This window comes from Talaromyces atroroseus (assembly GCF_001907595.1).
Source record: "Talaromyces atroroseus strain IBT 11181 chromosome Unknown scaffold_4, whole genome shotgun sequence".
NCBI lineage: Eukaryota > Fungi > Ascomycota > Eurotiomycetes > Eurotiales > Trichocomaceae > Talaromyces > Talaromyces atroroseus.
In genome coordinates, this window is record NW_017971436.1 from 574,831 (window position 1) to 641,806 (window position 66,976).

The 66,976-nt window shown below is 47.3% G+C and overlaps 24 protein-coding genes across 24 annotated transcripts in view; 12 read left to right on the forward strand and 12 right to left on the reverse strand.

Annotated features, from left to right (window-relative positions):
* Positions 1-781: 781 nt before the first annotated feature.
* Positions 782-3,652, forward strand: UA08_04080 (hypothetical protein; the record flags this gene model as incomplete). Its single annotated transcript, XM_020266364.1, has 1 exon — positions 782-3,652. The coding sequence occupies one exon, from the start codon at positions 782-784 to the stop codon at positions 3,650-3,652; it is 2,871 nt and encodes a 956-aa protein (XP_020120414.1).
* Positions 3,653-5,535: 1,883 nt separating this feature from the next.
* UA08_04081 (hypothetical protein) lies at positions 5,536-7,450 on the forward strand (the record flags this gene model as incomplete). The annotated part of the gene is made up of 3 exons (XM_020266365.1): positions 5,536-6,264; positions 6,332-6,517; positions 6,578-7,450. The coding sequence occupies 3 exons, from the start codon at positions 5,536-5,538 to the stop codon at positions 7,448-7,450; spliced, it is 1,788 nt and encodes a 595-aa protein (XP_020120737.1).
* Positions 7,451-9,750: 2,300 nt separating this feature from the next.
* On the reverse strand, positions 9,751-13,425 carry UA08_04082 (hypothetical protein; the record flags this gene model as incomplete). The annotated part of the gene is made up of 10 exons (XM_020266366.1): positions 9,751-10,926; positions 11,070-11,138; positions 11,308-11,609; positions 11,684-12,051; positions 12,116-12,382; positions 12,439-12,572; positions 12,633-12,761; positions 12,838-13,023; positions 13,080-13,301; positions 13,360-13,425. 10 exons carry the CDS (start codon positions 13,423-13,425, stop codon positions 9,751-9,753), a joined length of 2,919 nt encoding a protein of 972 aa, XP_020120743.1.
* Positions 13,426-13,961: 536 nt separating this feature from the next.
* Positions 13,962-15,176, forward strand: UA08_04083 (putative lactate 2-monooxygenase; the record flags this gene model as incomplete). Its single annotated transcript, XM_020266367.1, has 1 exon — positions 13,962-15,176. One exon carries the CDS (start codon positions 13,962-13,964, stop codon positions 15,174-15,176), a length of 1,215 nt encoding a protein of 404 aa, XP_020120744.1.
* Positions 15,177-16,149: 973 nt separating this feature from the next.
* On the forward strand, positions 16,150-16,626 carry UA08_04084 (hypothetical protein; the record flags this gene model as incomplete). The annotated part of the gene is made up of 1 exon (XM_020266368.1): positions 16,150-16,626. The coding sequence occupies one exon, from the start codon at positions 16,150-16,152 to the stop codon at positions 16,624-16,626; it is 477 nt and encodes a 158-aa protein (XP_020120745.1).
* An 881-nt stretch (positions 16,627-17,507) lies between these two features.
* UA08_04085 (hypothetical protein) lies at positions 17,508-18,395 on the forward strand (the record flags this gene model as incomplete). Its single annotated transcript, XM_020266369.1, has 3 exons — positions 17,508-17,596; positions 17,664-17,938; positions 17,998-18,395. The coding sequence occupies 3 exons, from the start codon at positions 17,508-17,510 to the stop codon at positions 18,393-18,395; spliced, it is 762 nt and encodes a 253-aa protein (XP_020120748.1).
* A 284-nt stretch (positions 18,396-18,679) lies between these two features.
* Positions 18,680-20,957, forward strand: UA08_04086 (Branchpoint-bridging protein; the record flags this gene model as incomplete). The annotated part of the gene is made up of 8 exons (XM_020266370.1): positions 18,680-18,836; positions 18,897-19,110; positions 19,186-19,403; positions 19,634-19,857; positions 19,925-20,033; positions 20,087-20,298; positions 20,353-20,859; positions 20,916-20,957. The coding sequence occupies 8 exons, from the start codon at positions 18,680-18,682 to the stop codon at positions 20,955-20,957; spliced, it is 1,683 nt and encodes a 560-aa protein (XP_020120749.1).
* Positions 20,958-21,538: 581 nt separating this feature from the next.
* On the forward strand, positions 21,539-23,980 carry UA08_04087 (hypothetical protein; the record flags this gene model as incomplete). Its single annotated transcript, XM_020266371.1, has 5 exons — positions 21,539-21,993; positions 22,123-22,271; positions 22,332-22,419; positions 22,487-22,983; positions 23,058-23,980. 5 exons carry the CDS (start codon positions 21,539-21,541, stop codon positions 23,978-23,980), a joined length of 2,112 nt encoding a protein of 703 aa, XP_020120746.1.
* Positions 23,981-24,937: 957 nt separating this feature from the next.
* UA08_04088 (hypothetical protein) lies at positions 24,938-27,305 on the reverse strand (the record flags this gene model as incomplete). Its single annotated transcript, XM_020266372.1, has 6 exons — positions 24,938-25,304; positions 25,370-25,452; positions 25,705-26,138; positions 26,383-27,003; positions 27,078-27,141; positions 27,225-27,305. 6 exons carry the CDS (start codon positions 27,303-27,305, stop codon positions 24,938-24,940), a joined length of 1,650 nt encoding a protein of 549 aa, XP_020120747.1.
* Positions 27,306-28,125: 820 nt separating this feature from the next.
* UA08_04089 (hypothetical protein) lies at positions 28,126-29,382 on the reverse strand (the record flags this gene model as incomplete). Its single annotated transcript, XM_020266374.1, has 3 exons — positions 28,126-28,681; positions 28,743-29,067; positions 29,127-29,382. The coding sequence occupies 3 exons, from the start codon at positions 29,380-29,382 to the stop codon at positions 28,126-28,128; spliced, it is 1,137 nt and encodes a 378-aa protein (XP_020120650.1).
* A 2,313-nt stretch (positions 29,383-31,695) lies between these two features.
* UA08_04090 (hypothetical protein) lies at positions 31,696-32,249 on the reverse strand (the record flags this gene model as incomplete). The annotated part of the gene is made up of 3 exons (XM_020266375.1): positions 31,696-31,883; positions 32,021-32,059; positions 32,153-32,249. The coding sequence occupies 3 exons, from the start codon at positions 32,247-32,249 to the stop codon at positions 31,696-31,698; spliced, it is 324 nt and encodes a 107-aa protein (XP_020120651.1).
* Positions 32,250-40,004: 7,755 nt separating this feature from the next.
* On the reverse strand, positions 40,005-41,530 carry UA08_04091 (putative acetate kinase; the record flags this gene model as incomplete). Its single annotated transcript, XM_020266376.1, has 6 exons — positions 40,005-40,043; positions 40,100-40,474; positions 40,522-40,594; positions 40,650-40,712; positions 40,775-41,089; positions 41,154-41,530. The coding sequence occupies 6 exons, from the start codon at positions 41,528-41,530 to the stop codon at positions 40,005-40,007; spliced, it is 1,242 nt and encodes a 413-aa protein (XP_020120497.1).
* Positions 41,531-41,823: 293 nt separating this feature from the next.
* On the forward strand, positions 41,824-44,638 carry UA08_04092 (hypothetical protein; the record flags this gene model as incomplete). The annotated part of the gene is made up of 7 exons (XM_020266377.1): positions 41,824-42,115; positions 42,262-42,406; positions 42,464-42,616; positions 42,680-42,989; positions 43,043-43,663; positions 43,787-44,540; positions 44,601-44,638. The coding sequence occupies 7 exons, from the start codon at positions 41,824-41,826 to the stop codon at positions 44,636-44,638; spliced, it is 2,313 nt and encodes a 770-aa protein (XP_020120496.1).
* A 180-nt stretch (positions 44,639-44,818) lies between these two features.
* On the reverse strand, positions 44,819-46,444 carry UA08_04093 (hypothetical protein; the record flags this gene model as incomplete). Its single annotated transcript, XM_020266378.1, has 1 exon — positions 44,819-46,444. One exon carries the CDS (start codon positions 46,442-46,444, stop codon positions 44,819-44,821), a length of 1,626 nt encoding a protein of 541 aa, XP_020120498.1.
* A 78-nt stretch (positions 46,445-46,522) lies between these two features.
* UA08_04094 (hypothetical protein) lies at positions 46,523-46,972 on the reverse strand (the record flags this gene model as incomplete). The annotated part of the gene is made up of 1 exon (XM_020266379.1): positions 46,523-46,972. One exon carries the CDS (start codon positions 46,970-46,972, stop codon positions 46,523-46,525), a length of 450 nt encoding a protein of 149 aa, XP_020120475.1.
* Positions 46,973-47,476: 504 nt separating this feature from the next.
* On the forward strand, positions 47,477-48,636 carry UA08_04095 (hypothetical protein; the record flags this gene model as incomplete). The annotated part of the gene is made up of 2 exons (XM_020266380.1): positions 47,477-47,725; positions 47,791-48,636. 2 exons carry the CDS (start codon positions 47,477-47,479, stop codon positions 48,634-48,636), a joined length of 1,095 nt encoding a protein of 364 aa, XP_020120477.1.
* Positions 48,637-49,156: 520 nt separating this feature from the next.
* UA08_04096 (hypothetical protein) lies at positions 49,157-52,636 on the reverse strand (the record flags this gene model as incomplete). The annotated part of the gene is made up of 12 exons (XM_020266381.1): positions 49,157-50,383; positions 50,440-50,613; positions 50,669-50,689; positions 50,748-50,789; positions 50,851-50,872; positions 50,933-51,027; positions 51,087-51,130; positions 51,211-51,315; positions 51,669-51,814; positions 51,888-52,361; positions 52,466-52,485; positions 52,532-52,636. 12 exons carry the CDS (start codon positions 52,634-52,636, stop codon positions 49,157-49,159), a joined length of 2,475 nt encoding a protein of 824 aa, XP_020120499.1.
* A 309-nt stretch (positions 52,637-52,945) lies between these two features.
* UA08_04097 (hypothetical protein) lies at positions 52,946-53,767 on the reverse strand (the record flags this gene model as incomplete). Its single annotated transcript, XM_020266382.1, has 1 exon — positions 52,946-53,767. The coding sequence occupies one exon, from the start codon at positions 53,765-53,767 to the stop codon at positions 52,946-52,948; it is 822 nt and encodes a 273-aa protein (XP_020120479.1).
* Positions 53,768-54,171: 404 nt separating this feature from the next.
* UA08_04098 (hypothetical protein) lies at positions 54,172-56,245 on the reverse strand (the record flags this gene model as incomplete). Its single annotated transcript, XM_020266383.1, has 2 exons — positions 54,172-55,804; positions 55,866-56,245. 2 exons carry the CDS (start codon positions 56,243-56,245, stop codon positions 54,172-54,174), a joined length of 2,013 nt encoding a protein of 670 aa, XP_020120478.1.
* Positions 56,246-56,882: 637 nt separating this feature from the next.
* On the forward strand, positions 56,883-59,361 carry UA08_04099 (hypothetical protein; the record flags this gene model as incomplete). Its single annotated transcript, XM_020266385.1, has 3 exons — positions 56,883-58,970; positions 59,028-59,150; positions 59,245-59,361. 3 exons carry the CDS (start codon positions 56,883-56,885, stop codon positions 59,359-59,361), a joined length of 2,328 nt encoding a protein of 775 aa, XP_020120396.1.
* Positions 59,362-59,861: 500 nt separating this feature from the next.
* On the forward strand, positions 59,862-61,128 carry UA08_04100 (hypothetical protein; the record flags this gene model as incomplete). The annotated part of the gene is made up of 5 exons (XM_020266386.1): positions 59,862-60,069; positions 60,140-60,668; positions 60,740-60,766; positions 60,839-60,886; positions 60,942-61,128. The coding sequence occupies 5 exons, from the start codon at positions 59,862-59,864 to the stop codon at positions 61,126-61,128; spliced, it is 999 nt and encodes a 332-aa protein (XP_020120395.1).
* A 602-nt stretch (positions 61,129-61,730) lies between these two features.
* Positions 61,731-62,926, forward strand: UA08_04101 (hypothetical protein; the record flags this gene model as incomplete). The annotated part of the gene is made up of 2 exons (XM_020266387.1): positions 61,731-62,005; positions 62,260-62,926. The coding sequence occupies 2 exons, from the start codon at positions 61,731-61,733 to the stop codon at positions 62,924-62,926; spliced, it is 942 nt and encodes a 313-aa protein (XP_020120698.1).
* Positions 62,927-65,069: 2,143 nt separating this feature from the next.
* UA08_04102 (hypothetical protein) lies at positions 65,070-66,039 on the reverse strand (the record flags this gene model as incomplete). Its single annotated transcript, XM_020266388.1, has 5 exons — positions 65,070-65,132; positions 65,193-65,686; positions 65,744-65,821; positions 65,902-65,936; positions 66,011-66,039. The coding sequence occupies 5 exons, from the start codon at positions 66,037-66,039 to the stop codon at positions 65,070-65,072; spliced, it is 699 nt and encodes a 232-aa protein (XP_020120699.1).
* Positions 66,040-66,851: 812 nt separating this feature from the next.
* UA08_04103 (hypothetical protein) overlaps positions 66,852-66,976 on the reverse strand; it is a gene marked incomplete at both ends in the record, with an annotated part of 2,187 nt that continues 2,062 nt past the window's right edge. Inside the window, one exon of the mRNA XM_020266389.1 lies at positions 66,852-66,976. This exon is cut by the window's right edge and continues 848 nt beyond it. Coding sequence (XP_020120700.1) covers positions 66,852-66,976 — 125 coding nt within the window.

Below are 66,976 nucleotides of genomic sequence, written 5' to 3' on the forward strand. Positions count from 1 at the left end.
TTGTATGATATTAAAAGCAATCTTTGGTTTCGGTTTACATCACCCTATTTCAAACAATAAAATGGCAGTTTCTTGTATATTTTGTTTTGTGTTCTTTTGTTGTTCTATGCATGGCATGTACGGGTTGAGCTTCTCATGGCTGGGTGGACAAGACAATTGTATAATACTGTATTATGTGAGCATCTCAACTCTATTCCTCATAATTACTGGGCTTTTGGGGCGTTTTGTGATAGGTACTTGTCAGGATTCTGAATAAAGAATCTTATTCCATCATAAAATTTGAAGAATTTCGAGCGGCGTACTGCTAGCGAGACAAGCCAAGTTACAACGACGACGAAGAAGTGTTGGTTGGCAAGGCTGTCTGTCCATTGCTGGACTGTAAGGAGGAAATATAGTGCACCAGCCACGGGGTGGCACGCAAGCAGCCACAGCGCCAATCGGAGCGGAGATGGTCCGTGCGCTTGTGTAAACAATCCAAAGTCGCTTATGTTTTGGCCCTTCACAGAAGATACTTTGTCACCTCGCCAGTATGATACGTTTTGGAGACTGTATATCCTATTATGCACACAGGATATGGAGTTGCTGATTTCTTTATGAAGACTTAGCGAAAACATATTTTATCACCGCCCTGCGTCCAGTTTACAGGGAGAGAGAGACAGAGGGACCATGATGGGCTCTCTAAGCTGACGCAAGCATATAATGCACATATTTCTCAGTCTCTATTTGGATAGATGATATACATTTTGGGAGGGAGGCTTTGTTTGTTTGAACCAGTGTCGACATGGACGACGTTTATACGACGGCAAAATGGGCAAACCGAATGCTGCGGCCCTTGACTTCGCTCCACCACCGACTCGCCAAATATCGTGAAATGCAATCCGTTGGTGCACAACAACCTGAAACGATCAAGACTGTATCTACCGTATCGATTTCGGAATCTTCGAGGAAGAGGCATGCTGCGGCTGATTCGGAGCATGACTCGGAGTGTGGAGATAATGATCCATCCTGGATCCCGCGAAAACCTGATGCGAAGCGCGTCAGGCGAAAGTACGTGGTCAGGGGGGAACGACACCGTCGCCAACCTCGATTCAGGCCAGTTTTACATAGTCCGGAGACAGTTAAGACTTTGCCTGGGGCGATCGAGATTGCTACGCCCTTGATTATGGGTAAATCGACGGACGTGACCAACGACAAGGGTTCTAAGGAGACGGGATTAGGTGACCACCGAAATGAAGAGAGCTCGAGAAACAATACGCAGCAGAAAAAGTGGCCAGAAAGGACAGGGAAGAGGCAGAATCAGGCCCGATTCCCGAAACCAGATCCGCAGTGGAGGGTATCGTTGGATTCGGCAAAGGATATAAATTATGCTGATATTGTGCAACGTTTGGATATTGTGTTTCTGAAGTTCTTGGAGAAGACGCGTTTAGCAGACTCGCGGTCTCCGCGCTCGACCAATAATTCTCGATCATTGTTACTGACAGTTATGCGCCGGTTGCCCCAGTTTATTGCCGAGGAACAAAAATTGCAGGACGAATGTGACGCGGACGATGACATTGATATGGCGGATGCATATTTTACAGAACTAGAGTCGGCATATGGTTCTAGTGGGAAGGGATGGCAGCCTCTTCGCGAAGCTGTGCGGTCGCAAGGGATATCATTGGTCTGCAACATGCTGCAAGAAAATTGGATCACGCACTTGACGGCATCTATCTTAATCAAGAAATGTATTGGCGCTGAAGAAAATGATGCAGTTGAGAGGTTACTTGGTGCTCTACTGTTGAAGTTGGATTGCTGTGATTTCCCCGATGCTTTCGACCCTTGGAGAGTGCACCAGTCTGTTCGCGATCCTGTTCGATTATTACACAGGTACTGGTCCATGTCTGGAAATAGCTCTTTTGTCTTTGCCGAAATAGAGCGGTTGCTGCGGCGAAAAGTTCTACCCAGTGAATGGATGGTTACAACGCCGTGGAAAGCCTTCGTTGCTTCTGCGACAAAGTCATTATCGAATGGGGATAGCGAATATGCCGCAGCAACAAGATTGATTACGGCAATCTTGGAGACTGCAGCCGGTATAAATGCCTATGAGACGCATTCTCTCGGCACTAACCAGCACGCAAAGACGGCAAAACGGCTCCACGCACAAAGTACCTCTATCCTACAAACACAATTCGCGGATTCAAATCGAAATCGATGTCCTGTTTATATCCATGACGCTCTTAGCAACCTGATATCCAGTCTGGTTGTTGCGTTATGCAGTATGTATTGTGTACGTGTGGAGCAATCTACAAATCTCGATCTCGACTCGAGCACACGGATTGTGAGCATCTTTAGCAACATTATCCTTGCGCTTCAGCGTGAGTTGGCCGTCGGGCATGGAAGTTTAAATTCTAAAGACGACCAAACAAAGGTTCATTTACTCCGAAAAGGTTACTTACTACTTGGCCATTACCTGTTGAGATGTCAGCAGGAAGATACACAAATTTTGGATTGCGAAAAGGTTGGAATCGTGGACGTTTCCTTGAGCAAGGACTGCGAACCCTTTTTTGAGGTTCTACAACAAAATTCAGATATCATCAAAGAGCTCTCGGGGATGGTTGGCCAAGTCGTGAGGTGTTGCGAACGTGGCGGCGAACAGGCACAGTGCCGACGAGCACGCAGGCTATGTACTCACCTGCTGACATTTGAGCAATTTGAGATGAATAACCTTACCTTATTTCTGGGCCAGGTCGCTGTTGAAGTCGCCTTGGATTTTGCCCAATACAGCCAAGACGCAGAAGACCATACTTTCGCTGCCGACATTCAGGAAACTGTCTCGGCCCGCAGAATGCGTTTCAAGGGCGGTAGGTGCAGAGCACTGGGACCGGAATATTACAACACTCCGTTCTTTAGATGGGAGGAAGGCATTGGCGAGTGGATTGCTAAAACTCCATTGGTGAGAGCCAAAATTGCTTTGCCTAAGCCAATGGTAGAGATTACAACATTATCATCAACAACAATGACTAGGTCGCTTTCTAGCGTCAGTGAAGAAGAATCACGCTCACCGTCGTCCATCGGGAATGGCTCTAGCATGACTTCGGTGGCAGGTTCTCCGAGCTCAGTCTGCCCGAAAAAAAAGAACATGGACATTGAGCCTCCGCACCAAAGAATAAAGCGGCCTCGAAAATCTTACGATAAAACTAGACAATCTACGCGCATAGCGACCAGACAGAGCAATATGTTAGTATTAATTCATGCTGAGGAACGCAATCGTATTCCCTGCAATGCCAAGAGCGATTATGAATCTGAATACAACGCTCTCGAAAGAGCCCCGGAGGATGGGGACTTTGAGACCGAAAGAGGGGAGATATCCGATGATGAAGAAAACGCTAAAGTTATGAAGTTACAGAGCAGTGTTGCACGGCAACATCAGCAGCAGCGGCAGCACAAGAGGATGAATTTCGAGGTTATCATCCACAATTGTGCAGGGACCCCTAGACAGACACCAGCACATGGCCGACGTGGACGTGGCCGGCCTCGAAAGCAAGTGGCTCAGCAAGCAGCACAAGCTCGTTCACAGTCAATTGTTGCTCCACGGCAAAAGCCGTCACAGCAGCGTTCCATAATTCCCTGCTCCGAGGACGAAGATAGTGATGACGAATTGAGCTTTCTGTAACACAGGAAAGTTAGAACATACGCATGCTGGATGTTTTTTGAATCATTTTTTGTTTTGTGTCGAACGTGGGCATTGTCTGTAATTTTAGGGCTGACTGGTGGCGTTGTATATACCCAGGAGCTTAGTGCAGCATTATCTCTTATTTCACTATGTACTATTTACTATGTAGCACATCGTATTTGTTGTTTTCTTCCGTAAATGCCCTCTGGCAGCAGCAAACGATCCTAATAGTGCAGCTGGTATTTCGGGCGGGAGCGTTGCTGCCGGGATGCAACTTTTCCCAACATAGCGGAGATGCACTCGAGATACTTCCTGTTTGGGAAAATGAGGAATCATTGGTAAGCCCTTACAAATCAAGCAAGCTGCAATGTGGATTCAAGTTGACTAGTCACTAGTGTCTATCTGATAAGATATTATGCTAGCGCTGAACGCCTATAGACATGCATCCCTTGTCTCCTTAAGCCACTGTAATCTCAAGCTCTTTATTTCCGAGCAAGCGTTTCAGATGCCTTGGGAATTCCCAAACGGATGAGCCATTGTTCGAAAGCATCTACTATCTGGCAGCACCACTATCTATCTGAGTTACGTGTGGCTGCTGGATTAGGCTCAGAATATAGTGGACGTAACCCTAAGTACCTAAGGCGCCACTAGCTGAGGATCAACGGCGTGGCGCGGATGATACGCAGTTGCATGAGTGGTACTTAGGTAGATCCTGATAAGTTAGGAAGTATGACTAGGCAGTTGTAAATGGGCATCAACTTCAATATCGAACTTGTCAAGTTAGCCTTCAGCCTGCGTGGCATGGCATGTAGTATGTATGTAGTTACACTTACGGCAGTTGACGAGCTGTGATTGGCCGGCGGCGCTTAGCTGAGGATCTGGATGGTGAGACGCAACTTCCCTCCTGATTTCTTCTCCAGCTTCATGCTTCATGCTGCCTCACCGGCCCTTGTTTATCCACTCGATGCCACAGGACCATAGGAGTGCCGCCTATCTGCGTCGCCAGCCGTTTCCGGCATTCGCTCGACAGGCAGAACACTGGCTCTGAGGCACAATTTGCTCGCATATCCCCGGCACAGACCATGCTTTCTGTTTCATCTGTTGCTTGGCTGCCAGGGCGCTGGCCGGCAAATACTCTGCCGCCAGGTCTGCTAAAGCTCAGCCTGAGACCTAGCTCGAGGGTTTGATGCACTCGACATTCCTCACGATGGGGTAATTGTTTCTCTATAAGCCGCTAAATCCAATGAGAAATCACACATTCGGATGTCCCTAGTTCCATATGCTTCGGAGAACTCCACTCGAATACTTGAGCCTGGACTATCCTGCCCGACTTAACTATACTAGCACTATATCGTGGCTGGGTCTTGGAGACGATGAATCCTTCATCTCATATTTATGCATGTGGTTCGACTCGTGGACCGCCGACATCTGGTCCCACCACCTGTTATCGGGCATCTTCATCCCATTTTTCTTCACGCGGTTCCTGGAGGGTCGCTTTTGCTTTGAACTTTTAGGCTCTGTGAGTTTGAATTTTCTTTCCTGCTTTGTTTTTGCATGTGATAGTTGGTTCTTTCCTGACTGTGCGAGAGAACCCTGGACTTTTTATCTATGACTGTTAATTTATCCTCCTAGGAGATCACTGTCTATGCGGTGCTGTAGCTATTTGGCCCACATACTCCATCAACAGTTGTGGGAATTACCAGTCCATCGATAACTAACAGCGACAGGCAGGCTCTAAAGACCCCACTGTTACAGTGCAACACATAGAAGACTTCTTTTTCCTATTAGTAGAGCTGGCTCTCTACTTTTATCCCTTCCCTTCTTTTTATTGATCCTCAATCAAATCACCAATACTGATAAGATTTGCCTTTCTCACCGTCATGATGGCAACTTCAGTTACCATTGTCATAGCCTATATGGCCATGTCTGTCTATGCGCAACAAGGGGCTGAGCAACAAGAGGCCGCTCGAATGGCCTACTATGGGACCATGCAAATGGATTATGCCCATTATATGTTGATTGCAATGGCATCAATTGTCACTCTCTTCTTTATCTGGAAGACGGCCCTTAGATTCACGTTCCACCTTCGACATTTATATGCGCAAGCCAACGAGAATCAGCGCTATTTCGCTCGCAATGACTACCATATGGCCTTGCTAAAACGGTACCTCGTGGATGCTCCGCTATTTCGTACTCGCCACAACCGAGAGTTTCAGTTGTTCCATGCCGTGAACCTTGGGTCCTTGCCCAATCGATTTCAAGCGATATGTCTGGCAGGACTCATTGCCATGAATGTTTCTTTATGTGTTTTGAATATTCCCTTCAGCGACAGGAAATCCTATCCTGAATTACTGAGGAATCGCACAGGGACTCTCGCTGTTACTAACCTGATTCCTATGGTAATCTTGGTTGGACGCAATAACCCGCTCATTCCTCTCCTCGGCCTGTCTTTCGATACTTGGAATTTCTTCCATCGTTGGATTGCCCGTATTGCGGCTCTCGAGGGCATCGCCCATATGTTGACTTTCGTTGTTGCTGAAGTTAAACAATCCGGATGGGCCGCTCTGGCTAAAGCGATTCAGGGACATCGACAGATAACGACTGGTTTGATAGTATGCAAACATTTAAATTCCCATTTTGAGATTGACAAAGTGCTGACTAATTCTCGTTGTGAAACAGATTATTGTAGGCTTTGTCTCCCTGGTGCTCACTGGTGCTTCTCCTCTGCGACATGCCTTTTACGAAACATTTCTCCATGTTCACATCTTGCTGGTGCTGATGACTTTCGTCACTCTTTGGTACCATCTACAAGACATGCCACAGCAAAAATATCTTCTAGCGACATTGGTGTTGTGGGTTGCCGAGGTAAGCTTTGATATTCATAATGTAACCAGGGGACCAAAGATTTTCTAACTGAAATACCAGCTAGCTGTTCGTTTAATTATCAACGTTTACCGTAACCTCATTGGCGGCAAAACAACGGCGAAGGTTGAAGCGCTTCCCGGAGATGCTTCGAGGATCACGCTGAAGCTCGCCCGACCATGGACGGTTCGTCCGGGTCAGCACGTTTACATATGTATTCCATCCATCGGACTATGGACCTTCCATCCATTCAGTGTAGCATGGAGTGAGAAACAGCAAGCATTGACTGACGAGAAGGGATTGGTTATGACGCAGCAAGATGTAGTGTCCACGCAAACAGAAACCATATCACTTCTCGTTCGTCGAAGAACGGGATTCACTGACCGCCTATACAAACATGCGTCAAAGGGTATCGATGGACAGGCTCATCTATCTGCATTTGTTGAGGGACCATATGGAGAAATCCACAATCTAGACTCTTACGGGACAGTTGTGCTATTTGCTGGCGGTGTGGGCATTACCCATCATATTCCGTTCATCCGCCACCTGGCCCGAGGATACGCAGATGGGGTTGTCGCTGCTCGTCGAGTGACACTAATATGGACTATTAAATCGCCTGAGCATCTGGAATGGGTACGTCCTTGGATGAACACAATTCTGCAAATGGACCGTCGCCGTGAGATTCTGCGTATTATGCTTTTTATTACTCGTCCTCGAAGCACGAATGAGATCCGTAGCCCTAGCTCAACGATTGAAATGTTCTCTGGCCGGCCCAACATCCAGACCGTTCTCGACAAGGAGATTGAGCAGCAAATCGGAGCCATGGGGGTGATGGTATGCGGGAGCGGCGCTCTCAGCGATGATGTCCGCCACGCATGTCGCCAGAGACAGGTTAGTAGCAACATCGACTATATTGAGGAAAGTTTTAGCTGGTGAAATCGTCACTTAGTGTTTCTTTAGCCCGGCCTAGATGGCAAAAGATTGGATTTTAGTTTCACTTGTTTTTATATACTTTTTTGTCTTAGATGGTACAAATTTGATGTTTGATTTCTCCCTTTTCCCCGTTCCTTTAAGGATAAGTGGCCAAGTATACACTGCAGCAGCATATTTAAACGACCGGAAATGAAGCGATGTGAACAATCTTCCGGCTTTGAGCAGAGATTGCGATAATTCCACGTTGATTGGAGGCATAATACTGACAAACTCCCTAGATAAGTCACTGCATGAATATAACCTATCATGGTATACGAATGCCTGAGGCCTAGGCAGTGGTTAAGAAACCCTAAGCTTACGCGGGAACCCACCACCTGATTGGTCAAACCATTAAAAGTAATTACCAGATTAGAAAGTTATATCAGTGTCAAGTTGTGATGGCGTTCAATTGCTACTATCATCGTAAGCTGGGAAGTAAGACAAACATATTTACCACACGCTCTCTCCCTGTGGTTCTGTCCCACTGCCAAATGAATGCGAGATAAACTTTCAGTCTTGAATGTAATAAATGTTGACCTAATTACATTCAATACCTTGCAACTTCTCGTCCGAGAGAGTATGCACTAAACCCGCAATCAAGTTGTCATTAGATTATATTTTCAATAACAAGACAACCACATACCCCGAGGATCAGCAATATCCGTGTAATTAGAGGGCGCTATTCAATCTACTAGAATGTTTCTACATTATACCATCATGTCCTACACATATCTCAGAAGACTCCTGCGATTCTGGAAGCAAAGAGTAAAGCCTCAGGAGAGAGTTTGCAACATGTCCGAGAAAAGGCACCAGCCAACGCCTGCACCCGCGAATACTGCTGACAAGCTGAGACAACGTGGGCTTGCTGGAGCACTCACCTGTTACAGCTGGCAGCTTTTCACCTCTTGCTTTGTTGTCACGAATCCCATTGGCAGTCCTTTGGCTTTTGCTTAACCTCCTTACTTTCGCACCGGCAAACAAAAGGCTACCGTCTTCAATACTTAAAGGATAGCTGTAACAAGCCTTGCAGAAACATTCCTTCTGGGCTTATCACCGCAGAGAGCACGCGCAGGCTTCTTCGCTGCATCCACCAAGGCCAGATTCTGACTGCCATGCCAAACCAGCCGGCGCTCTTCGGCATGATTACCCAGCCACTCGGGCCTGTGAATATACTACTGGGTGACGATGCCCTCAGCAACAGTCTCAGGCTCGAGCATTAGACTGACAAAGGGCAAATCAGTGACAAAATCCTTGGCCAGATGCGTTCGCACAAAGTTTGGCACCATGTAAATCAAGCGGACGCACGGTGCATTGTAGCGAGAGACTAGTTCACTGCTTAGCCCTCGTGCAATAACATGGCGTAGCCTTGGACATGCTGTAATTGACCATTTCTGGTGTCATTGTATACCCTGCCACCAACGCTATTTGTGGGTCGTGATTAGAAACCACCATGGACAGCAGGACAGTTTACAACAGCCGATACGGTGCTAGCATACATATTGATTTCGAAGAGCATTGTAAGTTGTCCATCGCTTGTACGCAGAGACAGGGCCCTGTTAATCGTGGCCGCGCTATTAATAAGCACCGTGGGATGGCCATGTTAAGCTTGGATCTCTGCCTCCTGCTATTAAAACAACCTCGTGGGTCCAGTCGAACTTGTCATCGTGCCAGTTGTTCAGTATATGATCCTTTAGGAGCTCGTTGATTTACCTTACCGCCCATAGAACTGTTACTGTAACGCAAAGATAACATACCCATCAGGACTGGATTCAGGAGTGTTTTCTCGACAACTGTCTGGACTGTATCCAAAGTGAAGGCTACCATTTCATGATTAGCTTTTTTAGTAATTTGTGCCTCAAAATGTTCCCAATATTTTTACCGGAACGAGGCCACACCAGTATCCTAGCCATTGGTAGAAATCCAGGTGAACACGGAGAAATGAGAAGCTGAACAGTTCTCTCACAGACAGCTATATATACCGATTATCAATGTAGATTACCTGGGCTGTTCCATGAAATAAGAGATAACTGTGGTAGGCAGCAATGATAATGGCCAGTCAGCATCGGATTACTGTAGTTATGCCTTCAAACACTCCACTAAAGTAGGCTGGTTGGTTTTGCTAGATATAGGGTACCATGTTGAAGCTGAAAATATCTATAACTGACCTATTGATTCGCCATATACAAGTTGCACGTCCAAGCGACGTTAATTTGTCATTATCAATCCGAGATTTGTCTTTCGCTCCGCCCTCCTTTCTCTCTCCTTTATTCTTTCTCCATGTGCTCTGGCCACAGCATGCGACGACTTCCAACTGCCCATATTGTCGCCGCCGCTACCGTCAACCATACGGCAACCTGCAAGACCGTCAAAACTGATGTCACCCATAGGACTGCTTCAGACTGCAAGACCTGTCCGATTCTAACTGTTGCTAACACAAAACCGGTGTTCGGAAACACCATGCTCCAGTATGTAAGCGACATGGCCGCCATTCCAGGCCCCCCGAAGACCCGACAGGCTGCCACAAGACTTATAATGGCTACGCAGAGATGGAAAAAGGCCATAGTCCACAGGAAAATGGCTACCATCGTGGCAAGGACTAGTACGATAGTGCTAGCCGTCACAGAGCTATCTCCAGTGAAGGAAGGGTCTGCGTAAGAAATGATATATCGCGAAGGAAACTTCTCTATAGCCTCCTCCGCCATCCCAATCAGTGCGAGTGCAGTGAAGCTCCACGGTCCGACGGCAATGAACATTTCCGGCCTCTCAGGAGGGGATGGGAGACCCTTCTTGTTCAGGAAAAATGTGTACTCTGCGTAGATAAAAAATGAAACGATATACCCGAAGCCCTGCAACGTGACGCCACAGATAATAATAGGCAATGCTTGGTTTCGGGGCTGATTAGACGCAATAACCGACGCGATGGTACCGGCAAGCATAGCAGGAAAAGATGGTAATAGTCGAACAATCGGAAAGGGTTGCCGACTAGCCATACTGCGGTGATAGAGATACCAGTTGTGGAATAGAGCCTCCAGGATGGAGCAAGCAGCGTATATCCAGAAGACGATGCGCAAGGCAACCTGCAGCCAGGGACCACAGGCATCCGTCCCATAGATTTCAGATCCAATGATGATTGTCGCCACTGCTAGCAGGCACGTTCCTGCAAAATAGCTCTCGTTGGGATGGTCAAAAGATTCTCTCAGGGCTGACGGCTTGGTGCAGAAGCGAAGGCCCAAGCACAAGAAAACGGTGATGAAAATGACGAGGTTTAGAATGAAGAAGATCTTGCCGATTGTATCGAGGCCGTGGAACTTGTGCGGTGTATTTTTCAAGAGGATGGCGATACCGCCGGTAGCCATGGATATGGAGAACCAGCCCCAAGAGACCTGGCACAGCCGGTCTTTGAGGCTTACCTTTTGCCTGCTGGTGAAGGGTTTCATTGTCTGTAGAGCCATAGGAAGTTACGGTGATGCGGATTCATTCATGATGGGCGTGGAATTTATAGAGCGAATGACTTATGACCTCATCCCTTCTTACCTATCTATCAGGTTTGCATCCGGCACTTTGCGGAATACCGAATACCCACCTCAAAACCAGCGCTTTCATTAATGATCTTGGTCCCAAACATGTGGAGGAGAATCTTTGGAGCGGGCTTCTAATCATAACAGAGATGTGGCGTGAGACTATAGACAGGCCAGCAAGAGAAATACTCCAAGTTCTGACACTCATTCATCTGCCTTGTTGCAGCACCTTCTGCCTCGCATGTGGAATTTAGCTATCTAGTTTTCTATTGCGTGTCTTTTCTAGTCTTTAGTTTGTCTAACTTTCTTCAGGGACCGATACTTGGGTTCCCACATCTGCGCCCGGATCCATTCCTCCAGCTCGTCCTCATTGCCTGGAATACCCTGTTCTTGAGCCAGTCCTTCCTGCACGGCTTGTTGAACAACAGCCTTAGCAACATTCACGCTTATCTCTCGCACGTCTTCGACGTCAGGCAGTAGTGGCTTTGTCGCATCTTGGAGCGCAGGAGCCTTGGCTGCTAATGCTTTGGATGCAGCCACCACCATCTTCACTGACAGCCGACGTGTTCGAGACAAGATTGATCCGAGACCAATCCCCGGGAAGGCTGTAGAGTTGTTACATTCCGCTATGCCATGGTCAGCGGGGTCATCCATCTTACCACTTGAGAGGCCAACTTACCAATCTCCTTTTCAACATTGCTGTACTTTGCTGGAGGAAATGGGCTTCCAGTGGCTATCAGAGCTTGCCCTTTTGTCCAATCAGTGATATCCTGGGGTTTGGCTTCATGGAGCTTAGTAGGATTGCTCAATGGGAACACAATCGGGTTCTCAACATGCTTAGCCATTTCCTTGATTATTTCTTCGCTGAAAGCCCCCGGTTGAGTCGAAGTTCCAATCAGGACATGAGGCTTTACTCTCTTTACTACGGAAAGCAGATCAAGACCCTCGCCATCCGGCCACTCGTTGTCATCTTTTGCGAAGGGGGTTTGTGCTGGTGTGAGCTTATCCCCTTGAGATTTGAGCAGGAGACCAGGCTTATCGATACACCTATATAGAATTTCGTTTAGTTGCTTAGAAACCAGACATAGCTTAGGTACTAATTAGAGCATACCAGATCTGCTTCATTGCTTCAGACTTTTCTTTTTGCGCTTCGGTGGCTATTGCATCGCTGATTTGATCTGCAATACCTGTACCGGCTGATCCAGCACCGAAACAGACAATTCGAACATCGTCAAATTTGACTTTGCTCACATGAAGACCCGTTATCAAGGCTGCCAGAGTAACGCAACCTGTTCCCTGAATATCGTCATTGAAGCAGGGTATCTGCTGCTTGTATTTATCCAGGATGCGTTTCGCGTTTGGCAGTCCAAAATCCTCACTGGAATGACATGTCAAAAATTTTTCAATAAATACATGACCAGGCTGGGTACTCACAAGTGAATGTATGCCCTGGGAAATCTCTTCTTTGCAGCGTGAACAAAATGGTCCACGAATGCATCATATTCCTTTCCTCGAGCACGTCGTTGTCGAAGACCCAAATACAATGGGTCATTGAGCAATTTCTCGTTCTTTGAATTATTTTTTGTCAGTTTTGTTCAATGCTTATTGAACTGGTCGATCTATCTTACGTTTGTTCCACAGTCAAGCACCACCGGAAGCTGTCTGGATGGATGGATTCCACCGCATGCCGTCGTAATAGCCAACTTGGCAGTTGAGATCAAGATGGCGCCCACGCCTTGATCACCGATTCCCAGTATCTATGGCTGGGGATTAGCGCACCATACTTCAACAGGGGATTATAGAAGACTGTTTCACCTGTTCCCCGTCACTGACAACGATGTAATCGATGTCTTCTTCTACCTCAAGATTGTTCAAGATTCCTTCAATCTTGTCCTGGGCATTGATATTCAGAAAGCAACCCTCCGGCTTTCGAAACAGACGGGAATAGTTTTGAATTGCCTCTGCTTCTGTCGGAGTGTAAATCACACTAAACATCTCCTTCAGATGCTCCTGTAGAAGCTATAACAAAACATCAGCATGCCAACCTTCTCTCGTTCGCCGTAATAACACAATACTTTGTAGTATAGCACTTCGTTTTGCGCCTTCATGCTAGCCATGAAGGTGTTTTTGGCCAGGTCATCGGGCCGACTTGCGTATTGCTGGTAGGCCCTTTCTACTTGCTCCTCCAACGATTGTATCCCGGGGGGCAGAAGGCCCTCGAGTTTGAATGCTTTTCTTTCATCCTCTGGGAATGCGGAGCCTTTGTTGTAGTACGCAATATGCATGAGTGTCGTGCCCTGAATTCATTCGTTTAGTTCCATCAACGCAGTAAAGCATGCTAGGTCCAAAACGCACCTCGTAGGGGCATTCGATAGGCCCCGACGCTGCACGGGGCAGATGTTCGAACTTTGATTGAGGCATGATTTTCTCTACCACAGCAGATTGGATTTCACAAATATGACCCCGAGGATCGATCAGTTGTTATGTGAACCATACAAGCTTGTTAGGTCGACGACATGCTGACGACACGAGAAAAAAAAAGCAATAATCTCCACAAGCGAATTTATCCCGGAAATTCGGTCTGTGAAAGCATCTTAGACTCTGGCATGGAGCATCGTGAGCCTTCTTTTCCTGATGCGCTGAGTGGAGCTTGGATCCGGTAAAGGCGAGCGATGACATCAGAGCACGCGTCCCAGGTTCATTCCCATTCCCTGGCTCAAGAACTGCAAAGAAAAAGAAAATGATAAAAGAAAAAGAGAGAAACCAAGTTATCGTCCTCAGAATATGTCCCGACACTTCCGCTTGCGTCGACCCACAACTACATCATTCGCGTGCCATCGCGAACCCGCCATTCATTATAATTGCATATGTGGGAGTATATGGTGCTGTTCTTCACACGCAGATTCCAGGTTCCATCTCATTTCCTCCGTCGACTTCGTTCAGTGAAAGGGCGCACAATGAACCACACTGCCAACCCTACCCCGTTTAGCTACGAGGCCCAGGTCTACACGTCGGGCCTTCATGATGAGAGACCGCCCTTCACATTCAATGCCCTTGAATGGGAGGCCCTGGCGAAGGCGCGCCTGCCAGCTGACAGTTTTGGTTATGTTTGGGGTTCTGCTGGCATCAGAGAAACCGACGACAACAACCGGGCGGCTTTTAAGAAATGGGGGATCGTTCCATCGCGCCTGGTGAGATCCGGCTTCCCAAACCTGAAAACGAGCGTGTTCGGCGACGAGTATGACTATCCTATTGCTATAGCCCCCGTGGGGGTGCAGAAGATCTTTCATCGCGACGGCGAACGCGCCGTCGCAAAGGTTGCGAACGAGGAAAGCGTGACTTATATCCTGAGTTCCGCAACGTCGACAAGCACTGAGGATGTCGCGGCTGCTAATGGCGATGGCCCACGCTGGTACCAACTCTACTGGCCAGCCAATGAACACAATAATATAACTGCCAGCCTCCTGAAAAGAGCCAAGGACAACGGGTATAAAGTGCTAGTGGTGACACTCGACACCTATATACTTGGCTGGCGGCCGAGTGATCTCAATAATGGGTACAACCCTTTCCTTCGCAGCGACAACATTGGCGTCGAGATCGGCTTTTCGGATCCAGTTTTCCAAGAACATTTCCAGAAAAAGTACGGCGTCTCCATCAAAGATGACGTTTCGAAGGCGGCCTCCGAATGGGCACACATCATGTTTCCAGGAACGAGCCATGGATGGAGCGACATCAAGTTCTTGCAAGAAAATTGGGACGGCCCCATTGTATTGAAAGGCATTCAGACTGTTGCCGATGCCAAAAGGGCTGTTGACCATGGTGTTCAAGGCATTGTGGTTTCGAACCATGGTGGCCGCCAGCAGGATGGCGGCGTTGGGTCGTTGGACATGCTTCCGGAGATAGTTGATGCGGTTGGAACTAAGATTGAGATTCTGTTTGATTCCGGAGTGAGATGCGGCGCTGATATTGCCAAGGCTTTGGCCTTGGGTGCAAAGATGGTTCTGGTGGGTAGGCCATATGTGTACGGATTGGCGATTGGTGGTGAAACCGGCGTCCGGCATGTGCTGAAGAGTCTCTTGGGGGATCTTCAGCTGACGTTGCATCTGTCTGGTATCCCAGATGTGACGCAGGAAAATCTGAACCGGTCGGTGCTCCGGCGAATGTCTCATTGAAGTTGGTGGTCAAATTCGAAGCTTCTGGATTCCGTCCCAGCCCTAGCAATGCCGCAGACATCTGCCGTATAAGCGTACATATTGTAATCAATGCAATCAAGAATAACTTTTTGTGCATTCTTCCCCTATAAGTAATACAATAATTACATATACCAATGTGAGAATACCTAGGTATATCTTACTTGCAATAACCAATGGTAAAAGCCGAGACTTGGGGATGAGAGTTCTCTTCGGCCAATACCTAGGTATTCAGCCTGGTACCCAATGTTGGCATGTTTCAATCATGGATTTATACGGGGGAAAATGTGAATATGGTGTTTATAGAAAATCAATGGCTCAAATGATCCTTGCAGTGATTGACTGATATTAAAACCAGATCGATAGCAGTATTGTCCGAAGAGTACAATTATCGGACTTCTGCCAATTACCACGTAGTTGTCTAGATATGACAGCTCTGGTAATACATGACTCACAGTTTACTGAATATAATCTTGTAGATAGCATAGTGGCTGAGGCAGCAACAGTTAAAGTTGCTAGAGCACGAGGTTTTCAAGCGACGGGTAGTCTTATCAGAATAGCTACTAGAGGCCCAGAAATGTAAACGAATAAGAATGATCATACAAAATAACTGTTAGGACGAGGCGAGGAGACTAAGACCCTATATTGCTCGATGTTCCGAGTGATTACCCAATATAGTGAGGCTGAGCGTAGCGTATGTTGGAAATGTTGGAACTATGATACTATATTGAGAATACCCTCACCTGCCACGTCAATTAATTCGGAAATATCGGTCATTAGAAGGGCTAACACCGTCCGTATACATACAATATCTTCAATATAAATATCCCTGGAATACCAGGCCGGAGAGCAAGATGGGAATGAAATCACCGTTGCTCACGGCTATAGAATCATATTTTACCTAGGTACACATTGACCAATCAAATTGAAACAAGACAACACAACTAAATACATCATGGCCACCTCCACTCTACGCAAAACCCTGGAAGAATCGGCCACGGCTTTCTTTCACAGCTATGAAGATGCATCCCGTGCGAACGACGCAAGCATCGTGTCTCGTGGCATGACAGAAAATTGCACCCGCAAATTCCAACCGCCTACCTTCTGTCAGGCCATGGGATACCCCGAGGATGTTGAAATCCCAAGCTCCGTATATCAGGGCCGTATTGCGCAGGGGATGCAACACTGGACGGCTACTAAGACCGAGATCCTCCATCTGACCGTTGACGTGGATGCTCGACAAGTGGCCGCCCAAACAGCGGTTTCGGGAAAATGGAGTGACGGGGAAGATGTGAAACTTCATTTCGCCTGGTTCTTGTATTTCAGTGATGATGGGACGCAGATTTCTCGAGTCATTGAGTATATGGATTCGCCTCCCACCAAGGCATATTACGGAAAGATACAAGCCTTGTCAGCTGCTGCTCAAGCTTGAGACAGAGGTATCTCGCGATGTACTTCGAGAAGCAAGTTTATGGATGCTCAATAACAAGGCCTGTACACTCAAACTTCGGAGACTTGTACACTGCCCGTTTTGAATGTTGGAATTTTGGAGGCCGTTGTGTATATATCAAACTTCAACCCCTCGATATATTACATATCTATTCATTATACCGAAATGCAGGATATCACTCTAGCTCTCCTATAGATTGCCTAGAGGGATATCATTGATCCATTAACTTGCTAAATCTGGCACTAACCCTACAGGCTTATTGAAGCCATCCCGAGCGCAAGACTAAGTGGAACATCAAGTTTCTCTGTGCGAGCCAATCATCTTACAATAAACTGTTATAGATTGAATATAAATCTATAATAACTAAAATAATATAACAGACATTATGTGTTAGTACAATTCTAGCCACAAGGTAACTACTTTATATTTATTATTGCTTAATAATCTGATGATGTATGACGTTGTTTTCATGTGTAGATAGATGATTGCGCCCCTCGTCATTATAGATGGCTACGAAAGAGCAAGAATTGTTGCACTGGCCGTTTGATATTCGATAGTAAATGCGAGTAAATAGTTAAGTCTGACTGCATTGTATTTCTGCGCGAGAGATTGATAAACAAGAGAATGCCGTGGTGAAAGTCTGAAAGTCGCCGTGCATTTGTAAGCTGGCGGCGAGAGCTTAAATACGCCATACAACCCCTCATTATTTCCCATCTTCATCTACCCTGATCCTCTGAGGTCTTCACTCAATTCAAGCAACCAAACAGTAACGCAGTCCTTTACAACCGCCAGAGTTCTCCCAACAACTAATCCCAGTGCCTACCTTAAAAGTGTCGCACCGGCTAGCCCGTCTCTTGTCCACCATGGCCGCTAATAAGACACCTGATATCACTCTCTACACGGCGCAGACTCCTAACGGTATCAAGATTTCCATTGCGCTGGAAGAACTAGGGTAAGTCACATTAAGTTATACGCGCCGCCATACGTTGCTTATTCCTCAAGCTAACATCGTTGTCCAGCCTCCCCTACAAAGTCCAAAAGATCGAGTTCAGCAAAAACCAGCAAAAAGAGCCATGGTTCCTGGAGATCAACCCCAATGGCCGCATTCCAGCCATTACCGATACGTTCACCGATGGCAAGCAGATCAATCTTTTTGAGTCTGGCGGCATCTTGCAATACCTGGTCGAAAACTACGATCCAGAACACAAACTCTCATATCCCCGCGGAACACGAGAATACTATGAAGTGAATAATTTTCTCTTCTTCCAAAACTCAGGCGTCGGACCAATGCAAGGTCCGTTCATAACTTTCGAAAAGCTTTAGGACATTGATAACATGGTTTTGTTGTTTTAGGTCAGGCAAATCACTTCTACCGGTACGCTCCAGAACATATCGAATATGGCATAAACCGATATCAGAATGAAACCCGCCGATTGTACGGTGTGCTCGACAAGCATCTGGCCAATTCTAAATCCGGCTTCCTTGTGGGCGACCACATCTCGATCGCCGACGTGAGCCACTGGGGATGGGTTGCCGCGGCTGGTTGGGCTGGCGTCGATATCGATGAGTTCCCGCATCTCAAGGCCTGGGAGGAAAAACTTGCGGCGCGGCCGGGGGTGGAAAAGGGGAGACATGTGCCTGAAAGACATACGATCAAGGATGATCTCAAGAACAAGGAGGAGCTGGAGAAGAAAAGGAAGGAGGGAGCTGCGTGGGTGCAGCAAACAATGGCAGACAATGCCAAAAAATGAAATGTATAAATGATTGCATCATGGTGTAAGAGTTGCTTGGTTTAGTTAATGCCATTTGGAATTTGATTCCTTTGTAGTCGAGTGCTGTTGAGGGGGTTGAGAGGTGGTTTTATATCATACTAGTCCTAATATAGCATGGTAGCCTACACTAACTAAATACGGTTAGGTCTGGGTGGTGGCGGGATCTCTTCATTTTAATTGAATCCTCGATTGTCTTCGCTTTCTCTTCTTCGCTCTCTACTGTCGCACCAAATTAGCTGTTTCATCGTTCAAAACTGGCAAAGATGTCGTGGCGCAACCAGCAAGGAATCACTGGCTCGAACAATATCCCTCTTGGAAAGCGCCGATTTGGAGGCGACGACGAGGGTGCAAGCGAGGCCTCAACACCGACACCTGCTGCCTCGGACAATGGCGCCCTGCGTGGCAGGAGCCCAACTCGAGGTGAATTTTTGCGCTATCCCACGAGCTTACAAAAAGGATACTAACTTGAAACTCCTCTAGCCGACCAGCCCGCAGACGGTGTGAAAAGGCGCAAGAAGCGCAACCGTTGGGGCGACGCTCAGGAAAACAAGGCTGCTGGCCTTATGGGCCTGCCGACCATGATCATGGCCAATTTCACTAATGAACAACTTGAAGCATATACGCTACATCTTCGTATTGAAGAGATCAGCCAAAAGCTTCGCATTAACGATGTCGTCCCCGCAGATGGTGACAGGTGAGTTATGCTTCTTTTTTTTTTTTTTTAACTTCTGCAGTGGTTTTTTTTACTGATAGCTAAACTTTTCGACAGATCGCCGTCGCCACCTCCACAGTACGATAACTTCGGAAGACGTGTAAATACCAGGGAATATCGCTACCGCAAGCGCCTGGAAGATGAGCGCCACAAACTTGTTGAGAGGGCAATGAAGGTTATACCTAACTATCACCCGCCCTCTGACTACAGGCGTCCCACCAAGACACAAGAGAAGGTCTATGTGCCTGTGAATGACTATCCAGAGATTAACTTCAGTATGATTACTAACCCTCTAACTCTCCTAACCATGTTATGCTTGCCCTTTTATCTATTCTCGTTCCGTGCTCGATTCGGGCTTGGCAGGCATTGTGATGTTCAAGATGCCTCTTCTCGTTTCTTGCTAACCCATTAACCATTTGGCTTTTCTTTTCGTTTTTATCAACGTTGCATTACCAAAATTTTGAGACACAGACATACTAACACTTAGCTCCCTACTCTACTAAAGTTGGTTTGCTTATCGGGCCTCGTGGAAATACTCTCAAGACTATGGAAAAAGAATCTGGAGCCAAGATTGCTATTCGAGGCAAAGGTTCCGTCAAGGAAGGAAAGGGCCGATCTGACGCCGCTCACACTAGCAACCAGGAAGAAGATCTTCACTGTTTGATTATGGCCGACACTGAGGAGAAGGTCAACAAGGCGAAGCAACTGGTCCACAACGTCATCGAAACCGTAAGTTACCAATCGCCCTATTTGCTTCGATGCCTACTGAACAGATACTGATTTGGTTCTGAAATAGGCTGCGTCTATTCCCGAAGGCCAGAACGAGCTCAAACGAAATCAACTTCGAGAACTCGCCGCCCTCAACGGTACCCTACGTGACGATGAAAACCAGGCTTGCCAGAACTGTAAGTCCCTTTTTCCTTCAAAATTTGTTTAACTTTGGCTAATTCACTTACAGGTGGACAAATTGGTCACCGAAAATACGATTGTCCCGAGCAGCGCAACTTCACCGCGAATATCATTTGCCGTGTTTGTGGAAATGCTGGTCACATGGCCCGTGATTGTCCCGATCGTCAACGTGGCACTGATTGGCGCAACAACGGTGGCTACGGTGGTCGTGGACCCCATCGTGCCATTGGCGGTGGCGATGCCGTCGACCGTGAGATGGAGGTAAGTTATTTATCTAGCGATACGTAAAAACAAATTGCACTAACAGATATACAGCAACTCATGCAAGAACTTTCCGGCGGTGGCTCTGGCCCCAACGGCGAAGCACCCCGTCGCATCGAAGGAGCTCCTGGAGGTTACGAGCAGCAAGACTCGAATTACAAGCCCTGGCAACAGCGTGGACCCCCTGCTTCGGACGTCGCTCCATGGCAACAGCGTGGACGTGAACATCGGGGCCGTGATGATTATGAATCCCGCGATACCAACGACGCTGCTCCATGGGCTCAAAGCCGTGGTGGCGGCAACTACGGATACGGTTCGCATCACGGTAACTACTCAGCGCCAGGAGCTGCCTCTGGTGCCGCTCCTTGGCAGCAGCAAGCTCCGCCTCCGCCTCCTGGAGGTCAAGCAGGTTATGGCTACGGCTACTCTGCATTCCCTCCGCCACCTCCATCTGGTGCACCTCCTGGTCTTCCTGGTGCTCCGCCAGGCATGGAATCCATGTACTACGGTGGTGCTGGGGCACCTCCGCCCCCACCACCCGGCGAGGGCCCTCCTCCTCCCGTGAGTATCCTAGGACCTACTCTCTGTTTGTCGAGTTACCACTAACAACCATGCAGCCACCAAGTGATCAGCCCCCACCACCTCCACCACCGGCATGATTGAATCCTGCATTCTTGGTGGGATCATTAGCATTGGACGTGAGGTTTTGACTGATTAAGTATTGACTACTAACTTTGCCTACCCAGCATTTTGATTGTACTATTTGTTACAGTTCTTCGTATTGCTTCAGTTTCTAATTACATTGTGTTCCAGCAAACAATTTGAACGCTGTTATCAACCTTAGGCTTCGGTCCGCAAAGAGCAATTTGAGTAGGATATAAATTTTTAATTAACGTGTCTGGATAGTTGATTTATATACACGTACGATGTACATGGAGAAAGAATGTCTTCAAAATTTATCACTACATATCAAGTCAAAGCGGCCTAACCGCATTTCGCTAGTAAATGATGGGGTTCCCCACAATTCAGTCCTCAGGCTCCAAGCCATAATAACCTTGTAACTTCGTCTTCGCCTCCTTCCATGGAATCGATATACTACACCAAACTTGTCGAGGAGAAACAGTATACCACTCTTCTGTATTCAGGTTTGGACATGAACCTTGCACCCGGCGGCATATCTTTGTACCACCAAATATCGGAGAAAGTAAGGTCCGTGTGAAGTTATAGTGACAGACACAACATGTCTACCGATCTCTCGGGGGCTAGCAGTGCACAGGGAATTGCCTTGAATCCTGTTTCCAGCTTTCACTCTCAATCAGGCAATTCTGGAAATTTAGCTTCGGGTAATAGAGAAGCGACAACGAGGAAGAAAAACTGGCAAGAACGTGCTTTGCGTCTATCGTCTTTTCCGCGGTCAAATGCCTCTCCGTCTCCTTCTTCCTCCTCCTCCTCCTCCTCATCAAGACGTAGCAGGCCGGCAGTTGATGATGCACAACAACAAGAATCGCTATCTAGGGCGGATAGTAATCGTTACGCCTCTTCGTCGTCGTCGACGACGACCAAGTGGTGGAAGGTCCACTTGTTTAAGGGGATGATTCAGGATATTAAACGGAGAGCGCCTTTTTACGTGAGTGACTGGACGGATGCTTGGGATTATCGGGTTGTGCCGGCGACGGTTTATATGTATTTTGCAAAGTATGTTCCTATTTTTCACTAAACTTGTTGAGCTTTTTGTGGCAATCGGCGAGAGATGGCGAGAGATGAGGCTCTTGCATTCGGCTCATTTCGTCAATGAAAGAAGAACCGACTGACATTCAATTTTAGTATTCTTCCTGCTCTGGCTTTCTCGCTGGATATGTTTGAGAAGACGAATCAGAGCTATGGAGTCAATGAGGTTCTTTTGGCATCTGTTCTTGGCTCTGTAGTCTTCTCCCTCGCGGCAGCACAGCCACTTGTTATCGTTGGCGTGACTGGTAGGTTCCTGTTTGAGGATGAATATGAATACATGAGTAGAATATGCTAATAACTTCAAGGACCGATCACTGTCTTCAACTATACGGTGTACGATATTATGTCTCCCAAGGGGACGAATTATCTGGCCTTTATGTTCTGGATTGGACTGTACGCGTTTCCATCTTCCAGAATGCATACGATACTGTACCTAGTCAGATACTGATGTGATCCCTAGCTGGTCTCTGATATTTCACTGGATCCTTGCTATAACGAACGCTTGCAACGGCTTGACATATGTCACGCGATTCTCGTGCGACATTTTTGGCTTCTATGTTGCTTTCATCTATCTGCAAAAAGGCATCCAAGTCTTGACTCGCCAATGGGGGAAGGCAGGTGAAACGTCTGCCTACGTCAGTATCATGGTTGCTTTGCTTGTGTTAATGAGCGGTTATGTTTGTGGGATGCTAGGTGAAAGTACACTTTTTCAACGATACGTACGGAAATTCATTGAGGATTATGGTACCCCTCTGACCATCGTGTTCTTCACCGGATTCGTACACATCGGACACATGAGGGACGTGTCCGTTCAGACATTACCGACATCCAAAGCTTTCTTTCCGACAGCTGATCGTGGTTGGCTTGTCAGTCTGTGGGATATCAGTGTTGGTGAGGTATTTTTGGCAATTCCGTTTGCTATTTTACTCACTATTCTATTTTACTTTGATCATAATGGTGAGCACTGGCCCTCCCCCCTCCCCAATAAAGAAGGCTTCATATACGACATCGACGTACTAAAACCATATCAGTATCGTCACTCATAGCCCAAGGCACGGAGTTTCCTCTTCGCAAGCCAGCTGGCTTCCACTGGGATTTGTTCCTTCTTGGTTTTACCACTGGAATCGCTGGTCTTTTGGGTATCCCGTTCCCCAATGGCCTAATTCCACAAGCACCATTTCATACCCAGGCACTTTGCGTAACGCGACAAGTTTCCGACGACGACGAGACAAACAAAGGCCGACCCATTCGCATCACCGATCATGTGGTAGAACAGAGAGTAAGCAACCTGGCCCAGGGCCTACTTACTCTCGGCACAATGACCGGCCCTCTACTCGTAGTTATGCACCTGATCCCGCAGGGCGTATTAGCAGGTCTCTTCTTTATCATGGGTGTCCAAGCTCTCCAAGCGAATGGCATAACTCAAAAACTCGTCTTTCTTGCCCAAGACCACAACTTCACTCCCGGATCAAACCCACTGAAACGTCTCGAACGCCGAAGCGCTATTTGGGCTTTTGTTATCTTGGAATTAGTCGGCTTCGGCGCCACTTTCGCCATCACCCAGACGATTGCGGCAATCGGGTTCCCTGTTATTATTCTTTTGCTTATCCCCGTTCGTTCTTTCCTGTTGCCGCTATGGTTTAGACCTGAGGAGCTTGCGGCACTGGATGCTCCAACTGCTAGTCCGTTTACAATGGAGTCCGTTGGTGGTACCTATGGACACAACACAGAAGAAGCGAATATGGCAAATCTTGCATTTGAGAATACAGGAACTTCCCATCGGAATGGCGGTGGTGGTATACTAGAAGGAAATGCTGATTCTGGCGCTGGTGAGTGGTCTTCTGGACACCTCAATGAGGAATCAGCTGTGGAGGATGGACTTGAAAGGGGCGAGTCATATCGATTGTCGCTGAGATCCGGTGCAAGGAGGAGGAGCAGAACTAGTAAGAGATGATCGTCCTCTTACAAGATGAAAGATGTGTATTGCTCTCGGTGCTAATCTTTATTTCTTCTTCCAATATCAGGTGCAAGCATCCAGAATCACGCTTAATAAAATAGAAATTAAGCTCTCCAAGAGTCTCAAGCAAAGTTGCAACATATGTTTATAAAGTTGTCAGGGGGCCTCCCAGAACAGCCTTAATTCATCGACCCATTTCCTCTCCACTCGACCAACGTTGCCCAGCCTCGGTAGCCGGTCAAGGAACATTATAATTTATGCTGGAATTTCGGTTGGAACCTGCCCTGGTGTAATGTATGCAAGTTGATGTTCTTTATCTAGCCTAAAAAAGGGTCAAGTTGTCACCCTATCAAGATTGCTAGCAATTAGCAGAGTAAATAGGCATTTAACATACCATTGCCATTCAATGAAGAAAAGGTGAATACGATTTACACCTAGGCATACTTAGGGTTTCCTTTGTTTGGTAGAATTCAAGTTGGATTTCGGGCAAAGGTCAAAAGCCTAAATAAACAACTACCCGACGTTCCTTTCGAGATTATGACATGAAAACAAGAAAAAGGTTCATCTCATACATCATCTATATGATACTTTTTTGGAACGAAGAAAAGAGGAATGACTTCTTCTCCCCCTTTTCCTTCTCGTCTGAGCGTTACGCTCCCTCGTCTCTCTTTTTCTCTCGCAGCCGGTGCAAAAAGCCCTCCATGTTCTTTTGTTCAAGTTTGGTCAAACAGTTCTGAAAATTGGGAGAGAGAAGAATAATGAATACCCAGCAGCAGAGATGATTGATTGATTACCATACCAAAGACAAATGAAAATGGCTCCCGTACGACAGAAAAAAGAGAATAGACACATTAAATATAAAAAAAAAAGAAATGGACGGAAAAAAAGTGAACTGTTCATTTTTCATTCATTCCTTTTTTTTTTTATTTTTTTTTTTAAAAAAAAAGATTCCATCTAGTAATCAGCAACGCTGCTCTGAGGGAACTCGAAAACAACGTTACGGCCGGTGAGTCGTCGGTAAACCTCGCCATAGGCATCAAGGCGGTGGTCAACACCACCACGCTCTTTCTCATCGAGGACAACCTTGATGGTCTTGCTGCCATCTTCCTTGGTGCGGATACGCTTGCCAACAATCTCAACGGGGTAGACAATGTCGGACAGGATGGCGTCGTGGACGGCGGTCAGAGTGCGGGAACGAGGACGCTTCTGGGTAAGAGTGTTGCGAGAGCGAGCAGAGCGCTTGGGGCGGGGGAGGATACGGCGAGAGGCGATGATGATGACATGGCGGTCGGAGAATTTCTTCTCGAGCTCACGGGTCAATCTGGGAGATGTTAGTTGGCTGCCCGGAAATGTTGTGATATATGTAGTGTTGCGTCTCAGGCATACCGCTGCTGGATCTTGTGGAAGCCCTGGAGGAGAGGGACAGGAACGAAGATGGCAATAGCCTTCTTGCCGTGGCCGACCTCAATCTGTAGAAACATTGCGTTAGTGAATCGGTTTCAAATGTTGCTTTGTCCACAAATTCCAATTTCAAATAAGCCAGTCTCCTTGATTTGAAAGTACAGTCATCCTGTCTCTTTCCAGCCCGGTCTCGCAAATTTATAGCGGTAACCCATAATGCGACATCGAAAACTCTTCTTCTCTGAATCAAAGATGGACGCGACATTGAAATACACTGTGGACAGTAGAAAAACTCGTTGGAAAGTATTGATTCAGCATACCTCGCGAGCAGAGACGAACTGGAGAGGGCGCAGAGAGGCCTTCAAGTCCTGGGTGTTGCTCTCGAGGTCGAAAAGAGCATTAGCGAGGGAGGACTCCAACTCAGAAGGGCTCTGCCTCGAAGGAGAGTTGGCAGCAATCTTGTTGAGGGAAGCCATGATTGTGCGAACAGAGAGATGTGTCTTCTCTTCTCTTCTTCGATCTGAGATTGTCGTGGAGGTCGTTCGGTCGTTCGTTCGGTCGGCGGAGAAGATTGAATCGCATACAAACTTCGGGTCGCTCACACAAATGTGCGTTACCTTCCATCGACCAATCGCGTGTCGACGCTCTCGCTTAGGCGGTCCACTAATCAGTTTGCGGTTAGGCGTTTTCGTTCCGGGATTAGTGGATCCCGTGATCTGGCCCATATCAATATCCGACATCAACATCTTGTTTCCTATGGTAAATCAATCGTATTTCGTAGAAACTTTGATGTTATAATGCTTCTCACAGTTGGCTATGGACAGTATGGACGCAATGATGGTAGAAATAATAACAGCGAATAGTTGGAGAATATTAATCAGGACAAGTTTAACAGTCAGACGCCAGCCAAAAGACGCAAACAAAAACGAGTGGCAGGGGTAATAAAAATTTATTAAAAAAAAAAAGGCTCGTAGTATTGAGTAATCAACATGCGCAACTTTCCTTCGCTGTAGCAGCATTGCGATCACCAAGGTTCACCCGCGAATCCTCTCCCAACCGACCAGTACCAAGGGACGTCTGGCCGCCTCCGGGTCCGGACTTCGCGCCCTTCAAGCTCGTTTCTGGAATGGCATTGGCGATGGCTGTGAAAACATCTGCGACGTTAAAGCCTGTTTTGGCACTAGTCTCAAAGAACAGAAGGCCTTCCTCCTCCGCATAAGTGCTTGCTTCCCGGGTAGAGATCTTTCGTGCATCTGTCGTGGGAATATCGCTGTTCTCTGCATCATCATCTGCATCAGCATCTGGACCCGGGGCACCGTTATCCTCAGCATCAGTCGCTTCATCGCTTCCTTCGCCTGCTCCAGAGCTGGTCAAATCCAGCTTATTTCCGACAAGCGCAATAACGATTCCGGGGCTTGCTTGCCGTTGAAGTTCTGCTACCCAGTGTTTGGCTTTTACCAGCGAAGCCGGCTTGGTCAGATCGTAGACAACCAGCGCAGCCTGCGCATTTCGGTAGTACATGGGAGCAAGAGAAGCAAATCGTTCTTGGCCGGCGGTATCCCATATTTCAAACTTGATCATTCGTGTTGGAAGCGAGCATTTTTGTGTCAAAAAAGCGGCTAACCAAGTTTAAATCCTGGTCAGCACGCTAGCACAGGTGTTTTGGCCGTGGAGCAGTTATAAAGTTACATACCACCTATTGTCGGCTCTTTGTTCTCTTGGAAGTCATTATTCACGAATCTCAGGACTAGCGACGACTATCGTATATCGGTTATTAGTATCGCCATACAGCCCATTACAGGATATGAGTATGAAGCAGAAATTCGAGCATCATCCGCACCTTCCCGACTGCAGCTTCTCCGAGCAACACCAGCTTGACGCTGCTGCTCGGCTTCGATCCAGCTGGGGCAGCTTCAGGCATTGTTTTCGCCGACGTATATTATAGGGAGTATTAGATGCCTGCGAAGAGAAATAAGATGAGGTTCGATCTTGAATGTGACCGGGTACAAAGAGGGTGCTGTGCGGTGGGACGAATCCGTTGGAATATTGAGCTGCATGCGCATGTAGTCGCGGCAGATGACGAAGAAGATGCAGGCAGCTGGATTAAAAGACGGATGGCTTACTCGACTTAACACGGCGGTCTTCAAATATAAACCTTGCAGCTCACAAATATAAAGCTCAGGTAGGCGTGGCAAGATGAATAAATTGGAGATGAGAGTATGGAAATTGACCTTCCCAACGATGACGAAGGAGCAATCGCCGACGTCCGGTTGAGCTTCAGAATCACGGGAAGTTTTGCGCTAGAGCAAAATTGGATTAGCGCATGCCACAGGGCTACTAACTTCTAGAAGTTTAGTGTGCGTTTATACATTGACCAATTGAATTAAGTTATTAGACTTGGAGGTATGAAGGCCACAGCAAGTGATCCTAGCCCGACCCAATCCAAGAGGAAAAGCAATAAATACGCAGGTCAGAAGTTTATGTTTAGAAGAAAATAAGATATTGCTCCTTTGTTTATTGGCTAAGGAACTGCTATTCAACGAGTATCAAGGGGCACCTTTTGCTCTTCGGGTAGTCTTTCTCGTACGCCACGTCGCCTTTACTCAATTGTCTCTTAATAGTTGACATATACCGACATAGCATAACTAGGTACACTTCTATATCTTCTATGTATAGAGTGCTTGGGTAGGTTCAGCGCCTTGTCTTCATGCGGAGGCACTGCACTGAATGAGGGTACAGTGTCACTTGTTTGGTGCGCCACCAGGAGAACCGCCTCCTTCAGAAGAGCTGTCGGTGTTCTCGTGGCCACCGTCGGCCTCAATATATGCGGCAATACTGTAGTACGAGTTATCGGTGTAGTCCGCAGTAGCATTGATACCGATTTGAATCCAGGCAAACAGACCATCGTCAAGGTCCCCGCCGAGGTAGATGTACTCTGGAAATGGGTCGTAGGCGCTGTCAGCCTGAACCACGCTCCACATATCATCTGCATTTGACGTGATACTCTGGGTGTTGGTGTTATAGGGGTAAGTGTCTTCTACCGCCGATCGCAGCACCTCGTTCCAGAAGAGCTGGCCAATGTGAGTCACACTGCCGGTGCCTATTTCGAGAGTCTGGTTGGAAAGAATTGTGGCATTCAGATGCGTCAATAAGTGGGTGTGCGTGGCACGTCCATCGTAATGGCCGGGGAAGATGGTTTCAAATTCCACGACACCATCATCGTCGGTCTGCTGGATACCCCGCAGGTATGTCGAGTCCCATCCGTCAGCAGCATAGTTCCCCGACTCCGAAATGCCACTGTTATAGTCAGGAACATGGCTTTACGGCACATAACGCCCCAGTCAGAGGAGTGACATACCTGTATACACCAGTGGCGTTGGCTTGCCAGATGTCCACCAGGGCACCCTGGACGGGACCGCAGGTGTTGATATCGATGTACTGCACCTCGAGAAAGACGTCGACTCCGTCGGAGTAGCTTGCTTCCTTGACATTCTGGCGCACCACTTCTCCCCAAACGTAATAGGGGCCATCAGTAACTGTTGGGGCCAGAATGCAGCTGGTGTTGGCCGAAAAAATGGTTGATTCAGGGGTGGCCGAGCTGTAGTCGAGGATGCCGGTCTCGTTGTGGTCAATAGCCTCCCACACCTCAAGAGCAGCCAAGTCACGGCGCCACTTTTGAGGACCTAGCATTTATGGGTGAGCGTCTAAACACGCAGGTTTGTGACGATAACTGATATCTTACTGGTATTGATCCCACGCTTATCGCGAAGCTGGTTCACAGTGCGAGAACGGCGGGCAACGCTCCGCGTATTCAATTCTCGAGCGAGCACGGAGCTTTCACAAGCGCCCAAGGAGCGTTTGGCGGCAGCAGCAATGGCCTCGCGAGCATCGATCTCGCGCTTTACGATATGCGAATCAACCTTCTCACCAGGGTGAGCAACAACGAGGCCAGTCAAGCATGCTGCGGCAACAGCCAGGGTCTTTGATAAGTGAATCATTGTGATATAAACTTGCAGGATCAATTTGGATGAATAGATATTTCAAATCATACACATGGTATTGGAGGAGGAGCCCGAATTTAAAGATCGACAGGTCCGGGCTATGTTACCATGATTCCTTCTTGTCCTTCGAACGCGTCATCCTGCAGATGTCCAGTGACGCATAACTATGTTTACGTGTGTGTCTTCTAAGTTCTGCCGCCTTTGAACATAGTAGTTGTCTCGCCGGAATTGAAGGAGTGAAGAAAAAGCTCGGCGATGCTTGGCGCCGCGTGTCGCCATATTTTCATGCCGCCACAGGGTCGCATACAACATAAACCCCAGTACTCGACCTGGCGAAAAATCATTTTGGAACTGAAGGATGCCTTTGTGGATAACTTTTGTGAGCCGTATCTTTCGGAAACACGTCAGCAGCGAGATCATTTTCTCGACCCGTGTCTCACATCTTCGCAAATATCTCCGTGATATAGCATTGCTTTGTGCCTGTATTAAGAGATATCCTTTCAAGGGACTTCTATGGGTTGCGATATGTCAATAAACAAGTAGCTTCCCTTCTTTCGAGGATAGGCTGAAGCGTGTCCCTTGTTTTGACTCCATACCTAGGTAAGTCAGGGCGTAAAGATAAATTTTGGCAGTTACTCAACCGGAAAAATCCAGTCACCACCATTACTTCTCCCGCTTAACCCAGCAGCTCCTTACAATTGAACTTAAGTGGGAGCGGGGAAAATTTCGGGGCCAGCTGCAAAGTAAGGTCCTTTTAGAAAAGCCCCCTAGTCATCAACGACCTTGGAACGACGCCACGGTTGTCTCGACACCAGCCATTGTCACATTCAACACCCCTAGAGATTATAGACACTATCTGCTGCTTGTGCCAGTCTCCGCCTGTTATTCGTGCAGTTGTCCTTGGCCATAACGTCGGTAATGGCTACTCAATAACGTGGCCATGCTGGGCATAGCCATGATTCTCACCATCACGACAACGTCTATCTATTTTCCTCCAATAAGACGGGCACAGTGGTGCAGATCACTTCAATTTTATAATTTTGAGCATGTATGCTGGTTGCGTAAGCGTAAAGTACGTGGCTTCTCATAGATAAAAGGGCCCAAGTGCGTCATAAATTAGCTAAGAACAATACAAGCCAGATCTCAGAGAAACCAAAATATAATAGCCAATAAGCAGAAAAAGAGATCAACCATTGGGTATTACGGTACTCCCTGTAGTTAAGTTTTTATCTGCATTAATCTGCAGTGCGTACCTAATAACTCGATTTTGCGGCTAGTAGCTCTATTATGCCTACTATCTCTGATTTCACTCCTAGTATACCCATTCTGCTCAGCTGCATAATAAGTTACTACATTATGCTGCTAGTAGTATCTTTGTAAATTATTAAACCTAGACAGCCGTCTCAAATTCGGGCGTTACAGTCAAATATGCTATTATAATAGCAATGCTCTCTGCCTTTTCCTTCTTCTACTATAAATAGATCTAATTGAGGTTGGATAGCCTGGGGAATAGATAAGAGACTTGTGACATAGCCTTTTGGGAAGTTATAGTTGAGCAGTGGCCACGGGCTTATAGGTTCACTGACGGCTAGGAAGTTGATTACTGTAGCAGTACGCCCTACAGACCATCTCGCATGTGGCTCTGCTTAATGCTTAGACGGACACTTATCTAGGGCTCCCTGCCATTTGACTTTCAGAACATGATTCCTAGTCAGCGGTGGGAGCTTGGAAGACTGCCTCTATCTACCCATCTGGGCTCCTTGGCTACCTAGGTAGGCCCAAGGTACCAGATATATAGGTGCAGCGGACACAAAACCAAATTGTAGTTATTGCCAGGAAAGTTTGACCATTCATTGATACGTAACTGTAGCGCTAATCAAATACCACTACTTACCGTGTCACGTTCCTAGATGCCATAATGCGAACGCTTTGACGAGCCAGAATATTGGCTTCCAGAATTAAATATTGACAGATTGGCTCCTCCGCTTGGTTTATTGTTCTAAAACTGTATGCAGCTAAAAGGTTCTCTGTCTTTGCATTTCAGTGTTGAATGGGGTTAAAAATTGCCTAATTCGGCGGTGATCCAGGAAGGATAGGTAGAGTGACGGCCTATCCATACGACCACCCAGATGGACGGCATATTGTAAGAATTGCATCAATATAGAAGAAAATGAGGGGTCGATTTTCAAAATCCGAGTATTAGCCCTGTATGGTGAGAAATTAGTGTGATATCATCGCAGATATCTTCGATATGATTGGTCAGTCTAAGGTATGGAAGCAATAAGATGATTGGCGGGTTCTCTCTGTCTTCTATATCTGGTTAGACCAGGTCCAATCGCACGACGTGAAAGATCTCACATTTTTGATCCCAATCCATTCACCACGAAGTTGAACAAAATTGAAATTATTAGACACTTGCAACAGTGCATGGTAATCATGATCGCAATGATTCCTCCTCGACAAAAGCTCAAGCCCAAGACGAAAAGTGGGTGCATAACCTGTAGGTTATGTAGTATAGTCAAAACATTAGACACTATGATATTAGGATCTGTTTTTGACCACGTTTCAGGATTCGGAAGATCAAATGTGACGAAGAAAGGCCAAAATGTCGTCGATGCGTATCAACTGGACGCACCTGCGATGGCTGGAAACATTATTTCGGCCATAACAACATCTAGAACCAAATAAGACACACGCAATGAAACAAGCATATATCATATATCAACGGAGGCAGACGTTAGCCTCATTTTTGAGGCATGCCTTTTACCACCTCTGAGGTCATGGAGCTCTGTCATGGTCTCTCCACAAAGCCACCGTCTGGTGGAGGGATTGGGTTCGAAGCAGAGGCCCTGTCGATCCTTCATTGTAGCAAGTGTTCAGATCTGATTCGTCAGGCACTAGTCTGTATTCGGGTGTTCTGGGCATTGCTGATAAAATATGGGAATATCTCGAATCTGAAAAGCGGCAACTTGGCTGGCTGGTGGAAAAGCGTGACAAACTACACTACGGCTGTAGGCAGTTTGACTAAGCTGCTAGCTTCAACAGATCCCTACACTCCTGAGGTGGCCTTGTATTGAGTATAGATATCATGCAGCAGGGATTTGGCTCGTGTATCAGGTCAGGCATTTCGTGTATGGATTAAGGATCTTGACCTCGTGCCGCATGCGACCGGAATTTGACAGCGAAGGAGCGCCAATCATATCACCGACGCATCGTGGACTTCCGGCGCTGGATATCTTTGTAATCAAGCTGTTCACTGCTCCGTGTCCCTACGAAGAGCTCTTCATTCATGAACTTAGTCTCGACGAGTCCGCAGAGCATGAACCTCGAAAACTTTCTATATTTACGACATACTAGCGTAAGCTGCTATCAATAGCGACGGAAACGATAGATCTTCTAAACGAAGTTTCTTCGCTCACCTTTATACATGAGGCGCTGATACTCCACAATAAGAAAGAAGAGCTTCTGAATCGATTAGACGAAGCAGAGCTCTCTTCGAAGAAGGATTTCATGGGTGAGAATGCACCCACACTATTATGGAGGAAGATAGGCTTTATATATTCACTATACTCTTCCTCGATAAAAATTGTTCTGCGATCTTCCCTAGGATCAATGAATGGGGTTACTTTGGAGCAGGACTTTGATCGGTTGATAGCAATTGCAGAGTTGCTGGAAGTTACAACTAGATCTTACCATCCTTGAATTTCTGTGTGACACTCTGACAGAGCTATAGTAGGAAGTAAGAGCGAGTCTTGAAATTAGCGTTGTGCATCTTCTTTCGATTATTGCTTACAAATGAATGGCAAGAATTAATAAATCTAGAACAGGAATGATTGCCTGTTATAGTATATTTGTTGTTAGGGCATGGCCCAGCGTTCCTTGGATCATGAATATCCGCCATATTCCCAACAGATCCCAATATGTCGAAACTCATCACCATCTTTGGCGCTACAGTAGTACAGGGGCGGCTCCGTGATTCGCGCCATCCAAGCCCACCCCAGAATCTCTCAAGGCTTCAAGATCCGGGGCGTAACTCGCAATGTCGAGGGCCCGGTGACCAAGGAGCTAGAATCCCGGTGGGTCGAATGGTTAATGTAAATCACACACACATATGAATATATACGTATACTACTGTCATCTACTGATAAGTATCAAGACAGACCTAGACAATCTCCCCTCCATCCACCAGGCCATCCACAACACGCACACTGTCTTCTAGCTTCGAAGCAACCTTCTCATACGCGGCCGAGCTTCAACAGGGCAAAAATTGTCGCCGGCGCATGCAAGGAAACCGGTATTCAGCATCTCATCATCTCCTCTCTGGTTGACATCTCCAGGGCTAGCGAGGGCAGATTTACAAAAATGTTCCATTTTAATAGCAAGGCTCATATAGAAGAGCATATTCGGGGATTGGTATTCCTGCTACATTCGTGCTTGCAGGTTCGTATATGCAGAATCAGTCTCATCTGATAGGGAACATGGAAGATGGTGGACTTGAGTATGGAGTGTGGGCGGGAAGAGAAATTAGGGCTTGCGGCATCCGAATAAAGAGAGCCTGTCAGATTAGGCAACCTGTCTAGAAATAGATAAAGAAAGCAAAGTCCCCTTTGATCTTCTTGTCTTGATTATTTTCTGTTTCTAGCGTCAAAAGAGATCATCGACTAGGTTTTATCTAAATATGGAAATAATTCTGACAATGACAGTAGAACAAACATTAATGCTCAAGTCGAAATATTAGGTTCTAACTAGACAATAGTAATAGTAGTAATAGTAATAAGCAACAGTTCTAAAACAAGTAGTTCTAAGAGTCCAGCTCAATGCACGAAAATAGAAAAGAAACAAAAAATCCCAAACAAGTCGTAATACATGCATATCCCGCTGAAAATCCTCCATAAATAAAACCAGAAATCAAAAAAGAAAAATAAAGCAATGTCGGTTCAATGAAACAGGAGTTCATCCTGTCTCATAGCTCTCCCAATGCTTTGTTCGGATAGTATTGTACATGAGTATCTCGATTTGAAAACCAAAAAGTTGAATGGAAAAAAAGGTTGTGACCGCGAAGTCAAAGTGTTCTAGATCGCTTGTGAGGTATCTCGCAAAAAGAAATTAAGAAGAAAAAATGTTGTTGTCCCATGATCGAAGTATGCCAAAAGCCCTATTTCCCCTGTCTAAAATTGAACGCCGTAGATGGATCAAATGTCGAAAACTGATGAACCAAAAAACTTTTGTGGCAGATAAATCCGAAATATAATAACAAAATGAGCCGAAATCGAATATTGGTACAGAAATTAAATGTCGATAAGGTTGGTGAGAATGGAGCCGGTCCGGGGAAGTGTCTGGAGAATAGACACGTTGGAGAAGGAAAGAAAAGGAAAGATCTAGACGAATGTTAGGGGTTGATTCCATCGATTCTTTCGAGGCAAGGAGAAAACACACGGGAATAGACACTCATATCGCAGTCGTCCGCCTTAGTCTTGTAGTAGGTAGTAGGTATTAAATGTCGGGTTCGGTGTCATGTTGTAATAAACCAAAGGCGTGTCAAGTGGCGTGCGCATTTGACTATGCACGCTTGGGAGGTGGTTTGGGAGCACCGGGTTTCTTCACACCGGTAGTGTCGTAGGCGCCACGGCCCATGTTGGTTGCAGAGAGGTCCCGGACAATCATGATGATGGACTTTGGTTGAAGACGGTCAGCCAGAAGTTTGAGAGAAGACAATTGAGAGTGTGGTGTTGAGAGATGTTGAGATGTGGTGGAATATGTAGATGATGCCGATGAGAAAATAGAATGATCAGGAGAGCGAACAGGTGATATTTATGTCCATCAGGACGTCACAGTGACTCACCTAATGTGACAGGAGATATCGGAAGCGACAATCACTGTCAAAAGACAGCAATGATTGCAACGAGCAATAAAAAAAACAAAGTCCAAAGAAAGGTGCAAAGCAACGTAGCTAACAAACAAGCCAGCAAACAAGGCGTTTGGTGGAACACGGCAAGGTTACCGACAGACAGGAAGCAGATCCTGGATAGATGCCGACGGGGAAATGTTTCAAAAACCCCCTTTAGATGAGGAAAAAAAAATAAAGGAAAAGAAACGAAAGATCTCGGACAGGGCGATCTTTTTCAAGCTGGTCCCGTCAACTCGGGTGGCACCCACCAAGACCTAAGGAGCTCAGGCAGGAATGTTACGCCAACCAGTGAAGTAATAACGTAGGCTGTTGATGTGGACCCAGGGGTGCTTGTCCGTTGTCAGCCAGCCTGAGTTTATTTTTTTATTTTCTTTTTCCCTGTCTCTCTCAGATCTAGCCACACAATAATGCAAACCGGTGGCTTCTGCTGGGTTTGCGTATCAGATGTATGTGGGTAGCAGGGTTATTCCTGGGAGACCGCTTTATTTTATTTTTATTGTGTCTCGGCACCAACGCAGGCCAAGAGAAGCAAAAAAAAAAGAAAGAAAATAAAGCGTTATCATGCAGTGTACCCAAGAGATCGGAAGGCAAGGAGGTGTGACGCGGAGCGCGGAAGAACGAGCCGCTGGGACGGATTTGATAGGTATATCGCAAGGGAGGCAAGCAACAAGGAGGCGGTCAGGTATGAGCGTTGGCGTATGTATGTATGTAAGTCTGGAAGTAGTAGGCAGTAGACAGGTCGGTCTGCTGGTCTGGTCTGTTTGCTGTAGGAGGCAGGATAGGCGGTTCAGATTAAGATGATGATGATGTACGTCGCAGGTAGTTGGGATTGGGATTTATGCAGATAAAAATGTATCAGACGATGTCAAACAGGAGAGCGTGGGAAGTGACGGCAAATGAATGGCAGTCATAGTAACCGGGCAAAAAAAGATATAAATAAATCAGAAAAAAAAAAAAAAAATCAACCAGAGCAGTCACACAAATTAATACGTAAATGAAGGGGGAAAGGGGAAACTATTCCAATACGCATCGAATGATAAATTTCCGGGGCTTTTCTTGCCTAACAAACTAAGAAATATTATGCCTTGACTAAACTAGTTAGGTTAAGCCCAGCCCCTGCCTGACTATGCCCAAAGGAGGAAAGAATTAAATTCAATGAGCTTGTTGGGCTGGCCTGTTTGGGCTAGTGCATTGTTTTGTTTGTGGATCTGGATCATGTTGATGCTCTGCGTCAGTGCCGGATTTGAGTATGTGTAAGAATGACTGGAATAGACGGTTTCCTCCGTGCTCTGTACATAGTCTAGAATGCAGAATATACCTAAGACATCGCAATGCCAATAATACAGAGTATGCATAATAATGTTATGATAATAATGGGCATGCCCAAACCGGACTAGCCGCGGCCACCCCTGACTTCCGGGAGCGCTAGGCCCAGTGTGGCTAGCACTGTTATTTATGGCTATTACGTCGTTCTTTCAAGCCAAATACCGACGAACTTGATTTTTCTCTCTCTGTGTTTATATTTCATATTTATTTCATAATTCCATTTCTATACTGCTATATTTGTAGCATATTGCTATGTCTATTAAGACCTCCTACATGCGACAAATGATAGCTTGGCTATTCCGTTCTAATTATCTACGGAGTGCGTATCTAGGTACCTATTCGGTGGCTAATCCCTGTCATGTTTCTTGTTTTTTCCTTCCTTTTCTTCTATGTATCATCCCCTTCGTATCCCGGTATTCCTTTTTTTTTTTTTTTTCTTTTTCTTTCTCTATCGGCGCATTTGCTGCTCATCGATCGCTATCTAACCCAGTATCTCTCGTATGTATTGATAAGCACCCGTGTAACTACTAACCGCCGTCCTGGATGGCAGGATGCAGGCATCCTGCATCCTGCAGCCCTATTGGAGTGGTACCTCTGGCTTTCCCTCCTCTGAGGCCCTCTAACTGCGTAGTAAGCCAGCTATCTCGTACGGAAATATCGGCGTCCTCAAACCAGGTCTTCCTACACACCATCTGGCATTTACGGAGTACATAAACACAGAGTCAGGGCCATCCCTAATCCTTAATGGCCGCGCGTGGGACGGAGAAGGTCTTCCGGCGCGCCCCAGTGGAGCGCTATTTGGTTTAGTCTTGTTAGCCCGTCTCCATCCTCCGTATCTGGTGGTTTCACCATGGTTATTGCCGCGGTACTACCCGATACGTACTGAAGGCTTTTTTCCTTTTTTTTTTTTTTTTTTTCCCTTGTATCCGCTTCCTCCTGTGAATCCATTCCGTTGGGGCGTTCCGTCTTGTTCTAGCTGACTTCTAGCGCGTTCTTTTCCTGTTTCTTTCGTCTTCTTCCAGCCGTGGATGGATCCATCCATTCCCTCGGAACACTGCTGCCTCAAGTTCACCCGCGAGGAAAATCGAAGTTTGGCTTGTCATTGCACAAACATCAACAAGTAGTGATAATATAGTTATGGTTACAGTTACACAGTCAACGTTGTGACTTGCACGTGCTGTGTGCTACTACTGTCCTGCGTGGCCGGGAAGAGTTATGCCGAACACGAAGATCCGTACCCATGGAAGAGGACGTCGCCACCTAAGTTTCATGGAGTCAGCGTGAAGAATTGAGCTGCAACGGCTGTGGATTGTGGTCTAGATCCTTCGCTGAAATAAAACTCTTAATACAATACAAGCGCTTACTCTGAGTGCTTACCAGGTTACTTGTACTGTAGTAAATTCCGGCAGCCATATTATTACAGCATAATTACGGCTATATCTACTATATTCGTATATATTATGTATTATCACAAAATATATTTATATTAATTCATGCGGCTGGCTGCAAGGCGATAGACCTCCGTACGGAGCCAATTCAGATTCATCAGCAGACCCAAAAGCATAAAAAAGGGCGACAAGTGGAGCACGGGGAAGAGAAGCCGTCGCCGGCGCAAGAAGTGATGCGTTCCAAATGGCAAATAGTTAGTTACTATACTACGTACAAACAAAATACGCTGCAAATAGAATAATCCCAGCATCCCGGTTCCTATGGATCTTGTCCCGTGTACCCACCAGCAGGAAACCTCCTCGCGTACCTGCATCAGCCACATCAAGACCCGCCTGTACCAAAAGTTGCCAGCTCAATTTGCTGATGGAAGTTGTATGTAGCACTCCGTGGCTGCATATGCAAGGCCGGTCTAGGCCGCCTTGCTGCCCCTGCGATCTGTCGTTTGGAAACCATCTCCGTAGTCGATTTGATATGTCATTTCTGAGTCTCAGTTGCGTGCAAGTTAGGGCAATGCAAAGCCCTAACCGATCGCTAAGCAAATTCCGAAAGAAGCAAAAATGAAACTACCCACCACCTACGTAAGCGTGAAGTCTTCTCCTTGCTCGATTATATTAACATAAGAATATCACGGAGAAGAACGGCGTGTGCATTCACAGAGCATCCCGAGAGAGCGGTCGTGATGCTCCGTAACCTGGCCACCGCGCAGCACCGACAACTCTAAAGACTAGGGTGAAGGCCTCATAGTCATACGTATACCAAGTTCCCAACTAACTGGAACTAGTAGCTCGCTCTCTACGGAGCTCTACTACTAGTAGCAGGACTAGGAGGAAGTACATTCCCGTTCCGGCAAGGCGAGTGGGCAAGCATCGCGGCGCGATCCGAGGCGGAAGACGGAACGCCCTCTAAAAGTTAATAGTGCGTCCCTAGGCGTACCTTGGGTGCGTAGGTCTTCTCCTCCATAACGCTAGATAGAGTATGCTACAAACTGGGCGAGCCGCTCGGCTGGGTCTTGAATTGTGGGCTTCTCTATTATTATTATTGAGGGAGAGAAGGCTGGAAACTCGTGCGGATGGAGATCGAGAGTCTAGACCTCGGATAGTAATTTTATATCGATACTATTAAGTATTAACATTCAAAAATTGGCATTCCCATTCAGGGCGAGTCAAGTAAACGAGTCACCTCCATCAAAAGAGATTGATTCGACGGGTAGAGATCGCGCCGTCGATCATCAAGAACATCCCGCGTTGACTCGTGGATCAATGAATAACTAGTTAGTTAACTGCGACAGAATGACAAAGAGTCTTTGTATGTGTAGTAGAAGTTTGGCGAATGTCGTAGTCCTGGAGAATATTACATATTTCTTTTCTTTTTATTTTCTCTTTCACTTCTCTTCGGGTTGCATATCGACGATATCTTGTGCGCCTTATCAGCGAAAAATATTCCAAAGTAACCCCCCCTCATCAAATACTACATTCGCTGTCAGCGCCAGTCATTCCCGCGTATAGCGCTGAAGCCTGAAGCCCTCCAAGTGCCTAACCGGGCCAGCCGCGGATATCCCCCTCGTTTTGCCTGACGTTTTACGTACGAAGTAACTATCCGGAGATACTAATGGAGGTACAGAGTACAAAAGATATGAATGGGTCTTCGTGTTGTTGAGTAGATGGGGGCCCAAGTTGTTTTTCTTCAACGAAGAGGTTTCATTCTTCGGTGAACCATGAGACAATCGGCGGATAAATAATCGTGCTACGTCTACGTAATGATGCATGATGCCCGATCTGGTGCCGGATCAAGTATCAACTGACGTGAAAGAATCTGGGTCCGCGTTACACTGATTTGTAGGTGCCTGGGCCAATGATACCCTGCAAGTATATCTGGAAAGCCCTATAGGCTGGTGATGAAACAACTGAATTCTTTCCACATTGCAGCGGTATAATTTTCACAGATTCATTTCAATCGTGTGGTATGCCATCTCAAACTGTAGGTTATTGTATCGTCAGCAATCGTCATCGTGTCAAGCTGAGATTTGCTTACCTGTTCATCTGTCTGACATATCAGAGTTCGTGGTCCCTTGTCCGACGTGGAGATATCAGTCACTGGCTCGTCGTTCTTCGCCCCCTGGCTGTTCTTTTCCGAGTCCGCGTCAAATCCAAGGCAATTACACTGTCGAGTCACTGCCTGTCGTAGCAAACTACTCTTCTCACCGATTCCGCCCGCAAACACCACTGCATCCAGCTGACCTTGCAGCTTGACAAAGTAATTGCCTATGAATCCCGATATCCTATCAACGACAATATCAAAAGCAAGCTTATGATTTGCCGTGGGTGGGTTTTCAACTGCTATCTGCGCAAAGTCCGTCGTGCCAGTGAGACCTTTCCAGCCTGACTTCTTGTTCAGAATCTCTTCTGCCTGTCCGTTGTTAACCAAACGTTCTGCTTGAAGGGCAGGAGACTCACTGTGCTGATGTGCATTTCTTTCGTGCTTGCTGGACTTAGGCCGCTAGCATCGTTCGTATAGTGAAATACCAGACTAGACAGCTCTTAGATAGGTGTTCTCTAGGTTTGAGGTTGAAAGTAGTATATACCTTGGATCAATGTCACCACTTCGAGTCGCACCGGGAAGTCCTGCCAAAGGCGTTAACCCCATCCTGTAAAGGCTTCAGTTAGCAACCCCTCGTAACTTCACCATTAGAACTGCGGTTATCCTTACGAAGTATCTATGGATTTGCCGTTCTTAATAGCACAAATCGAGGCCCCGCTTCCTATATGCATAACAATGAGATTTGTATCTTCCTTCGGTTTACCCAGAAACTCTGCCACTGATCGAAGGATAAATGCGTAGCTGATTCCATGAAAGCCATATTTACGCAGCTTGTTCTTCTTCGCCACCTCCTGGTCGATCGGGTATGTGCGAACGTGCTCTGGCAGACTTCGATGGAACGCTGAGTCAAAGTGCGCGATATTTCTGACATTTGGAAGTTCCTTTCGACATGAGCGAATTATCTCCAATGCTGAAAAATTATGCCTGTACCACATATGGATTCATTAGCCAGATACCCCGGGAAAAGTCACGAAGAATATTTGCCTACAGCGGGGCCAGGTCCTCGATTTCCTCCAAATGGTGGTAGGTGGAGTCATTTATTTCAATGGCATCTGTATAGTCTCCACCGTGCACTACTCGATGGCAGATGTACGCAAGATCCTGTACATTGGCGACCTCCGAGATTTCTGCATCGGAAAGACACCGGTCCAGCAAGTACTTGAACGCTTTGGGCGGGGTGTCGAGATTCTCGCTCACTTTCTCTTTCTTGTCGCCCGAACTCTTGCTATATTTGAGGCTTTGTGGCGGCGATGTAATCCCCGACAATTGCGCGTCTACAATGGGGGACGGCGGATTCGCCAGCTCGTAAAAGGTGATTTTGACGGAGGACGAGCCTGCATTGACGGAAAGGATGGTTTTTGCCATTTTGTGCGTGCTGTCACAGTAGCAAAAAGAGTCAATTAGAGGGCTTTGTTGCAGAATATATAGGTATTCAACAACCGGTTGAGCGTGCGTTGGTCGTTGGTGTTGCATGTTTACCACGCGCCGACGAAATGATGACGTCGGTGTGGCCTAGCAAGGCAAGTGCGCATTTTGACATCACAACAGCTGCTGCACTCCTTTTAATCCTTGCCGCTACTTCCTCTCTCTGTCCTCTCTCTCAATGCTCTTAACACGACTTCTAAGAGGTGTTTTCGACCACATCATACGACTGTAACATGCCTGGCGAAGTTATCGACCGACCGAATCCGGAGCCACTGCCATCCAACCTCCCCAAGGAATTGGACGATTTTGCAGTGAAGCTGGAGAGCATCGTTCTCGACCAGAAGGACTACAATGATCTCATTAAGTTTCGCCGGGCGGCATGCTACATCGCTGCTGGTGGGTTCGACTACTATCCTGCAATACGATCGCAATTGCTGACATCCATGCCAGCTATGATATTCTTACAAGACAATGTGTATCTAAAAAGAGAGATCAAACCGGAAGATATCAAACCTCGATTGCTAGGTAAGTCTCCAACTCGCTCCTAAGTAAGTTGCAGGCCGCTGATGAACGTCTCTCAGGCCATTGGGGCACATGCCCAGGCTTAGTCCTCGTGTACTCCCACTTAAACTATCTTATATCAAAATATGATTATGATATGCTATATGTAGTGGGCCCTGGTCACGGGGCACCTGGAATCCTGGCCTCGGTCTGGCTGGAAGGCTCGCTTGAGAAGTTTTTCCCTGAGTATTCGCGCGATACCAAGGGACTTGCCCGGCTTATTTCGACCTTCAGCACCACTGCAGGCCTCCCAAGGTATCTATTCTATTACTTTCAAATGTTGGCGCTATATTTTATGCTAATGTAATCTAGTCACATCAATGCAGAGACTCCAGGAGCAATCCATGAAGGAGGTGAACTCGGCTATGCCTTAGCCGTTTCGTTTGGTGCGGTCATGGATAATCCAGACCTTATTGTGACATGTGTCGTCGGAGATGGAGAGGCAGAAAGCGGCCCAACAGCCACGTAAGATTGACCAGTGATTAGCCGCTTAACTGCTTCAGAATTAATTTTCTTCTCTTTACACAGGAGCTGGCACGCTGCCAAATACATTGACCCGAAAGAATCCGGCGCAGTCTTGCCAATAGTGCATCTTAATGGGTTCAAAATCAGCGAAAGAACGGTTTACGGATGCATGGACAATCGAGAGCTAACAGCATTGTTCTTGGGATACGGTTACCAACCACGTTTCGTTGAAGACCTGAACGATATCGACACGGACATGCATACGTCAATGGTCTGGGCTGTAGGAGAAATTCACCGTATTCAAAAGGCAGCCCGTGAAGGAAAGCCCTTGAGTAAGCCCAGGTGGCCCGTGTTAATATTACGAACACCTAAGGTATGAACTTCTGCGCTTAGAGACTCATGGCCTTGGTTGACGTAGTTATATAGGGATGGACCGGACCAAAAAAGATACACGGGAACTTCATCGAAGGTTCTTTTCATTCACACCAAGTTCCTCTACCAAAAGCAAAGAAAGACAAAGAAGAACTGCAAGCTCTTCAGGAGTGGCTCATGTCCTATGGCCCTCAAGATCTTTTTAACGATCAAGGCGGCCCAATCAATGACATACTCTCGATTATACCAAAGCAAGATAGCAAAAAGCTCGGGCAGCGTATTGAAACATACGGTAACTATCACCCTCTTGATATGCCAAACTGGAAACACTTTGGAGTTTCAAGAGGATCCTACGAGAGTTCGATGAAGATCATCGGAAAGTTTATTGACCAGGTTTTCACGAAGAACCCACATACAGCAAGACTCTTTAGTCCCGACGAGCTAGAAAGCAACAAGTTGGATGCTGCTTTGGCAAACACTGGTCGAAATTTCCAATGGGATCAATATTCACGCAACCAGGGCGGCCGTGTCATTGAAGTTCTAAGCGAGCACATGTGTCAAGGTTTCATGCAGGGCTACACTTTAACTGGTCGAACCGGTATCTTTCCAACTTACGAAAGTTTTCTTGGTATTGTACATACAATGATGGTGCAGTACAGCAAGTTCAACAAAATGGTAGGTACAAATTGATATTTCCGCTCAACGCGTGCTGACCAAGAACCAAAGGCGCGGGAAACAAAATGGCATTCTGATATTGCTAGTATCAATTATATTGAGACTAGCACCTGGACTCGGCAGGAACACAATGGGTTTTCACATCAGAATCCCTCTTTCATCGGTGCCGTACTCAAACTCAAGCCTTACGCTGCTAGAGTCTACCTGCCACCAGATGTCAACACCTTCTTGTCTACGCTTGATCACTGTCTCCGATCCAAGAACTACGTGAATCTTATGGTAGGCTCAAAACAGCCTACACCTGTGTACCTTAGCCCTGAGGAAGCAGCGAACCATTGTCGCGCGGGTGCCTCTATCTGGAAATTTTGCAGTACAGAAGAAGGCTTAAACCCGGATGTCGTACTAGTCGGCATCGGCAATGAACTTACGTTCGAGGTTATATACGCGGCATCGATTCTTCGAAAACGAGTCCCAGAATTGAGAGTGCGTGTCATAAACGTAACGGACCTTATGATCTTAGAGAATGAGGGCTCACACCCACATGCTTTGTCCAATGACGGATTTGATGCGCTCTTCACACCAGACCTTCCAGTCCATATCAACTACCATGGCTACAACACTGAGATACAGGGCCTGCTGTTTGGTCGCCCCAATCTTGACCGAGTAAGCATTGCCGGATATATTGAAGAAGGGAGCACCACTACGCCATTCAACATGATGCTCGTCAACAAAGTCTCGCGATTCCATGTTGCGAAAGCCGCTATTCGAGGAGCATCAAAGCGGAATGAAAAGGTCCGCCTGAGATGCCAGGAGCTGTTGACTGAGTTGGATACGAATATCTCGGAAACTGAGAAATATATTATTGACAATGGAAAGGGTGAGTTAAAGCATGGTACTACAGTAGCGTATCATTTCTTTGACTGACTGACGTATCCAGATCCCGATGACATGTATGAGATGCCAAAATTTAGCTGAAGTAGTGTGAAACGAACACACTCAATAGATAGGTTTCGTTGATACGTGCTCGACGCAATGTTCATAGCAAAGTCTAAATAGATTATTAATTCATACGCATGATTCTTACAAAAAAAGCGCTCTCTTGGCAAATGCATCCATTAGAACAAGAATTACCCAATTAGGAAAAAGGGCATCCACCTAAAAGAGCTTCGGAGATATCCTACCCACACCTAGAACCATCCAATACGCCAATTCACGCGTAACCTTCTGAGTATCCTCACTACTACCACTACCACTATTATTATTGTTGCCACCACTGGCCTTGTCACGCAAATGAGTTTTGTCACCGCCATCATCTTGGTCCATTTGATTTTCCGAGTCCCATTCCAAATGCACAAAGATCGGGATTTCAAGGACATCTTCATCCTCAGTTAGGGGACGAATGTCATCTTCTTTTTCTTTTTCTTCTTGCTGCTGTTGTTCTTTTTGTTGTGCTGCTAGCGGCGAAGGAAAACTAGTAGCCGGGTTTTTGGTGCCGGGTAGAACCTCAGGGACAACCTCAAGAACGATGGTGGTCCAGTTGCGACCTTTGTCCCATACTTTACCTGCTTCAGCGACCTTTTCGTAGCCTGGTACTATCGCTGCTCCGCCTGGACGTGCTGTTAGCGACGATGATGACGATGGTGCTGCTGCTATGGAAGATGAAGTTGGCGCCGCTGGCCCCGCTTGTAAAGCTTCATCCCATACGTCGCTGTTGGCGCCCAGGTCGAATTGTGGACAGAGAATAGTGACTTTAGACGCTATTCGCCCGGGGGTGACGGACGGTGTGGCGAGCGTTACTCGTACGGGGTCAAACATGTGGTTTTTCAGCGTGAGAAGATATTGAATAGGTCGAAGGGGTGGGAGTGCTTCTAGATTCGGCTGAAGCACGGATGTGGCAGAGACGGACTGTCCAGGTAGCGCAGCCGGCATAAGAGGTCGTAGAGTTGGAAGTGGGATGTAGCTGAGTGCGATCAGCCGAATTCTGAACCGCGTTGATGCCGGTTTGAACTCGGGTTTCACTAGAATATGTTTGCATGACTTGCAGCGCTTGGAGCGTTTTGTTCGCAGTAGCACGGGGAGAGGCCGGAGTTCCTCCATGAATCGTGCATCCGGGTCTTGGAATGATCGTTGCTCCTTGGAGAGCATGTCGTCCCATGTACAGTCATCGGACGCCATGCGATGGATAATAGATTGTTCTTTTGCATCGGAGGCTATTTTGAGTCCCTCAGCCGAGGTGAGGGCTTCTCGCATCACGGGAGGTTTTGACTTTGCTTTTTTCGCCCCGCTTCCATATAGATGAGATGACGACGTGTATATCGACATGATACGGCTCAGTGTGCTAGGCGAAGAGAATGCAGCCCCGAAATCTGACGCCAGTGGATCCGTGGCTGACACGGAGGTATCCTCAATTTGTTTGGTATAGAAACGCTTCAAAGCTGCAAATCGCGCGCTAGCGCCAAGTTCGACTTGACGATGATGACTACGTTTATGCTCTTGTGAGACTAGGTCTTCTTTCTCTTCATCATCTGCCGTCGCCGGGCTTTGTAGTTCATCATCATCGTCATCAAATCCAACGCCTTCAATAGAAAGCGATGACAATCTCAAGTCATTACTCATCCCAGAGCCTCCGTATCCTTTCTCTTCGTATATCCTGGAAAGTTGGGATCTAATGTTGGTTGGTTTGTTGAATTTGATGCCGATGTCTAAGGTCGTCCACATACAATACCCACATGCTAATATCCAGGGGCCTTGTTGTGTACTGTTTTCGACTGTGTTCTCCATGGCGGTTACTGCGAGGGGTGCAGTGCAGACAGGGCAATTGAAACAATTCCGGGCGCATCTAAAAAAGCAACAACTCTGTTATTCCATGCGTTTCCTAAACAGCTTTGCGATATGGGATATAACCCACCTATTCCCTTCACTTCGAACCATACTGCTCGGCGTTTCAAAGAGGCAGTTCGGACAGTACCAACACACTATCTCCTCTGTGATGCATTTCGGGCATTTAATCTGATGGCAGTCCTCACAATATAGGAGTTGTTCTGGTGGATACAGGGAGAAATTCGCACGGGGTGATCTCGGATTAAACGTCTGCTCGGCTTCGTCATCATCATCATCTTGTTCTTGTTCTTGTTCTTCAACACCGAAGTCGGAACCATCTTGCTGCTTTTGTACGTTTTGCGCAGTCTTACGCGGAGACGATTGTTTCCTCGGCGAGAACTCTCGAGATATTCGTTTCGGGAGGCCCGCCGGTCTGCTTTGCTGCGCACAAGGACATGATATATACGTGTATGGAAATGGACGAGACATATTGTGCAAGCTGTTGGAGAGTACGAATGCGCGGGGTCTATGTCATAGCATTATCAGTGATATTGCGTGCAACCCCTGAACCTGGCGAATGATTCGGAATTGCGAGAACGCGAGAGATGGCGGTTTTTGTGGGGGGGGGGAAGTGGTTGTATTTGAAAACAAGGTGTGTCGATTGGCAGATAATTCAAGCGATGCCTATTATCTTCGCAGAATTAACCTGGGTTTGGAGTTGAGATTGAAAGATCGAAGCTTTGTTGACGCGGGGCGGAGACTGCGAGCTTGGCGCTGCTCCGCCTAAGCTTGAATCGAAGCTTCCGCGGGTCATGTAGAGCTAGTACAGAAGCGGTATAGTATGAAGGAAACCAAGAAATCCAATGAAATTGATGATGATTATTCCCGACGACTTCTTTCCAGCACAAGCGCTAACTCACCTTTTAGTTCGATTGTTCTATGATGAATACGAGTGTTTCCAAAATCAATTGAATTGCAAAACCGCGAGGCGCCATGTCTGTGCCTTTCACTGTGAAAATAACAAAAGTACCAAGCCGCTGGCGGCCGTCACTCCAAACTCTTCGAATCCCTGCGCATACAAGGAATTATGCAGTTCAAGCGCCCGGAAGACCGACTCTAGAGGTCTTCAATAGAGCAGTCAAGCATATGCAGAAGGACCGCGCTGCTCGGAATGTGGAACAGAGCCGCCAGGTGGACTACATCAAGGATGAGGTAGCAAAGAGATTGTGTGAAAGATTACTGGTACGTACCGGATCTGCATTGATTCCATTGTATATATTCACTCGCTCACTTCTCCTATTGCTAAGGATATCAAAAGGTCTTTCCCAAATGCCCTCGACCTCGGCGCAAATAGTTGCAACATTGCCAGAGCTTTGACAGCTCCCAATCCCGACCCCGCGGTGGAAACATCTCCACCTCTATCAAACCGCATTGGTTCCCTCACATGCATCGAAACATCGCATGCATTATTACATCGTGATGCAGACCTTGGATTCAACGACCAAATGTCTATCCAGCGTGATGTAATCCCCGATCTAGAGTCGCTACCTTACCAGCCGAACACCTTCGACGCCGTTTTGTCGTCGCTCTCCATCCACTGGGTTAACGACCTCCCATCTCTCCTGGCGCAGATCAACGGCATACTCAAGCCTGATTGCCCCTTTATTGCAGCGATGTTTGGCGGCGATACTCTCTTCGAACTACGTTCGTCACTACAACTTGCAAACATGGAGCGCCGTGGAGGCGTAATCCCGCATATTTCACCGCTGGCCGATGTGAAGGATGTTGGGGGTCTATTGACAAAAGCCGGCTTCAAGATGCTGACCGTGGATGTTGAGGATATTGTTGTTGATTACCCAGATACGTTTGCCTTGATGGAGGATCTGCAGGCAATGGGTGAGAGCAATGCTACCGTGCAGCGAGGCCCGCTCTCGAAAGATGTACTGTTGGCAAATGAAGCTATCTACCGGGAGTTGCACAACGAGGAACATGGTGAGCCTGAGCACGGCCATGGTGGTATTCCAGCTACATTTAGGATCATCTTCATGATAGGGTGGAAGGAAGGAGCAGGACAGCGGCAGCCTTTGCAGAGAGGTAGCGGGGAAGTCAATCTTACGGATATCCTCGGTGGAGGCGATTTTGAACAAAAATAGAGGTAATAAGGGTATAACAACAGGTCTGCCGATATGAGTTGTGCTGGACCAAGAGGATCGATATCTTTCTGGCATTCAGGGCGATCCAAGAATCAATCCTCCAGGGCGGTTACAATATGAATGGTTAGCCGAAGGAAGCCCAACCACCTGTCACTGGAGGATCATACCTAGATATCAGAGAAGGATTTGCGATAGAATGGCTATTCGTAGCCATCCGAGGAAAGCGAGGGCAGCTCCGAGGGCCAGTCTTCTGATATGTACAATAGCACTTATTCTTCACTAAAGTACGGCGATAATGATCATAGACTATACATAACATCCAAGCTATTCAGGACTCTGGCGTTAAGTATTGTATGATTCTAGAGATATTAAAATTACAGGGTAGACAGTTACGAATTTACAATAACTAGCAGTCTTGTGCAATTAATGTGTATTTTTATTTTTGGACTGGACTTTTGAAATCAAAGAGCCCATCTAGATCTTTACATGACATTGCCGGGCCACATCAATCAAAAGCGCATTACTCTTCCATGCCACCAGGGCCACCCGACCTCCCCATCTGCCGAGCCTTCAACAACTCGTCGCAGAGCAGAAGGTTCGATGCGATACCAGTGCTGGAGGCAATGCAGTTTCGCAAGACACGGTAAGAGTCATAAACACCCTCCTGAACTGGGTCCATCACATCACCAGTGTTCAGGTCCAGGCCAGCAATATTGCCTTGCTTGCCTTCATCCCACATCGCGGCCAGAGAGTCCTGGACATCATGACCAGAGTTAGCAGCGAGGGTCTTGGGGATAACCAAGAGTGCATCAGCAAATGCCTCCACACCCCACTTAGCCTTGCCCTTAACAGTCTTGCCAAAGGCATCTGACTTAAGATGCTGGGCACAGGCGACTTGGAACGCGCCGGCGCCGGGGATAACGCAGCCGTCGACAATAGTGTTGTAGACGGAGCGCAGACCATCACGCACAGCATCCTTGACCTGAGCAATGGTGTGCTGGTTTGGGCCCTTGATAAGGATAGTCACGGACTTGGGGTCTTTGACCTCTTCGACAAAGGTATACTTCTCCTCGCCAAGCTGGTGCTCGTAGACCAGGCCAGCCCAACCCAGGACGTCAGGTGTCATATCGTCAACGCTGTTTTGGGCGACACCACCACACACTAGTTGCAGACGTTCCATATTTCTCCGCTTGGCTCTCCGCAGGGCCAAAATACCATTCTTGACGAGCACATCCAAACTGAGGGGATCAATACCCTTTTGGTTGATCACAACGAAGCCCTTCTTTGGATCATTACCGCAGACTTGTTTCTTAAGCTCCACAATCTTTGCCAACTTGGCATCAACAAATTTGCGCTCACTCTCGACCAGTTTGTCTCTCTGCTCGGCGCTAGAATAGTAGAAGCCAGAGTTAATCTCGGACTTTTCATACTCTAGACTGACGTTCAGGGTCAAAATAAAAGCATTCTCTACCCGTTTTGGCATATCAGGGTGACGAGCACCGTGATCCAGGGCCAAACCACGGATGAGTTGGGTGTCGGCTAATGTGCGGTGTTGCATGGTCATGATCTCAATCATGTGTAAGTCTGGCTTCTCGGGAGCTCGGTGAATGGCGAGAACGGCATCGACAATATCGGGAGTGAGCTTCTCAGCGAGCGCATGGTTAAGTTTTGTGGATAGAGAGGTGCGAGCGACGGAGAGGAGAAGTTCTCGGTCAATGGTCCGTTCGAGCTTGAACTTGTCAAGGAACTGCAAAAATTATATCAGACCAAACATCGTCAAATAATTCCATGCGTCTCAAATACCTTCAGTGCCTCGGTTTTCGAAGTCTCGTAACCATCGGTAATCACTCGGGGGTGCAATCCTTCCGAAATGTGACGATCTGCCTGCTTCAGGAGCTCTCCCACCAACAGCACGACCGATGTTGTCCCATCACCAGTAATATCATCTTGAGCCGTCGCGGCCCGGGCAATCATAACCTTTCAATCTAGTATCAGCACGGTTCGAGGATTGATCGAGGGTATGCTGTCTTACAGCCGTAGGATTTTGAATTTGCTGCAGAATTGTTAGCATCGCTATGGTACATAGAAATATTGAGCTTCAAAAAACGAACCATTTCCCGAAGTAGAACATTTCCATCCTTTGTCAACTTAATCTATAATACCGTCACAGCATTAGAGATCCTGTTCTAAACGCAAAAGGGACATACTGCATACTCCGCCTGCGCCATCCACCAGCCTAAGGTCTTGTCAGCTATATCGCGTCGATGTCGGAATCAGATAGAAACCGGCCACTCACATCTTCAAGGTTCCCGAGGGACCCAAATTCGACTTGAGAACATCTTGGAGGCCCTCGCCGGCGCTGATGTTGACCTTCAAGGCATCTCCTCGCCGCTAAGATGAAATGTTAGTGCGGACCATGGAGGGGTCAAGACTCGGCTGGCATTCCATACCCGGGACTCCGCCTTGGGATTAAGCAGCTGGGTTGCAGACATTTCTGCAATGTAAATAAATGACAGGAAGCTCAGCCTAAGAAAAAAGCAATACTGAGATCGGAGGGAGCTAGGAGCGACACACGAGTTTGGTTGCCCGCTTGATTGGTGAAGGCGGTGAAGACGAATTTTTGGCAAAAAGCCTCCTCTGTGTTTGCTGTTTGCACTGGCGGCGAAAAAGCAGCTCCCGCTGTATGTTGTTAGGGCTCGCCAGAATACGCTGTATGGTCTTTGACAGATCCCAAAACTAATGCAATTGTTCTGCGCTTCTCTGGGTTGGGAATCCTGCCGGGCTTGTTTATAGTATCGCTATGTAGGTAAATAGCCCCTCACCGCCAAGTGATGATAGAAGGCAACACATTTCAATAATCACAGAGTGTACTCAAACTTTTAGATACTGTGACAGGCGTCTGCTTAAAAAAACTAAATCAATTCTCTATGCACTGTGGTTCATTCAGACTGTCCGGCGATCGGTAAGAACTCGAATAATTGTACCATGCCCAGTCAACTCAACAAGCTTCTCGTGCCAACTTAACAACACACTCATCTGTTGGCCACCGCCTCCCTCGCCAAAGTTGCGTGCTTGCACCTGAGAAAACCCTGAGCCTGTAGCTTGCGGAGAAAGAGTCTTGCGAGAGGAAGGGGACTGGGAACCGCTAGTCGACGACTGTACGGCCATGCCTTTGTAGCTAGATTTCACCAGATCCCATTAGTTCAGAGCTCAATAACTCAATCGTAAATGGAGGAAGAGACAGCACATACATGTATTTCATCAGGCAATCCGCTCGTTCAGTGCCGCCCTCGCCGCTTATCACGCCCTCCAACACCTTGAGCATTTCACCCTGTCGAATACCCTGAAGAACATCAATGACGGTCGCCAAATGGACATCTTTTGCCTGTTGGTCGCCGCCTAACGGAGCCGTGTCAAGCACATGTTTAAGAGCGCCTTCCGGATCGCCGCTTCGAAGTAGTTGGCGCACTTGCTGCGCGACAGACGCTGCCGCGCCTGAGTTTGTGGGTTCTGGGAGGTTACCGGGCAGGAGCGTATCCATGGGGAAGTTGACAGATGACTCGGGATCGAGTACATCGATGTTGATGGTGCGATAGTTTATTTGAGCCATGTTGGGCAGGTTGTTTGTTTGTTTGTGTGGGAAATAGAGACGCTTCTTGAGATGCCGAATAGTATGGTATGATCTTAAACGGTTGGGGAGAGCTCTTCGGATCGAGTGCGCAAGCCTACAGGTGAATATAGAGTAGAATGTTTTCAATTGCTAGACAAGCTTAGCGATAGGCATCGATCGGTCTGACTGGGGGGGGCGCTGCGTAGGCACAATACATACACGAGAGCAGTGCCAGCGCACTGAAGTCGGCAATTTCTTGATCACTCTCAGAATTCCAATACTTACTGGACACGAAATGGTATGTCTGGGCGAGTATTTATCAAGAAAATGCAGTGGGAGTGACCAGAGTGAGCATTCGATGCGGAGATGATGTCGCAGGCGGCCGGCCATGGTGGAGACCGGAGACGTTGCCTAGCACAATGTTGCAGCCTGAGGCAGGAATCTAGAAGTTTGTTCCTTATCTCAACTGAACTGTACATAGTACAACAGTACAATTATGAACACTTATACGTAAATATGAGGTCTTCCTATTTTGAAGCCGTCTAATTTGGGGTTAATGCTTCGTAGCATAACCATGCAAGACTGCCTCCGAAAATCTAGTGACCCTTGAACACATGAAGAACATGTTAACCCTATATCAGTATACATGCATAATAAAATGAAATGGCGCCAATAACCATAGAGAAAACGGTGCATCAATCAGTTAATCCGCGGCCAGAATTGCTCCTCTAACCAAAGTACCTGCCTCCACCACCCAACACAACTTCCCCTGGTTTTCTCAATAACCTCTACCCCCTTCAAACTCCCAGCCACTTCATCTGTGACGTCTGCGAGTCTACTGACAAACTTCTCAAACTCAGGATTCGACCAGTTCGGGATAAACTTCCGACGTAATGCACCGCCATCCTGATCTCTTTCAGGACCCGTCGAGAAAGATGCCGGCGACGGCTGGGTTGTGCGGCATATTGATGAGGCCGCCATAACAGATGCGGCGTGCTTCCAGGCATGCAGATAGGCATACTCCGTTGCGAAGAGCACGGTTAGACCTTCCACCAACGTCACTCCGGGACTAGACGCTGACATGAACAGATCAATGTATGCGTGTGTAATAGGGTGAGGCTCGAAAAACCCTGCTCCTGCATGACTGTTCTCAAGTTGCTCCTGTGTCAATGCAGTGACATCAAGGCCGTATTCCATTGAAACCTCGTCAAAAAACTTCAGTTCCCGGTGGATATTGTTTAGGGATTCCAGTAGTATATCGAAGATATGTTGCTCTGTTGTTGCTGCGCGGCACTGTCGGCTATTGGGATTACAGGGCGGCAATACGACCTTGGTGAGCAGTGCGCCAATGAAGCGCACATATGCTTGTGCGTATAATCGGTCCTGTGCGAGCCATTGTGACAATCTCTCTTTTGGTATTTCCCCTTTCCCGGCTGCTTCTAGGAACGGGTGCTTGGTGGCCCTTTCGAAGGCAGCTGTGTTCGTCGCCTTGAGCAGGCTGGTAAGAGGCATGGAAGCCATGGTTGTGACAGGATTCGATTAATTGATTACAAAGATTGATTGCAATTGTCGAGACCAGTCAGTTTGTTGTATATGTGGAGACCGGTTCGGTGTAAGAACAAAACTATCACGAAGAGGGGAGTGGGGTTCTTGGCAAGAAGTATTTATTTGCTTTGAAAAAGCCGCATTTCTAGCCTTTGTTTCCTTTCCAAGCTAGGAATAAAAGAGTGAAAAGGGAAACTTAAGAGAGGCGGTAGAGCTCGTGTTATTGTATAGCCACCTGAGGCGCTTCTCTGTGATGACGTAAGTCCCAGAGCCTATGGACTTTCTATAATCGATAAGCAACGTTAACAGTTCAACCATAGTCATTCTTTCCATTGAAGTGCCTATTGTACATAGATCGTCGTTCCAATCCTTCCATATTTCTACTGGGCGGTCTGTTTCTTGACTCGCATTGGGACGATCCCTTTCGGGCATCCACCATCGATATCATCTGCAGTAAGCGGATGCTCACTATTCCAGCCGGTGACAAGTTCCCATATCTTACAATCATCGCGAACTTGCATTTCTCGCTCGGCATTCGCTTCGGCAACACGACGCTCGACTTCGGATTTCCAGGCTGTTTCATATGACGTAACAAACTCGCCGTTGATATCTGCTCTGATGGGTCTCGTGGCCCAATCCGCGTAGTCCCCAGCAAGGTCTTGTGGTATGTTATCCAGGGCCAGTCTAGCATTAATGATAATGCGTACCATAGCTTCGAGTGTGAACCGAGCATCATTGCCGGCATTATGAAGGTTCCATCCAATAATGTCCACACCATTAAGAACAGTTTCAAGAGAGCGAGTGTTTATATCACGCTTGAGAACCTGGAACATCGATGCCGTGTCTAACATGTCCAGGAATTGCGGTTTCTGATGTTGGCCTCGTGTATTGTTCCTTGAATATTGGGGAGACTGCTGGAACAGGTGGGAAGAGATGTTGTCAGAGAATATGTTGCAGCCGAGAATACCAAGATAGTGCATGTCCCCTTGCAAGCCATGACCGACAAGGATTATGTTGCGATTGCGAAGCTTATACTCCCGAATTGTCGTTTCAACTATGACTCTTGGTTCTCCAAACGGCCCCTGATCTACAAACTTCACGGGAACCTGGGCGGAATAAGGAGGACGGAAGCAGCTTTCTACCACTCGGGGCGCGTCCCTGAGTGCAACGAACTCACTTTGGCCAAAATCAAACCTACCAGGGCAGCCGGAGACAAAATCACGATTCACAACATGAGCATATTCCCTGATACGAATATGGCGAGACCGTATCCACCTGATCCAGTTCTTTCCACCCGCTCCAGGTGCCACATTAGCAATATCCAAAGTATCCAAGGTGGAAATCCCCACTTCTGTCACCTCATTGTGGCGACGCTCATTCCATTCCATGTCTATACATATAAAAATAGGGTCATGTACGAATGAGAATGGAGCAGGCAATTCCAGACGAAGTTTGGATATCATAGGACCAGCTATTGATAAATCATCCAAGGGGGCTGGATTCGTTGTTTCGTCGATATCTCTTGTACGATCGGAAACAAGACGCGGGAACACAGGATGTAGTCCAAGGTAACATTGGGCTCTCTTGAGAGAATGCACCCATTGGCGTTGTCTTTCAATCTTTTCAGCCCGCTTCTTTTCTCTTGAAGCCTTGGACTTGTTCTTGATTGCATTCAGCCCGGCTTCCATCTTCTCACGAAATGCCTGTGCTGTGCCATCCGCTACCTCAATATTACAGCGAGTCGGATTCTTGCAGTCGATTGAGTATTCAGGCGTTGGGATCGTGGTCAACAGTTGTTCTTTGGTATCCATATTTGATGAATTGCCAAGGTACTGCGGCTGGGGGATCCCTTTCTCCTGGAAGGAAAGCAGTAAGCCCAATCCTGGATCCATAGGGATAGTCAAGCGAACGTTGCAATCATTGCTAATCTGATCTAGGAATTGCTGGACTTGCGAGGCTGGTAATAAGAGAAGGGCTCGCGAGGCTAGATCCGGAGGAGGAAAAATATAGTAGCTGAAAATAAAGCACGTTAAAGATACGCATACAATTAGCGAAATTTGGTTACGTCACTTACAGTTCCCAATCTCTCGCCCAGAATGCCCCCTTTTCGAAAAACCGGCTGCTAATTGCTCCCGACGTTTCGCGGCGCATATACTTATATGGCAGCTTCGCAATGGCAGCAGCGGGGCAAAAGGCTTGTGCAACCAGACTCGACGGCGGTGCAATTCCTGTTTCGAAAGCGAGACATTCGTCAGGCTCCCCGCCATGCTCTTTGTTCTTGCCACGACTCAAATTTGCGCTAGACTCCTCGACCAGAGTCTGGCTGTTGGCAGTCATATTGCCGGGAAGGTTGAGCTTTGGCTCTGGGACAGGAAGGTGCAAGCCAGTGTCTTTCTTGAGCAAGAACTCATTGTTCGAAAACAGAAGATTCAGCCGCTGGGTTGGCTTGTCCATTTTCAGCTTTCTGCAGATAGATCACAACTAGGGAGAGGAAAAAGTGTCAGAGGAGAAGGCGCTGGGAATGGCACAGAAGCGAATGTTGAGAGAAGCAGAGTCCAAAGAGTTGGAAGAGAAAGAGAAGGTCACATGTTTTTTTGTTGATCTCGCACGCATGGCAACAGTGATACCAGAATGGAGTTAGCCTGCCTTTGAGCGCTGTCACGCCTGAGGACAACTGTTGTCACTCGTCACAGCGGACGTGTTTCTTTATGATCAGCACTGGCCATTCCTGTGCATAGAAGTTTGGGATCTATCCCAAACTCCGTTTGTCCTGGTGGTTTAGCAGTGCCAGTACTGCTTGGCAAAGACAGAGAACAATTCGGTAGCTTCATGTTGCTCAGAAAGTAGCTACCAGCTAGGTCATGTTTCATTGAAAGCGTAAGGACTGTGTTATATATTCATTTATATTCGTCCAAGACTTCGTAAACGAAATAGCAAGCCCTCACTTGAGATCCAGTCGGGCCAATCACGCTTCTCCGGGGCGCGGAGAAATGTTGACCCGCCTGTTATCGCTGGCGGCGTTGACGTCCAGGAAAACAGCCTACCCTATTTCCCCAGTGGACGACCCCCAGCTTCCAATCTCATGTTCACGATGACAGATGACACGGACGACAGTGGCGGAGTGATTTTCGAGGGCCCTTTTGACCCTGATGCGCAGGCCACCGTGACAGACTTCATCGATTACACCGAGTACCTACCGTCCGATGTAATCCGCTCGTTGACGTTGATCCGTGGACTGGACGAGACGTACTTGGATGCCACGCAAAGAGTTCATGAGCTTACGAAGATATACGGGCAGCTCCCAGAGCTGCCTGCAGAGTCGCGACCAAACCCGCAAGAACTACGCGAGCAGATCTCCGTGGAGTTGAACCGCTCTGTCAATGCACGCGAAGCTTCGTACGCAGAGGCATGCCGGATATACGATGTTGTTGACCGTCACCACGATCGCCTAGGAAACATTAAAAAGAAGCTTGAGTTGTTACCCAGACCGCCCTCGCGCGACGCCACCCCCGCTGCAAAACGCTCACGAGGCAGTAGAAAGACCGAGGACGTCGCGACACGTATCACGCTGCGCGTCGATGGCCAGATTCCTGACAAAGCTGGATTGCCTAAATCCAGGAGTCGACGATCGATGATTACTGGGCTTGATCCGGACTCGCCTATTGCCAGCACAGAGCAATCCGACAATGAAAACCCCAAAGTCCGATCGCGTCGTGGTGTCGTTGTCCCAGACGACGAGGCTTTGCAACTGAAGAAAAACAAGAAGCGCGGCCGACAGCAGCGGACATCAGGACCTGGTACGAATGTGCGTGGTTCTCTGGCTGGAATTTCGACGAGCAATGTACTAGCGTTGCTTAAACCACCGCCAGAGGACGCCAAACTTGGTAGTGAGGACTTACCATGGCTACGACTTACGGACTGGGAAATGACGAAACTACGGAAGAAGATGAAGAAGAATGCTGTTTGGCAACCGAGCGAGGTTATGATTAACAGGGAACTTGCGAGAAATGGAAGGGGCTGGGAAGGCTATCGAGCTGCTAAGGCGGAAGCCGAGGCCGCCGGAGAGGAACTGATTGACTGTGATGATATCGAGAATACTTATGTACCGGGAAAGCTTATCCGCAAGGGCGAGGCGACTGCTGATATGTCTGCAGTTGAAGAGATAAAAACCAGCAACCGCGGTATGCTTTTGAATGAGGCCAAAAGAATCAAGCGCGAAACCATAGCTCGTGAGCAAGAAGCTGCATCTGCTGCTGCCGCCGCTGCGGTAGAAGCAGAGATGGCTGCCAAGCGGCTGAGCGACATCGGTTCGACATTCAAGCGTTTGTTTTCCACCCCGGGCGAACTCCGTGGCGCTGTAGCTGCAGCGATGGACTCTCCGAAACCTAATGGCGCAGCTTCTACTCCATCAGGAAAGGGAAAGTCAAGGCCTTCGAGGAAGAGGAAGGCCGAAGAAAGCCCCTCGGCAGAGCGTTCAACGGTGAACGCCGCACTTGATTCTACTAGTCAACCTCTATCCTCGAAGCCGGCGTCGAAGAGGCGTAATATCAGCGCAGCTCGCTCAGCGGAAGCGGTAGAATCATCTCAGGTTATATCGGAAACTTCCCCCGCTGCGATGTCTCAAGCTGAAACTATCAAAAGCAAGGCCCTCAAGACGTTATCTTCTAGTCCACCACCAACTAGAGCTCGTTCGATTGCTTCTTCCCGGGCTTCTATATCGCTTGTTGTCAACCAGAAAACGACAGCGACTCCCACACCTCCAACGACTAGGCCACCATCAAGGCGACGATCGGGAGCGACTTCAGCCGAGCCAGGAACTGCCACAAATGCTGCCGTCATTGGGATTACACGGGATCATCTCCGCCGAAAGAGTACAACGCCAGCATTGAAGACTCCAGCCCCCGATTCGAGTGCAGTGGCAGCGGGAGCCAGTGCTCGACGAAAGAAACGGCCGGCGCCTGGGCCAGTCTCATCTAGTTCGGAGGGCGGAGCAACAGTCAGCCATGGAAAACGAAAATCGAAGCCTAAAAAACGGGCACCGGGGAAGGAGACCATCAAGGGCGAGGACTACCGCATTGATGAAGACGGAGTACTAGAGAAGATTGATCCGAATGAGCCGCGGTACTGTCTCTGCAAGGACGTCAGTTTTGGGACGATGATTAATTGCGAAAACCCAGACGTAAGTTTGTCTCTTTATCAATTCATAGGATCTAGCTTAACGATACGAATGTTGCAGTGCGAAGGGGAATGGTTTCACCTCGATTGCATCGGGCTTTCGGAACCGCCTAGTCGGCGCGCGAAGTGGTTCTGCCCTGAATGTCGCGTGAAGCTCAAAAAAGCGCCTGATGGGATAGAGAGGGTGGGTGGACGGCGATGAAGGGCAATCTAGGGCTTGTTCGAGGCTCTCTAACTGTTATTTTCGGATGGACATGATACTGATACCACTGGCGGAGTTAGGATGGTTGCTTGGATTTGGAATTACTATTACTGCTGCTATTGCTATTGCTATTGCTATTGCTATTAGTTCAGGGCTCAGCCACAATAACGAGTTCATGTTTTCTGTACCTTGAGAGTCTATCCAACCAGCCGAACAGGGAAACACGAGGAATACGAGACCAAATAAGCGAGCCGTCCACAATTAGTTAGTTCGACATTCGGAGTTATGTTATACGGCATATACGACACACGCGAGCCATGCTAAACCCTGTTTACGTCTATACGATTAGCTGCAGCGGCAACGTCAGCCCCCAGCGCTGACTGGCCGCTGAGATCTCTTCTTGTCTCGGGGGGAATCCACTATCTGGCATGCATTTATCGCCGGTTGGTCCAGCAATGTATGGGAATAACTATTGGCATAATTAATTTCAAGTTGGAATAAATTTATTAGGCTTGTTAAACAACTGGGGTAGGGGAACTAGTTTTATACCTACTTAAGCGGACTTCCTCCCTCTTTTTCATCGCTTTACTAAATATTCTCTCATTTCGATCCACCGAAATATATACATACATACACACGCACACAAATGTATACATAAATGGTTTAGGAGCAGACAGGCAGAAGAGAAAAAACATGCCCCAACACGGAGTCTGTACGCAGGTCTCGCCCGAATGTCCCGCCTCAGCGACAACCCTAGGCTACGCCCCTAATCTGGGCGCAAACGTCTTCTTCACGGTAGCCTACGGAATCTGTGCTCTATTTACGATTGCCATTGCAGTATGGAAGCGCACATGGGCGTTTGGCTTCACGGCTGGATCAGGATTTATACTTGAGATGGTTGGTTAGTCAGCCAAGCTATCTAAGTTAACTAACTACCTGACATATGGATTCATCTAACGACGAAATAAAAGGATACATCGGTCGAATTCTCCTGCATTACAATGCCTGGAATCTGAGCGGCTTCAAAATGGACCTGGTCTGCATCATCATTGCACCCACCCTGATCTGTGCCGGTATATATCTTACGCTCAAACACGTTGCGCGCACCGTAGCACCAACCCATTCACGCATCACCCCACGCCTATATACCTGGATCTTCATCCCCTTTGACGTTTTCTGCCTGCTTCTCCAAGCTGCCGGTGGCGTCGTCGATGCCGCAGCCGCAGATTCGTCGACGATGAACGAGTCCCTGCTGAAAACGGGCGACAATATCATGATAGCGGGCATTGCATTGCAAGTGGTGAATTTGATTGTATTCGGGCTCTTTTCGCTGGATTTCTGGGTTGCGTCGAGAAAGCATTTCAAGGGTCTTGCGCAGAAGGATTCTACTTCCGCTGAGGCTTCTGCGGAGGCTCGCATTTGGTTTTCGCGACGGTTTCGTGTGTTTTGTGCGGCTGTTGCATGTGCCTATGCGGGCATTTTGGTTAGATGTGTCTATCGGTTTGTTTCCCCTCGTTCTCCTAGTTCGACTTGTTTGTTGTTTGGTGTGGCTGACACGTATTCACGTCTAGTATCGCCGAGATGGCTGGTGGCTGGGGGTGAGTATCTTCTTCTTTTTTTTTTCCCTTTCTTATCTTTCGTCGATATCAGTATATTAACTACTATAACAGAAACCCAGTCATGCAAAACGAGGTCCTCTTCTATATCCTTGAGGGAGCGTAAGTCCACCTGTCCATTAAATATTTACATGCATCTAAGCTCATCCTTAATCAGTATGGTCGTCTATCCTGCCATCCTCCTTACAATATTCGCACCAGGCTTCTTCTTCCCCGAGATGGGGACAAAGCCCGTTCAACAATCTCCTACCGCTACTGATGTTGATGCCGGCGATGTCGGAGAAGGAGAAGGAGAGGAATATAGAATGATGACTTCTGAGGAGCGGATTATGTCTTCAGAATAATCTACATACATGAATAGAGTTGAATGTGTTACATCATATACATTTGAAGATTTTCTTTCATTTTCTGTTTGTGTTTAGCCTTTCCATATTCCCTGAACGCAAATACACTGAAGCATTGTAATTAGGGTACGGACAGGCCACGTGCAATGTCTATTGCAAAATCATTTACATATTACTCATGAATTATACCCAATTAAATACAATCTAGCTTTCCAAGGTTACTGGTATCACGCAAAATGGATAATAAGAATAATGGATTAAATACAAATCCAAAAAGTAGAATACAATACAGCAAGTTGTACTCCAGTTGAGTCGAACAAGCCAATTGAGGAAATACTATAAACAACAAGATTCAAATGTCGGGTATGTATGATATGATGATGTGTCGAGCGGATATATAAGATGGTCTCGCTCAAAGTGAAAGGTGAAAGATTCGTGATTCGTGTTTTAGATACCCTCCGTAAACCGACTGCCTCTACTCCCATCATACCGTGCTAGAGATCGTCCCACGGCGTCCGGTCGAAAAGGGCTTACCCCCCTCTGGCCCGAACTCGGAGGAGCAGTTAGATCAGCCGTACTTGCTGTTGGAGTCCGCGCTGGAGATGGACGTATTACGACTGCCCCTGCTCCTATTTCGGCGGCGGCGGCTGCTGCTCCGCCTCCAAAATCGTCTCGCATTGGAGGATGACGATGATATCCTCCACCTGTGCCACCAATGGCACTCACTGGCGATACAGGGCTGGTCGCTTCAAGAGGCGGCGATGGCATCTCAGGAATGGGCTCCTCTTCAATGTCGTCTCCATATCCATCGCCTCCTGTGTGGAGGACGGACGGAATCTTGCGACCCGAGATTTTTTGAAATCCCCGTTCACCTGTGGTAGAACTACGACCGGAGAATGTTGAAGAAGATGTCCATCGCCCTAAGATTGCTCCTGCCGCGAGCGGTGTGTCGCTCGAACGGTGAGAATTCATTTCAGCCGAACGTTGTCCTGAGTCACCACCATCGCCTCCACCGTAAACTTCCTTGGAGGAGACCTCCCCACCCGCAGCGGCGGCTCCCGCAGCTGCGGCTTGCGTGCGTTTTTTCCTGTATCGGAAAGCCAAGAATGCCAAAAACAATACCAACAATAGGCCAAGCACTCCGCCGACTACACCTCCAACTACTTTGCCTGTGTCACTGCCGCCGCCAGATGAGCCTGAACTTGCCGGGGTTGCTGAAGAGGATATTGCTTGCGCCCCAGTGGATGTCGATTGTGCGGAGTTGGTAAGGGATGCAGTTGATAACGATATGGTTGAAGAGAGTGTAGTCGAGGAACCAGTGGTTGAAGACGATAAGGTGGTAGACGAAGTTGAAGTCGCTGAAGACGTGGATGAGGTCGATGATGAAGAGATGGAGGTAGAGCTAGCGGTAGAGGAAGTAGCGGAAGTCGTAGATGAACTAGATGTATATGTAGAGACTGAAGTAATTGAGGTAGACGATGAAGTAGACGACGACAAGGTAGAGGACTGCGTTTCACTGGAAGATGTTGATGTGGTGCTAGATATCGAGCTTGTGGTTGAATTTGACGAGGATGATGAAGATGACTGTGTGGATTGCGTTGATGAAGAATCCAAGGTTGTAGACAACGACGACAACGATGCAGTCGAAGTCGAAGTCGAAGATCCAAGAGGAATCTGGTTGTCGGCGGCGGCGGTCGCAGCACCAGCATCTGTTGCAGAACTGCCGTCTGCAGGAATAGTGACAATTCCGAGGGACGGAACAGAGACAACTGCTGGGAGCGTCGAAACCGTCAACTGAGCGAGTGTCGTCGAGCCGCTTTCTATGATCACATCAATCGCCGTTGCCACAACCGCCGTCACAGTCTGGGTCACTTCAGAATTTCTCCGGATCAAGGCTTGCTCGATATTTGAAACTTGCACGTCAACATTAGATTGTGTATAGTCGTATATACCCTGACTGAAGCTGTCCATAGTTACTCCCCCCCGCACTTCCGCACTCATCCGGGAGTGTTGCCCCCCATGATGGTGATGATGGCGATGAGTATGGGTCATTGTCGACCGCGCGACCCGTAGGGTCGTTGCCCGTTCTCTATGTCCTTCCCCTGATACCAGTCGTTTCTTTCTTTTCTTTTCTTTTCACAATTACAACTCCAACTTCAAAAATGGCGTGCATTCCACACTGTTCACGAAATACTTCAGCATCCGGACTTTTATTCAAACGGTGTCGACTTTTCCTACACCAGCAATTCTTCCAAGCCAAACGGGTGTACACTGCCGAGGGGCGGACGTGTGTGTACTGAACAAGTAGGCAAAACCAAACCGAAACGAAAGAAAAAGCAATTGAAATATCTCTTCGTAAGTGAACAATATACACAGGTGTAACCGTACTGAGATAGATGTAAAGAGCGTAAATTCGGAGATAGTCGTACTAAGTAAGTGAGAAGAGAATGACGTTTGATGGGAGACGGGGAGATCAAGGAGTGGACGTCCGGCGGGCAGCGATAGTTTCTGCAGCTAAACTCGAGCACGAAGTGACAGATATTCCAAGGGACAAAATGAGATGGAAATCTGGATCCATTGTCGAGTAGCAAGTCGTAAGTACTAAGCTGCTGACAAGTGGTGGGTGCCTTGGCCGGGTGCCAGTGGACACATGTACGTACCTCAAAGAAAAGGGACAGCAAACCACGAATTGAAATGAATTGAATTGACTTGAATAAAGGAGCGACGACCACCACCAGGCCTAGAACATGGTGGCAGCGCAGAGGGAGGTAAATAGAGCTACCTGGCCCAGACAGCGCATTCTCCAGCTAACAATGGCTAGAGGAGGGATGGAGATGAAGACAAGGAAAAGAGGCGAGGCACGAAGACAGAAGGAACGAACGTCTAGAAGTTGCAGTCGTACGCTGTGGTCTTAGCGTCCGTCCATGTCGACGGGTAGGCCAATCAGCGCGGCGGTCGGGTGTGCCGTCGGCCCGCTTTTCGCTCGTCTGCCGTGTGGGGCGTATTTTATTTATATCTACACTCCATCACACATGGTTTCATGTGTGTATATGTCTACATACATATACAATTATATATACTTCCATGTATACCTATGTATAATAAATTAGATCTAGATATCACCCTGTGATTGCCAAAAGCAATAACCGCACAGTGGCAGTAGTGGCAGAGGAATAGTGTATGAAGTAATGTAACTTATACGTCAAGCCCGGGCTTGGCAGCCACCGTTCCTGACGCTAAACCGCATATGGCTGGATGTTTAATTGCATGCGAGCTGCTGGGCCAATCAGGCGTTGGTCGTAGATTAACGATGTTGTTTATTCATGCTCTTCATAATACGTAGTTACGTATCATCGTCCTACAAATCTGTGTAGTATGGTTATGAGTCTTGAGTGTTGAGTCTTATGTGCTCCGGAGCTAGAACTCCTAAGTTAACTACCCAAGTGAGACACTGCTGATCACTCTAGACTATCCATCCATCGTAGCATCCAGTCTAACCGAACCAGGAAGTCGCATAGTAGCAAGTTCAACCAATAAGTGTGTAGCGTAGCTTGCAATATACAAGCATCCATGATATCTACTAGCCTAGGCATATCATATGCTGTAGACTGTAGAAACTATGTAGTATATATACACCTGGATGTAAGTCTCCCTTCAATAAAAATCAAGACAAGTCTTTCACCTCCTGCTAATATATTGAGCTCTGTGAAATAAACATTCAATCTTTTTTTTTTCTTTTCCTCCTCTCTCATACTGGAAAAGAGGTCAGTTTCCGGTCAGCTATCCACTAACTAAGGAGAACATCACAGAGACAGATATGGATGGAATGTGTGGTACAAAGCTTAACAACAACAAAACACAATTGAACCTAGGAGGGTATTTATTTCAAGTGAATAGGTGGGGGGAGGTAAGGTAAGAGTTTTAAAAAGAGAACGTGAGGACTAGAACGTCTCGAGTTCGTCTCCCGCTGCTTCTGCTTCTTCTGCGGGGATCTCAAATCCTTCCTATAAAACGTAGAAATATTAGCTCCGTAAATATAAAGCAGAACGAGTGGATGTTCTTACCTCGGTCGAATAAAGAATACCCTGAATATGCTTCACCAACGAATCATCATCCTTCTCCAACTCCGGATCAGCCTCAACAGCAGACTGCAACAACAGCTCGATATCGCGCAACTTTGCAAAATAAAAGTCGCGTTCCTTCTCCAGTCCAGCAATGGCTTCCTTTTGTGCCGCAATCTCCTGGTTCAAAGCCGCTGTTCCTGGGCCCGCTGCTGTTCCTGCTCCCACGCGACTTCGCACGCCAGCTGCGCCTGTCGGTGTGGTGCCGCCTCGTCGAGCACCGGCGCTGCTGGTGCGCGCTGCTGACACGGGTGCGGATGATGTCGCTGGTCCGCCTGAAGCCTTGCGACGAGCCACGGCGTCGTAGTCACCGCCCGGATAGTGCTGATCCCAGAATCGTTTGGCCCATTGGAGAAACTCGAGATTGTCCTGCATGCGACACTTGACAAGTTGCTCGACGGGGACAGGTCGGTCGATTTGGTGCCGTTTGAAAGTATCTGCATTCAGATTAGTTACCAGGATATCACCACGCGGATTGCACTAGATTGGCGTACTTTGAAGGACCTTGAAATTTTGGAGGTATGCATATTCGGTATTAACATTGAATTTGACGCGGGCCATAGTCACATCCACTGGTTAACACAGGGTGCATTAGTCTAAGTTCTGATGAACTCCCTCGAAACAGCTTAGAAACGTGACCGGGCGACTTAACTGAAAATCGAATCGAATATTTGGCAGAATGCGGCTCTATTATCACATTGACTGTTAATATCGAATATCTCAAACATGAGATATACAGCTGGACCAGGCATAAAACTCACCCTGTGCCGCACTGCTCAACCTTGGTCATGTTGAGCTGGAGGAGGTTGTTTAGCCATGCTAAAAGCTCTTGTCTAGAATGGAAAAAAAAAAAAAAAAGATCAGTGAGTTCTAAGCTCTGCAAATCTTGTTTGAACCATATGAGCTGATAAAACGAAAAGCCACATACCTTGATTCACTCATGGCGGGGTATTATGTGCAGGAGTCGATTTTGGGGGGGGGGTAGGATAGGTTCGCAACAAAATAGCAAAATAGTGTAAAAACTCTCTCCTCAATGTCTGCCCAGTTTTTCAAGGAGATCAAGAATCGATGCTTGAGGTAGGAGGAGGTTGTGCGATGGATTGCGGAGGAGTCAATAGAGAGAGAAGTTTTGTTTTGTTGACGGTCCCCACCAGCGATTGACTTGGTTAGTTTCCATAAGAACACCAATCAGGCTAGACTAAGCACTATGCTCTCCTTTAAAACCAAACAATGCTACAAAAGATGCTATACCCTTGGCACAATGTTTTCAAAACTGCAGAAGAAACAGGAAATCCTTGCCTGAAGTGTATCTGTATAGTAGGTAAATTAAGTATGGAAATATGCATGTTCTATAGGAGAACCAAGAAGTGAAAGTAAAGTAAGAAAATCCCCAGCCGAACGACTGCAATTCTTGATGCTTCTCCAGAGAGCAATAATCAAGAAAATGGAAATATATGAACAGAAAAGAAAAAGAGAACAATAAAAGTCACCGATGCAGAAAGAAGGAAAAAGGATCAAAGCTGAGAATGAGCACATTCAAGGGGAATCTAGAAGAAGCAAACAAACAAAAGAGATATGAAAGAAAGAAACATAAAATCTAGACTATTCTTCCAACAAGTCTATGCCGTCTAATCCATACCCAAAATCCATAATGACAGTACGAGCATCTTGACTCGTAGCAACAATTCGACGATAGTCCGACTTTGCGCTGAACATCCAGCTGGTAG